General features: G+C 44.0%; 4 protein-coding genes and 1 non-coding gene across 8 annotated transcripts; 4 read left to right on the top strand and 1 right to left on the bottom strand.

The window, feature by feature from the left end:
- Nucleotides 1-8205: 8205 nt before the first annotated feature.
- Nucleotides 8206-8308, top strand: LOC119538980. The gene has a single exon (XR_005217756.1). It is a non-coding gene; the product is annotated as a U6 spliceosomal RNA (small nuclear RNA).
- A 6291-nt stretch (nt 8309-14599) lies between these two features.
- On the top strand, nt 14600-15562 carry LOC119537679 (olfactory receptor 52W1). Its single transcript, XM_037840220.1, has one exon. The coding sequence runs from the start codon at nt 14600-14602 to the stop codon at nt 15560-15562; it is 963 nt and encodes a 320-aa protein (XP_037696148.1).
- Nucleotides 15563-19084: 3522 nt separating this feature from the next.
- C6H11orf42 (chromosome 6 C11orf42 homolog) lies at nt 19085-23858 on the top strand. Its single transcript, XM_037840221.1, has 3 exons — nt 19085-19156; nt 22652-23450; nt 23728-23858. Exons 1-3 carry the CDS (start codon nt 19085-19087, stop codon nt 23856-23858), a joined length of 1002 nt encoding a protein of 333 aa, XP_037696149.1.
- A 336-nt stretch (nt 23859-24194) lies between these two features.
- On the bottom strand, nt 24195-48444 carry FAM160A2 (family with sequence similarity 160 member A2). 4 transcript variants are annotated; one of them, XM_037840208.1, is made up of 12 exons: nt 48347-48444; nt 36624-36952; nt 35857-36495; nt 35342-35500; nt 35064-35150; nt 34685-34852; nt 31701-31780; nt 31280-31485; nt 30094-30873; nt 27543-27721; nt 27221-27383; nt 24195-24716 (listed from the first exon to the last, which is right to left on the bottom strand). In XM_037840208.1, exons 2-12 carry the CDS (start codon nt 36759-36761, stop codon nt 24355-24357), a joined length of 2961 nt encoding a protein of 986 aa, XP_037696136.1. In that variant the 5' UTR covers nt 36762-36952; nt 48347-48444; the 3' UTR covers nt 24195-24354. The 4 variants fall into 4 exon arrangements, with proteins under 4 accessions (XP_037696136.1, XP_037696139.1, XP_037696137.1 ...); XM_037840211.1 differs by having other exon boundaries at nt 30676-30873; XM_037840209.1 differs by having other exon boundaries at nt 31322-31485.
- Nucleotides 48445-54008: 5564 nt separating this feature from the next.
- CNGA4 (cyclic nucleotide gated channel subunit alpha 4) lies at nt 54009-59338 on the top strand. Its single transcript, XM_037840213.1, has 6 exons — nt 54009-54190; nt 54330-54431; nt 54636-54742; nt 55055-55700; nt 56374-56723; nt 58418-59338. The coding sequence occupies exons 1-6, from the start codon at nt 54129-54131 to the stop codon at nt 58858-58860; spliced, it is 1710 nt and encodes a 569-aa protein (XP_037696141.1). The 5' UTR covers nt 54009-54128; the 3' UTR covers nt 58861-59338.
- Nucleotides 59339-71174: the final 11836 nt, after the last annotated feature.

Below are 71174 nucleotides of genomic sequence, written 5' to 3'. Positions count from 1 at the left end.
AAAGAATAGAAGAAGGAACACTTCCCAATACTTCCCATTATTATCCTGATACCAAAACTAGACAAAGTCAGTACCAAATAAGAACCTTATAGACTAATACCTCTCATGAACTTAGATGCAAAAATTCTCAACAAATAATATCAAACTGAATCCAACAATGTATGTGTGTTTATATACATATGTACATACACATGGGACCAAAGGAGATTTATTCCTGGTATGCAAGGCTAGTTCAACATTTGAAAATCAATTAATGTAATCAACCATATCAACAGGCTAAAGAAGAAAAATCATATTATGATATCAATGGAAGCAGAAAAAGCTTTGACAAAATCCAACATCCAATCATGGTTAAAAAAAAAAAAAAAAAAAAAACTCTTAGCAACTTAAAAATAGAGGGAAACTACCTCAACTTGATAAAGAACATCTACAAAAAAACCTACAGCTGACATCATATTTAATGGTGAAAGACTGAATGCTTTCCACCCAAGATCAGGAACAAGGCAAAAATATCCACTCACCACTCTTATTCAGCATAGTTCTGGAAGTTCTAGCCACCACACTAAAGCGAGAAAAACAAATAAAAGCCATATGAATGGGAAAGGAAGAAGTAAATCTGTCCCTGTTTGTAAATGACAAAATTTTCTATCGATGTACAAAATACCAGGGAATCTGCATAAAATACCCCTAGAACTAATAAGTCAGTTCAACAAGGTCACAGTATACAAGATTAGCACACAAACATAAATCACAGTTCTATATATGAAAAACAAACATGTAGAAACTAAAAGTAATGTCCTCCCCACTATGTGGGACATGACTCCCAGGGGGTATAAATCTCCCTGGCAACATGGGACATGACTCCTGGGGATGAGCCTGACCCTGGCATCATGGGATTGAGAAAGCCTTCAGGGCCCAAAAGGGGGAGGATAAATGAAACAAAGTTTCAGTGGCTGCAGGATTTCAAATAGTTGAGTGGTCATTCTGTAGGTTATTCTTATGCATTATATAGATATCCCTTTTTAATTTTTAGTTTATTAGAATAGCTAGAAGGAAATACCAGAAACTGTTGAAGTATAATCCAGTAGCCTTGACTCTTGAAGATGACTGAACTATATAGCTTTTACAGTGGGACTGTATAATTGTGAGAACCTCACAACTGACACTCCCTTTATCCAGTGTATGGACAGAAAAGTACAAAAAATAAATAAATAATAGGGGGGATTAGGGGTATGAGATGTTTTAGGTGTTCTTTTTTATTTTTATTTTTATTCTTATTATTGTTTCTTTTGGAGTAGTGAAAATGTTCAAAAATTGTGGTGATGACTGCACAACTATATAATGATACTGTGAACCACTGATTATACACTTTGGATGATTATCAGGTATGTGAATACATCTCAATAAAATTGCATTAAAAAGTCTCATCAAAGCTTTTGGTAGACATAAACAGCTTATTCTAAAATTTATATGGAAAGGCAGAAGACCTAGAATAGCTAAAACAATCTTGAAAAAGAAAAATAAAATGAGAAGAATCACTCTACACAACATTAAGGCCTACAATATAGCTTCAATAATCAAGACAGTGTGATATTGGCAGAGGGGTAGACACACAGACCAATGGACCAGAATAGAAAACTCAAAAATAGACCCCCACCAATATGCCCAACTGATTTTTGACAAAGGTACAAAGACTTTCAATGGAAGAAGTATAGCCTTTTCAACAAATGGTCCTCAAACAAAAGAACATCCATAGGCAAAACAGTGAACCTCAGTGAATATCTCACACCTTATACAAAACTTAAAACAGATCATAGACTTAGATGTAAAATGCAAAACTATCAGTTTTAGAAAAAAAAATAGAAGAAAATCTTGGATACCTAGGGCAAAGAATATTTAGACTTGATATCAAAAACACAAACCATTATAGGAAAAATTGATAAATTGGGCTTCATCAAACCTAAAATCTTTGCTTCACAAAAGACAATGAGGAGAGGATGAAAAGACAAGCTACAGACTTGGAAAAAAATATTTGCAAGCCACATATCTGGCAAAGGACTAGTATCTAGAATATGAAAAGAAATATCAAAACCAAACAATAAAAAAAATCCAGTTAGAAACTGTGCAAAAGGCATGAAGAGACATTTCAGTGAAGAGGATATATCAATGGCAAATAAGCACATGAAAAAATGTTCAACATCACTAACCATTAGGGAAATGCAAAACGAGATATCACTATACACCTATTAGAACAGCTAAAATAAAAATTATTTTATTTTATTTTTAAAATAAACACTTAAGTGGGACTGGAATAAAATTGAGTGGCTTCAGAAAGTTCTGATGGCTGAAAAAAAGTGGAAAGATTGTGCCTCTCAGTGTGTGGAGAGGGCCAAAGCAAACACTGAGAAGGATACAGAGAAAGTGGATCACTCATACATTGCTGGTGGTATGTAAAATGGTACACCCTTTCTTGAAAAACAGTTTGGTAGTTTCTTATAAAAATAAACATGCAACTACCATATGACCTATCAATGTCAATATCCTGCTTGTGGTATCATACTATAGAAATTGCACTCTTGATCATCTTTCCCAAAGAAACGAAAAGCTATGTTCCCACAAAGACCAATAATTGATCATTCATAGCAGCTTTACTAGTAATAGCCATAAAGTAGAAACAATCCAGATGTCTTTCAACAGATGAATGGTTAAAAAAACCTGTGGTAAATCCAGAATATGGAATACAATTCAGCAATAAAAAGGAACAATATTGATACATGCAACAATTTAGATGGGTCTGGAGGGAATTATACTGCCTGATAAAAAACCATCCCAAATGGTTATATACTGTATTATTCAATTCATATAACACTCTTGAAATGACAAAATTATAGAAATGGAGAAGAGATTAATGGATGCCAGATTTATGGACGGGATAGGAGGTGGAGGTAGAGGAGGAGGAAGAGTTTGTGGCTATAAAAGTGCAACAAGAGGGATCTCTATGGTGACCGAAGTCTTCTATATCTTGATTGCATCAATGTCAATATCCTGCTTGTGATATTGTACTATAGTTTTGAAAGATGTTTCTCTTGAGAGAAACTAGTAAATGATACACAGGAATTCTCTGTATTGTCTTACAACTGCATATGTATCCACAGTGATCTCAAAATTAAAGGGTGTGTATGTGTGCATCCGCTATTTAAAAAGAATAGATTAGAGCTATATCTATTGACCTGAGGAATGTCTGTGATATATTATTGATAAGCACCTAGAATAGTACCAGGAATAAAATTGGTGATCATTAAATATTTGTTGTATGAATAATGAAGAAAAGAAAATTGCAGAAAATATATACGATTGATACCAAAATTATAAAAATTATAAAACTAAGTCAGTATGCTTCTATAGTGATAGAAGCATGAAGAAAGGTGTGAAAAGATACAAAAAAAGATAACATTAAGTGCCTGAGGAATGGAGCAGTGATTGGAAATAGACCAGAATAAAGATAGATTATTAAATTTTTCTTTATAGATCTTTATATTTTTGCTTGTAGTAAATATGCATGAAATCTATATTTCTGGAAAAGAAAATTAAAAGATATTTTTAAAACATTTTTAAGTGATTAGAAAACAAAAGCAAACAACCCAAAAAGAGAACAGGCAAAGAATATGAATGAGTTATGATTTTAGGGTATTTTTAGCACAATGATGGTCAAATGGTACAAAGTTTGCAAAGTGAGGCAAATGCAGTTCTTATCTCGTGCAAGGAAGCTGTGGTATGGACCCAAGGAGAAAAGGAAACAGAGAGGTTTAGAGATAGCAAGCTAAGCACAAGAGGAAGCAAACATCAGAACGAGGAAGATCAGAATGAGGGATGATGACATATGGTCAGAACTCAAAAGACAGTCCATGGTCGGGATACTTAGACTGCCAGACAACTTTGTGACGTTCCCCCTGTACATGAAAAGGGGGGAAAGAGGGACTAGAAACACATATACATACGTGATTTGGTCGATGCAGAAAGAAGGAGTGTAACTGTTTACACACAGAGAACACAGATTTGAGTAATGTGAAAACCAAGACAGAACTGACATTTACAATGAATTCTCAGCCCCTGCCAGTGACACACTTAGAGTGTAGCAACTTCTTGTGTTCACAAGTTGCTGTCAGCACCCAAGGGAAGGGGAAAAGGAAGGGATGTTGGGTTGTGACACCACAGGTCAGGGAATTGTGGAACACTGAGCGTGTCTTTAGGGAAGCTGGAAGTCCTAGTTGTAGAGCTTGGGGGGAAGAGGGTTGTGTGACATGGAATTCACAATGGCAGGCACAGAGGGAGGCAAAGAAGTCCTATAGATGCATCATGGACAGAAGCTATAATGGAGAAGATAAAGAAGATAGTGTTTTTGGTGGATGAAAGAATATTCAAGTAAATTCAGAAGTCAGGAAAAAAAAAAGTCTTATTTGCCTACAGATGTTAGGCGAAGCAATATGGATGTTCCTTCACCCCTGAATTAGTACATTGGTCTCAGGGAGGGGAAAATGCAGGCTGACCAGACATTAAGCTACCCAGAAGAAAAAGATGCAAACTTGCCTGATTCTGTTTTATGAAGCCAATATAACCCTAATACTATTATTAAGAAAATCGCTTTTGAACTCACAAGGACCTGAATTCAAATCCAGACTCATTAGCAATTGTCTGGTCAGAAATAAGCTACTTATGTCTCAGTTATGTAACTCTGAGTAGGCAAAATGGAAATAATAATACCATCTACTTCACAGAATTCAATGATAACATGTTGTCTGCTTATACAATGCCTGACTCACATAAATCATACCTTGGGAGTTATCACCAAGTGTTTGTGAGGATGTGGAGCAACAAGAAATCTCATACAATGTGGGTGGGAAGGCCAAATGGTACAGCCACTTTGGAAAAACATTTTGTAGTTTCTTATAAAGTTAAACATACACTTACCATATGAAAAAGCAATCTCACGCCTAGGTATTTACCCAAGAGAGATGAGAATGTATTTCCAAGCAAAGAATTCTATGTGCATCTTCACTACAGATATACTCATACTAGCCCCAAACTGTAAACAATCCAAAGTCTATCAAAAGTTAATGGATAAACAATTGTGAAATATTCATAAAATGAAATACTACTCAGAGATTAAAAAAATAATGTATTACTGATTGCAATAACATGATGAATTTCAATTCTAGAAAAAGCAAAATTAATCTATAGAGACAGAAAGCAGATCAGTAGTTTCTCGGGGCTGGGGCTAGGAGTGTTGCGAAGAGTAACAAGGGACATTGGGGATGCTGAAAATGTTTTCTTGATTGTAATGGTAGTTTCAGTATACATTTATCTAAATTCATCAAATAATACACTTAATATAACCATTGCATTTACTTCAAAAAGTTGGTTTTTTAAAACTATATGAAACCTAGAATAAATTTCATAAAAGATGGGCATGATCATCATGAAGAAATCTTTAAACATTACTAAACAAAATAGGAGGAGACACGAATAAATGGTAAGTTACAACATGTTATGAAATGGAAATACTCAATATAGCAAAAATATTAATGCTCCCTAATTAATCTATAAACCAAATTCATTCCAAATTAAAATCCCATAGGATTTTTCATGAGATTTAATGTGATTCTAATGCCCATGTAGAATAATAAAGGTACAAGAAAAGTCAAAATGATGTTACAGAAAAAAAATATAGAAAGAAAAGAGCAAGAAAGGGTGACTTGCCCTGCCAGATATAAAGACAATGAAAGTAATTAATATTGGTGAGGAATTAGAAAATAGATTATGCAATTAAAAATAGAGCCTAGAAAAAATCCATTATATATGTGAAGTATGTGAATAATAACTGTGTATCAGTGGATAAAGGTACTGGGAAACTGAGTTTCTTTATAATAAAAATAAATAATTTTGGAAACCATGTATCTGACAAAAGACTGATATCTTGCATACATAAAGAAATCCTACCTCAATGACAACAGTACAGACAGCCCAATTATAAAATGTGCAAAAGATATGAAAATTCAGTTCTCTGAAGAGGAAATACAAATGGGCAAGAAACACATGAAAAAATGTTCAGCTTCACTAGCTATTAGAGAGATGCAAATTAAGACCACAATGAGATACCATCTCACACCAATTAGAATGGCTGCCATTAAACAAATTGGAAACTGCAAATGCTCGAGAGGATGTGGAGAAATCAGAACTCTTATTCATTGTTAGTGGGACTACATAATGGTTCAGCCACTCTGGAAGTCAGTCTGGCAGTTCCTTAGAAAACTAAATATAGAGTTACCCTTCGATCCAGCAATTGCACTTCTCGGTACATAACCAGAAGATCTGAAAGCAGCGACACAAACAGATATCTGCACGCCAATGTTCATAGCAGCATTATTCACAATTGCCAAGAGATGGAAACAACCCAAATGTCCTTCAACAGATGAGTGGATAAATAAAATGTGGTATATACACACAATGGAAAACTACGCGGCAGGAAGAAGGAATGATGTTGTGAAACATATGACAACATGGATGAACCTTGAAGACATAATGCTGAGTGCAATAAGCCGGGCACAAAAAGAGAAATATTATATGCTACCACTAATGTGGACATTGAAAAATGTAAGATAAATGGTTTATAATGTAGAATGTAGGGGAACTAGTGATAGAGAGCAATTAATGAAAGGGGAATGATAACCCAAAACGAACAGATAAGCTATCATGGGTAAATTTAACGTTCTGGGAATGCCCAGGAATGACTATGGTTTGTTAATTTCTCGTGGGTACGGTAGGAACAAGTTCACAGAAATGTTGCTAGATTAGGTTATTTTCTTGGGGTAGAGTAGGAACATGTTGCAAGTAAAGTAGTTATTTTAGGTTAGTTGTCTTTTTCTTACTCTCTTGTTATGGTTTGTTTGAAATGTTTTTTTATTATATGCTTTTATTTTTTTTTGATATGGTTAATTTTTAAAAAAGTTAATTAATTAATTTTTAAAAAAAGAAAAAAATATGCAGAGCCCCCTTGAGGAGCTGGTGGGGAATTCAAGGGTGTTGGGCTTCCCCACCTCGGTGGTTGCTGATGTGCTCACAGACATAGGGGACTGGTGGTTTGATGGGCTGAGCCCTCTACTAGGGGGCTTGCCCTTGGCAAGACTGTTGCTGCAAAGGAGAGGCTAGGCCTGCCTATAATTGTGCCTAAGAGCCTCCTCCCGAATGCCTCTTTTGTTACTCAGATGTGGCCCTCTCTTTCTGCCTAAGGCAACTTGGCAGGTGAAATCACTGCCTTCCCTCCTACGTGGGATCTGACACCCAGGAGTGTAAATCTCCCTGGCAATGTGGAATATGACTCCCAGGGAGGAATCCAGACCCGGCATGAGAACATCTTCTTGACCAAAAGGGGGATGTGAAAGGAAATGAAATAAGCTTCAGTGGCAGAGAGATTCCAAAAGGAGCCGAGAAGTCACTCTGGTGAGCACTCTTACGCACAATTTAGACAACCCATTTTAGGTTCTAAAGAATTGGGGTAGCTGGTGGTAGATACCTGAAACTATCAAATTACAACCCAGAACCCATGAATCTTGAAGATGGTTGTATAAAAATGCAGCTTATGAGGGGTGACAATGTGATTGGGAAAGCCATATGGACCACACTCCCCTTTGTCTAGTGTATGGATGGATGAGTAGAAAAGTGGGGGCAAAAAAAAAAAAAAAAAGGCACCCAGTGTTATTTTTTACTTTAATTGTTTTTCACTTTAATTTTTATTCTTATTATTTTTGTGTGTGTGGTAATGAAAATGTCCAAAAATAAATTTTGGTGATGAACACACAACTGTGTAATGGTACTATGAACTGAATGTACGCTTTGTATGACCGCATGGTATGTGAATATATCTCAATAAAAATGAATTTAAAAAAAGAAAAATAAATAAATAAAATTAGATCCATGCCTCATTTCACATACGTGAAATTAAATTCCAAATGGAATAAAAAATATAAACATAAAACATGTACACTATAAAAAGAAAATACATAGTATCTTTACAACCTCAGGGTAGGAAAGGACTTATTAGATAAAATACAAAATATACATGGCCTAGATGTGCATTTTTATTAAAATGCAGATTTTCTGTAAGACAAATGGCACCATAAACCAAGGTAAAAGATAATTAATAGATGTTTGCTTTGGCAGCACATATACTAAAATTGGAATGATACAGAGAAGATTAGCACTGCCCTTGAACAAGGATCACATGAAAATTCGTGAAGCATTCCATATTTTGGGGGTGGTATATGGGAACTCTATTTTCTGTATGTTTCTATAAATCTACAACTTTTCTAATAAAACATGAAGATTAGTATCCAGAATATAAAGGAAATTTCTACAAATAAATACAGAAAAAAAGAAAATACAACTGAATAGAAAAATGGACAAAGGAAATGATCTGGAAACTTACAGAAAAAGAAACTTAAATGACCAATAAATACATGAAAATGCAAATTAAAACAATGAGATACGATTTCTTATTCATTAGTGACAAAAATACACGAATCTGAGAATATTAAGTATCGTCAAGGATGTTAAAATATAAGACCTTTCAAAAACTGCTAACTGGAATACAAATTGGACCAACTATTTTGATGAGCAATTTGACAGTAGCTGCTAAAGCTGAAAATGCGCAAACCTTATGACCCTGCAATTCTACTTCTATATACTCTAAAGAAACTCTCAAACATGTGAACATGAGACAAATATAAAGATGTTCACTGCAGTATATATAGCAAAATAACCAGAAACAATTTTAAAGTCCATCAATCAATCAATCAATCTATATTAGGCATAATTATATGCTATAAAACTGTTTAGTAATTTAAAGGGTTGATAAATATCCTGTCCATCTTCACAGATAGAACTCAAAAGCATAATTTCCTACATAAAGTAGAAAATGATTTATGTAAATATTTAAGACACCATACAGTAAATATTATCAAAGCATTAAAAGCTGAATTAGAAGGCAACACCCTAAATTCACAAAACTTATGGTCTCTAAGGTGAAAATGGGACAGTAGAGGAAATAAGAGAGACTTCAGTTGTATCTTTAATTTGTATTGCCTTTATTTAAAAAAAGAACTAAAAGCAAATGTGACAAAATGTTAATTGTCAATTCTGTGTTGATCTATATACATTTGTTCTTATTTGCATTTTCTATCAGCCGCTTCTCAAATAAAAGTATAATGAGAAAAAAATTAAAAGACACATATTGGGAAAAGGGTGATCAGTTATGAGGCTGCTGCAATATTCCTGGATAAGGTTGTGAGGCATAAAATAGGACATACTCCAGTGGGGATAGAGAGGAGACAGATATATCAGCTCTTGAGATAGGCCTTGGGGCTGTTTGAATGTAATGATAAGAGGCTGTTCTCTTGGCATGTAGGAAGTTCTTAATGTTTGCTGAATTCTGTGGGTGGCATCAATGCTTTTCCTGGCATTGAGTCATGCATGCAATGTGAATTTGGAGGGAGGGAAATAATATAGGAAAAGGTAAAGGCACTATCTATTACCTCAGAGAGGAACTTCAGGGAATTAATTTCTTGAGAGATGACCTCAACCCAATCCCAACAGAGGGAGTCACTTCAGGAGCCCTCTTTAAAATGCTACAGAACCTTTAAAGGGAACTACTTGTCTTCTGCAGAGAAAGCCCTTAGTAGACCATAGCAAAACTGGTCTCCTCAGTCAATACTGGTCAGAGATGCTGGTCAAAAAAATGCCTCATCTATGACTCATATTAGAGGAAAAGAATAATCGGGTGAGTTAAGGAGGTTTCAGGGTCCTAACCCAATCTTTCCGGTGCAGACTTGCCATAGAAACAAGGATGAGAACTATGAACTCAGCCAACAGGAGGATACTAGGTCACTGCTACATAAGATCAAAGGCTGAGTCAGTCCCAGAGATTCTGGGACTGGAAGGAGTGATCCAGTTACTGAAGAAAGGGAGACAAATGAGAGCAGACAGTATGGCAGAAGAGTGGATAAAACCTAGATATGACTGATACCATACTCCTATGAGAACCTAACTTCCATCATGCTAGTTATACTGAAGAGGAAGAAGAGTTCCTCTTCCAAATAAGTGACCTCTGTGCCAGTGCATCCACTATCCTAGGGATTAAGGACTCTAAGTCCCCCCAGAGTGTTATGGAATGTTAAGGGCCTTCTCATGGAAGACTGTGGAGCCTTAGATGGAAAGATGAGATGAAGCTAAGACAGAATGGGTTGGGTGGTTCTGTGACTCCTTCCACATTTCCGTAGTGTTGTGCCCACCTGATCTTAAGATCTTATCTTGGGGTTGGACAGTCTGTCTGCCACTCCTAAAACTGAGGGGAGGTGGGACCTTGACTAATGTGGGACCACCGGTCACAAAGGGCTCCTCTCATACTCATCTGAAAGTCGAGGCTTGATAATTGAGAACTTGCCTTAGGAATTTCTAGAAGATTCAGTGCTAAGTGGCAACCCTAGAACCCAAGATTTTCTGATCTGAAATCCATTGAGTAAATGGACAATCCACTCTGTGTATTGCTGTTCACAGATCACTGTAAAAAGAAAACCATAGAATAGGTCCACCTTGGTGCAAGCTAGTCTCTGAGAACTCTACGTAAGGTGGTGGTGGTAACATGTTCTTTGGTCAAAGTGAAGAAATCCCCAAATGGAGCCCTCATATCCTATTTTCCATGTGGTCCTAAAGCAACTGAGAGGTCCAATGAGCCTCCCAACCCCAATCCCAGGTTGGTGCTCACTGCTGAGGAGCAGGCTCTGGCATGTAGCCCCACAAGGCCACAAGTGTATTATCAGATTCCCTTCTCTAATGGCCAATATCAAGGGAATGACCAGCCAAGTGAGCCCCAGCATGTGCTAAGAGAGCTCCCATAATGATGATCTGGGGGACCTCCTTAGGAACTTTTCTAGAGACAAAATCAATGATATCCCCCAATACATCTTGGATTACTGGAGAGTGGGAAATGTAGAATATAGATTGTAGGAATTTAATGACTTCAGTTTTGTATTTGCTGGGCTTAAGATGTCTGTGATTTATCTTATGAATGATTTTTGCACAGAGTTGATGCCCAGGACAGGCATGTGGCAGCCAAAAATCCCATTAGTATTCTTGCTTAAAGCCCAAAACATTTTTTCCCAACCCTTTCCTTCATGGCTTTTGACCCACTACTCCCATCTCCTGAGTGCTCCTCTCCTCCCTTCAATGGAGAGAACACCACCTACTGCCAAATAATTGCAGCTTTCTACATCTTACTGTTCAGCAATCCCAGGACCACCTGCCAATCCCAAAGTCATCTGAACTACTTCTCCAAGGAGCAGGTGCCTTTTTCCCCAATTGTGTTAGTTTCCTGTGGATGCTACAATAAATTACCACGAGCTTGACTTTAAAAAACAGAAGTTTGTTCTCTCACAGTTCTGGAAGCCTGAAGTCTGAAATCGATATCACTGGGCCAAAATCAAGGTGTCAGTAGGGACACACTCCTAAGGCTTTGGTGGAGAATCTGTTCCTTGCCCATTCTGGCTTCTGGAGGCTACTGGTATCCCTTGACTTGTGGATGCATCACTCCAGTCTTTAAGGCCAGCATCTTCAAATATCTGTCTGCTCCATCTTCACATCACCTTCTCGTCTGTATATCTGTTGGTCAAATCTTTCTCTTCCTCTTTCAAGGACACATGTGATTGCATTTAGGGGCTCCCATGATAATCCAAGATAATATCTCTGTCTCAAGATACATAATCACATCTGCAAAGACCTTGTTTCCATATAAAGTAACATTTACAAGTTCCAGAGATTAGGACCTGACTTGATATCTTTGGGAGGCCACTTTTCAGTCTATTATGCCAACTATCCTAGAAAACGTCTCATTTGCTAAATCTCAGGTGAAATGTTTTAAGATGTGGCTAAAGGCCAGTCTTCTTGATTTAGTATCCTAATTCTGATATTTACTAGACATATTCATGACCTTGGGCAAGTTACTTGATTTCCTCATCTGTGAAATGATTGTTATGAGGCTAGGTCTTAGAGCAATGCTTGCATATAGGAAACTCCATGATAGTGTTACTATTATTCGGACAATTCTTCCCCGACTCCACCAGGAAAGGTGAGCAACTCCTCTGTGCTAACTTTTCTGTTACTGACCTGAGTTAAAGCAATTACCTTAATAGCATTCCAACAACTGCTTACATCCTTGTCTCCAGTAGACTGTGAGGGTCTTGAGGGCAGTCTTTCTTATTGCCATGGTAGCCTCACCACTTGGCACAGAGCCAGGGACACAAGAGATTCAATCAATTCCATTATAATGTTGTTTTGAAAATGCAAATTCGTTCCAACACAATTGATATATTACGGAACTGAGCATAACATGAATCTATGCTAGCCCATGTGCAATTCTATCTGTGAGAAACCCTAGGTGAATGCAGAAAACTACACTCAGCTGAAATCAATCCGCAGAGGAATATCCAAAATGCCTATGTGCACATCTCAAACATCTACCAACTACCTCAGGTCACTGCATGTGCTGTGAGCTACACCCATCCATATCTCATGTTACAACTTTCCATAGATTTCAGGTAAGCCTCCTTCCACTACTTCACAATAACACAAGTTGCAATCCTACCCCAAGGAAACCCCAAGTTTTATCCAAAGTGAAATATTGTATTTATTACACTATTTATGTATTTCTTAAACATTCAACATGTGTAAAACTATGCTACCATTTTTATCAGGTTTCTGTCTTTTTAAAAAATTGTTACCCTAGCCCCATTTTTCCCACAAGCCCTGTGGTTTTTATTGTGTGGCTTTGCATTGTGTGGTGATTTTTAGGATATGTCTGATTACAGCAGAACGGACTGTACTCAGTGGATTTTGGCTGATGGTGAATGACACTCTCTTTCTCTTCTTATTGGATACCTAATGCTCCTAAAATTGTTGGAGCTCCTGTTAGTTAGCAGAGTCTGTCTTGCAATGAAAAGCAATAAGTATTTATTCACAGTCAATATTGTGATGCCAGGTATTGCAATGAGCAGTGGAAATACTATGGTTAATAAGAAGCAGTGTCTATAATTCAATGGGTCTAGTGGGAGAGAGAGATACAAACAAGTAATTACAATAGAGTGGTATAGATGCTATTAAAGAATAAAGCAAGATCTTCTCTCCTAGACATCAGGGAGTCAACAAAGATCTCCCAGAGGAAGTATTTCTCTTTCCCAGATCTTTTCACTCCCACAAGTCTCTTTCTTTGACTGCCCCCAGCGCTGCCTCCTTACTCTATTTCCTGAGTTACTGGGCCTACCAGCACGGAGCAAAGAGGCAGAAGAGGGAAGGGTTAATGTGGCATAGGTGGGCCCTGAGCGAAGCAGGGAGAATAGCCACATAAAAGGTCCCACAGGCAAGAGGAGAAGAGAAGCTGTCAACACCTCCACACACAGCACTCAGGATCTGTCCCCAGTCAAGCCTTCCACCTGGTACTTTCTTCCTCATTCAACACGAGGCTGTGGCTGAGTTAGATTCTGGGAAAAGTCGGCTCTACTTGCCCTGCCTCCAACAGAGATGCTTCTTCCTCATGTGGCTGCTACTTTGGCTTGAGTGCCATTTTCTCCTCGCTATGTCACCTCAACCTCCCCCGGGTATAAGACAAAGCTAGTGAGACCCTCTTCTGGATTGTGAAGAAGGAAAGGAGACAGAGAAGGGAAGTTCCTTTCCTTTCTGCCATCTGTCTCCATTGCTTCCAAGCTCCAACTTCGACTCTCCAGGTGATATTCAAGTTCACTGCTTCATCAATATATGTGAGCACGCCCCATCCCAAAACCCCCAGCAGGCTTTCTCCTATCTGACCAGGCTTCCAGCTTCACTCCAGATCCCATCTACCTGCCCTCCATGTTCTCTCTTTCTTTCTACTGTCTTCCTTCCTTCATAGAGGGTTGATGTCAAGAATGAAAGACCTGGAAAATGCTTAAGAACATTGTGTCTCATCCCCATTATAGAGCTGAGGAAGCTGAGGCTCAGAGAAGGAAAACGCCCTGCCCAAAGATACACAGTGAGAGACAGGACCAGCTGAAGCCTAATGCCCACCCAGTACTGGGTTCCCCCCTCCCTCTCCCCATCCATGGAGACTGAAATGAGCTCTATTTAGACTGTGAGGAGAAGGATTTATCTCAGCTCCAGCCTCACCTGATCAATTCAGGGAGTGGGGTGGAGGTGGAGGGGCTCTAGCTATACCAGCCACTGAAGCAGTCAACCTCCCTTCCTCACTACCACTGTCCCCCTCCTTCTCCCCCCAAAACTCTCACAAGCTTTTAGACACAAAGGAGTCTCCCTTCCTAGCCAGGGTTGTAACCTTGATTACCCATCCAAGACCATCAACCAGTTCATAACCCTGTGATCCTCCCCAGTCCTATATTATCTCTTTACACACTCCATGGATGGGTCTGTGCCACTGTGACACTCCTTGTCCTTCCCCAGTCAGAAGTCATGCCCCCATAAGCCTCAAAGCTTTGCACACCCCCCCACCACCACCACCACCAAGATGACAGAAGCTCCAGAACTCAACTCCACCTTCTGGCACCCAAACTTCTTCCTACTTACTGGTATTCCAGGGCTACGAGGTGCCCAGGCCTGGCTGACACTGGTCTTTGGTCCCATGTATCTGCTGTCCCTGCTGGGTAATGGAGCACTATTGGCCATGGTGCAGATAGAGACAATGCTGCACCAACCCATGTTTCTACTCCTGGCCACATTGGCAGCCACTGACCTGGGCTTAGCCACATCTATAGCCCCGGGGTTGCTGGCTGTGCTGTGGCTAGGACCCCAGCCTGTGCCATACACTACCTGTCTGGTCCAGATGTTCTTCGTACACGCACTGACTGCCATGGAATCAGATGTACTGTTGGCTGTGGCCTGTGACCGTGCTGTGGCAGTAGGACGTCCACTGCACTACCCTGTCCTAGTCACCAAAGCCCGTGTGGGATATGGAGCCCGGGCACTAGCACTGAAAGCTGTGGCTATTGTTGTGCCTTCCTCTCTGCTGGTAGCACGATTTAGGCACTTCCGAGCCAAGACTATAGGCCATGCTTACTGTGCACACATGGCAGTGGTAGAGCTGGTAGTGGGTGACACACAGGCCAACAACTTGTACGGGCTGGCACTTTCACTGGCTGTGTCTGGTGTGGATATTCTGGGCATCACTGGCTCCTATGGGCTTATTGCCCATGCTGTGCTGCGGCTGCCTACCCGGGAGGCCAGGGCCAAAGCCTTTGGTACGTGCAGTTCCCACATCTGTGTCATTCTGGCCTTCTATGTACCTGGGCTCTTCTCCTACCTCACACACCGCTTTGGTCGTCACACTGTCCCAAAGCCTACACACATTGTTCTCTCCAAAATCTACTTGCTGCTACCACCTGCACTCAACTCCCTCATCTACGGGGCCTGCACCAAGCAGATTAGGGACCAGCTCCTAGAATCTTTCACATTCAAAAAAAGTTATTTCTGATGGGCAGTGAAAACAATGTAGCCTGAAGGTGGAGATCGGAGAACATTTTGAGAAGAGTCTGAGGTCTGGGAGTGTAAGTTTGTCATCTTTGTCCCACTGTCTACATATGACTGACCCTTTAATGATTACACTCTGAGAAAATAGAGATGTGAACAAAGATGTATGCAATAAGATGTTTATTATATTATTATAAAGAAATATAAAGAAATGTGTGACAACCCTGTATCACACATACACACACCACTTTTTGCCTTTCCCCTCGGGAACAAGAACAGGGAAATGATGTGCAATCAACATTCATAAGCAATGAATTCTGGCATCCTCCTACTGCAGGAAGCCTCTCTTCTAAAGCAATTTCACCCCATAGTTGTGAGTAACTCCCCAAGGCAGCTGGTTCCAAAGCTGTACATTGTCCATTGTAAGAACTTTCTTCTTTCAAGCCAAAATTCCTAGGACATTTGTAGTTTGTTCTGGATTGAGAATGCATACATACCTACCATGTGATGTGTTTAGAAGGCTTTATAAGCCCTCTCTCATTCCTCACAACAACCTGAGAAGAATTATAAGGCCACAATCCCTTATCTACAATTCCAAAATAAAAAATCTCTAAAGGAACAGTAGTTTTTTCATAAGTTTAGCCCAAAACCTGACCTGAACCATCACGATCCTATTAATAATCTTTATGTATGTCACTTAACAGAATATTCATACGTTTAGTTGCAAAAACATTGATGTGTCTGATTACAGGGCACTGCCCTGAATCCCACTGGGGAATTTCTTAGTATATGCTATATTAAGATACACTATACTCCCTTTCGAAAATCTGAAAAATCCTGAATTCCAAAACACGACTCTACCCAAAGGTTTCAACTGAGGGATTAGGGACGTGTGCAATTATCCCTGTAGCCTGAGAGAAGCGAAGAAATTTGTTAGGGTCTTGATCACTCTCAAGTCTTTGCTGACAAAACTATTCTATACTCTGTCCTAGAGGTTCTTGGAGGAAACAGCCTCCATCTAATTGTTCCCCTCATGTTCCCCACCTCTGCAGATGATATATGCCTCTTTCCCAGGGAGACCACAGAACATGCCACTTTGGAGACAAGCTCCATGAACAGGATATGGCCCAGGCAGCTCGGTCCTTGGCTTTATCAACTCCATCCAGCACTCATGCTTACCTTTAGTGACTCTGTTTCAGTCTCAGACTCTATGAGCCAAAGAGAAAGATAGACTTACTTGATGCCAGGGTAGGGCAGAGTGGAATTTAGGGAGCCTAGAGACTCGTGGTAATCAGATAGCGAAAGACAAGACAGAAAGTTATGGGCAGGACTGATTCTTGCCTGAGGAGGTTCATCGGTATCCAATTTCTCCTCTGAGACCCTCTCTATGAAAAAATATCCTAAAGAGATCCTCCTCACCCATTTCACCTTCAGCCCACCATCGCTGCACCCACCACATCCACCCCCTTCTCATTATAGAACCCCCTCAGGATCTGGATGTGCATCACCCTCTGCCTCTGTTTATCAGTAACTCTCATTGTCTCTGTACCTCTGCATCTGTCTTTGCACTGTCAGTTTTGCCCCATGTCGGTCTCTTGTCCTTGTGTGTGTATCTCTCTTTCTCTCCTTTCCTCCCTCCTGCCCTTCCTCCATCTGCCTGTTCACTTGATTCAGTATTCCTTACTATACCAGGTGGCCTCTCAACCATTAAAAAAAAAAAAAATGTGCTAACAGGGCAGTAGGAGGAGACTTGGTTCTGCTTATCTTAACAAGAAACTCAAGGTTTCTAGGCCTGATTTGGTTCATTGTGGCTCCTCTCTTCTTATCCTGCCCATTTTCCCTTCACTACACCACTTCGCACTTTTCATCTTGCATGTATCCGTCCCAACATACTAAGGCAAGAAGATGCAATATGTTAGTTTCTGCCTTTACCAAAAGAACTACTGTTTAATGGTTCAAGCAGGTATATGGCAGACTTGGATTTGAATACCATATCCTCCATTAACTCACTATATGGCCTTGGGCTAATTATTGATCCTCTCTGAGCCTCAGTTCTTCACTTGTAAAATGGGATAAAAATAGTACCCACTAGAAGAGGTTACTATATAAGGAATAACCAAGTTAATACATCCAAAGTGTTTGGCATAGCCCCTAACACAAGAGCTCAATAAATATTTGGTACTATTCATTCCTCTCCTGGAGCATAGGCCCATACTCACTGGCACCCACATCCTTGATCCTGTCTAGGGAGATCTGCCCTACCCTGAGGCCATTTGGTCACATCTCCTTTAGGAAACTCTCCTTGACAACCCTCTTTCCCATCGCTGTAGGACCCTTCAGGGTGCTCTCACACTCATACCACCTCAGCCAGCTCAGACAATAGACAACTGCGTGGAATAGCTCTATGTTGTGGGCGAAGGATGCTTCCAACACACAAGTTCTCTTTGGGCTCACAGGAGACTCTCCAGAAGGACTCAGAGAGAGGAGGACTCCTAGGACAAATAATGGGTGGAATAGAAAAGCAGATAATGAAAAGGCTCTCTAGAGTGTTTCTTCCCTGGAGAAGAAATACTCTTCTGCAAAGCATGAGGTTGAGATTCTTCTGGACAGAGACTCAAGGAGAGACCACAGATAAGGACAGGAGTGAGAGAGTAGCTACCAGACACAGATCAGTCTAGGACAGGACACACAACATGAAGCAAATTTTCTTCAAATTTACCTGGGTAATTCTGACTTCCTGAAAATTCTCTCCAATTATGAAGGCAATATTATTCCAATTAGATTCTCACTCTCCACACTGTCATCACTCAACACAGCACCCCCACACACACCTGTTTTCATCGCAATTGCAACTCAACCAATAATAGTGGATTTCAACCTAGGCTGCGCATTAAAATTGCCTGGGAAGCTTTTAGAAATCCTGACACCCAGGAACATCCCAGACCAATTAAATCTGAATCCCTGGGGGTGGGACCCCACTCATCAGTAAATTTAAAAGCTCCCAGGTAATTCCAATATGCAGCCAAGACTGAGAACCACTGCTTGGTTTTCAGGATAGGTACTGACCTATACTTCTCCCATGGTCCTTCAGGACTCTGATCCAACCTCATAAAGAAGTCACCTGCAGCCGAAAATTTCTTCAGGGCAGCTGCTGAAGGGAGGAGAGGTCTGATCCTGTTTCCTTAAAGAACTCAGACCCAAAATTACACATACACACAGACACAAGTGCACCCTAATAGCTACCTACGTTTTCCTCCCATAAAGGAAGATGGATAGGTGACTTCAAGTGTATGGACTCAGACTGAAAGGACGCTAAAGTTTGGTAAGTGACTGTCCTCTCCCCACACCTAGGTAGTTAGGCAAGTGACTGTCCTCTCCCTACCTCTTTCCATAACCCAGCAGGACCTTTATGACCTCATGCTGTAGGTCAGAGCCCAAGGCCCAGAGACTCACCTCCCTGGGCAAGGTGGGGTTCCTGCAGCAGCCACTGCCCTGCCCAACCCTTCTTATACCCCCACACCCCATCATGTTGGCTGGTACCCCCCACCTGCTGACATTGGATGAAGCTGATGCCACCTGGACCCTCATTAAGGATAAGGTGGGTAAAGTAAAGGGGCTGAAGAGAAGGGAATAAAGTGTGATTTGGATAGGTCTGAGCAGCTTGTGAGTAGGAAGGAGTAGGAAGCCTGAAGATAATAACTTTTACTCAGTGCTCGCTTATGTGCCAGGCACTGCACTAAGTGTTTTACACAAACTGTCCCATTTAATCAAAATTGCAAAAACAGTAAGAAAGTTTCCTTGAAAGGCAATGTACAGGAAGCTCTGAGGGTAGAAAGGAGAGGTGTCAAGTTCAGGGTAGGGCTCAGGAGGTCAGGCATGTTTCCTGAAAAAAGTAGGAGTTATTCACACAAAATTGTTTAATAAATACCTGAATGAGTTAATGAGCAGATGAGTGAGTGGGTGAGTGAACAGTGTACTAATAAAATGTAGAGCATGTGCAAAAGCCAGGGGAGGAAAAAGAAAATCCATATTTGAGAAATGCAAATAGTCTGCTAGAGCAGAGTGCAAATGGGGTAGTGGTGAAAATGAAGCTGAAGAAGTACAGAGGGGCTGATCATAAAAGGCCCTTTAAGCTTCTTACAGATATTCCCCCCTACCTTAGCTCTAAAGAATGATAAATTTGGATTTTGAGCCAAATATGTAGATTTCAAAGAGCAGGGAGATCTCAGCTGTATCTGGGTTGCAGTTGTCCAACAAATCCCATGAACTAACTTGTCAGCTGCAGACAAAATAGTCAAATTTCTCAGGTTGGAGCAAATTTCTCAGGTTGGAGAATTTAGGGATCAGGTTCCAGTGATGTGATTTGAAGGAGAGTGAATTTAAAGCACTCATAGAAGACAGCCCGCCAAGCTTAACACAACCATCTTGAAGTAGTACCTACCAGACTCAAAGCAGCCTTGATGACATGTAGCTCCCATGTGTGCTGCTCACCACAAAGGCCAGCTTCCCAGGGAAGCAGAAACAGGAGAACAAAGGTCCATCCAAGCATTAAAGTAAATAATTTCAGCAGTGTAGAAGGTTTGTCCTGGACTAGATCAATTAGAATTAAGGTGAAAGTAAACAGAGTCTTTAACTATTAGAATGCTACACCACCTCTCCAGCTTCAGAAAAAACTCATCCTATTTAAATGGAAATTTGGTCAGGAAAGTCAGGGTAGAGAAGGGCAGGATACTCAATGATGACACATGGCAAATTCAAGGAATAGGACATGTTTAAGTTATCTAGTTTCCTCTCTCCAGAACTGCTGGCAGTTTATTAGGCACTTTGTAGAACATTTGGCTAAACCAGGGCCCAAGAGCTCCCCCTTTACAATTCAAACCCAAAAGGTATATCCAAGAAGACAATCTTTCACCATCACCTTTCAGGGCTGCCCTAAATCTGCAAGACCTCCAAATTCCACAGAGCTAAGCCCAGAAATCAAAGTTCAATGGCAGCAGGTAGTGTTCTCAGATGGTGACTCCACAAGGAACACAGTCACCCCAGCAAAGAACTGAACTCCTTATTTTCCCTATTTTAGGACAACCACTGGGGCCCTCAAGGGTAAGAAACAAGAGCCAATAAATCCCCATAGAAAATGTCTATGTGCTCAGAAAGAGCCTGCAGCTAAGGCAGGGACTCAGCCTTTTAGCAGAAACTTGAACTATAACCAACCAGATATTTTAAATGTCATAATCCTCCAGTTAGAGGGGCATTCTCCTGGAGACATTACCATTTATCTCATTTGTGCAGGATCCTAGGCACAAAAGTCACAGCTAGAGTGGGATTCTGCAGTTACGCTTTCATTGTCATGGGGACAGAGCATTCTATCAAAAAATGCCCAACCCTCCTTGGGCTCTGCTCTCACCCCTGGAAAAAAACAGGCCCTTCTCAGAGCTCTGTTCTGCAACTTGCCACATCCATCCAAAAGAAAGCGTTTCATGTCTCAGTGATGCGAAGAAGAAGGAATGGGAAGGGGATTCCTCCACGCAGATCAAGAAAGAATACCAATTATTTCCTTGGCCAGATGACAAGAGTGTAGTCTTCAATCTACCTCAGCTTGTCCGCAGTGTAGACACAACTCCATTAGTTAGCTAGCCTTCCTCTTAAGCTACAGAGTAGCACTTCCGAAACAGCTTTAGGTAGCAGAAAACAGAGCAGCCTTGAGGAACCACTAATGAATTCTACCAGCCCAGAAAAGTGGGCAATACCATAAGTAAGGACACAGACAGGTGAGATTTGGGGACTGGGAATAGGGAGTGGAGTACAGTACTTTAAGCACAGGGTTCAAACATGAAGCGGGCACAAAAAGGGAATTTTGTGTGCCCATGATCCCTAGCAGAACAGAGCACCAGATGTCTCAACCAGCAATATCCTGGATAGGTGAAGACCATGAAACCTAGGTACAATTACTAAAGAGGATTTTATAGGGTTTCCCAAATGGTCACAAAATAAACTGTCCAAAGCTGGGTAACCAAATCCAAAAAGGCCAAGACAGGGACAAAACCAAGGAGAACCGGAATCCCTAAAAGCATGTTGGAACTAGCATTACAAAGATGAGGACTCAAATTCCCTGAAAGAACTTTCTCTATAACCCCTGCAACTAAGCAAAAGGTATATACTAAGGGGCTATAGACAGTGTAAGAATGGACACCCCAAACCTATTTCTTCATACCCATTCTTGGTTAATGTCATCACTCATCTAACCAATCACACAGGAATGATCCTTGAAGATCCTTTTTCCCACACTCCTTCAGTATCCAAGTTCTATTGATTCTATAACCTAAATATCTCTAGTATCTTCCCCATTATTTTAGTTTAGGGCCTTATCATCTTTTATCTGGAGTACTGCAATACTCTGATCTCTCTATCTCTCCTTATTTCATGACTTCCTATTCAAAATTACCTTTCTAAAACATCTATCTGATCCTGCCCCTCCTATCCAGTGCCCTTCAAGTGGCCTCCCATTGCTGGATAAAATTCCAGTCACTTCACATACACACAAGGTCTTTCATCATCTAGTTCCTGTCTGCCTCTCCTTCTTCATACCACTCTACATTTCAGTAATATTCAAATTATGTTCCTGAAGTTCTTCTCTTGGTTTGTAGATTCAAGTTTTTTTCACTGGTTGCACCGTCTGCCTGAACTGACCATTCTCTCACCTGGCTAATTTCTCCAAAGCTCAAGTATTACCACTTAGAAACCTTCTTTCATTCCCCTTTCTATCAGAGAAAAAGGCTGTTAATCACTTCTTTTGTTGCTATTATTTTACTTAGCTGACAACTCTACAATTTTGTATCCCCCACTAGACTGAGCTATATTAGGACAATGATAAAGTCTCATTCTTTTACATATTTCTTGTGTTTAGAAGGGCTTGGCATAGTAGACATTCAGTGTTTTACTACCAAACTGGGAGATGAGCAGAAAAGTATGATAGTCTGAGCACAACCGTGGTGAAGTAATTGAACTGTGAAAAGTGGGAGGGTCAGTGTAGAGTAGGCTACCAGTTAACTCCTGGCCCTACTCAGTCCCTGACCTATAAACTGGCCACCTGCAGGTCATCGAGGAGCGCTTTGGGCCCAGTGTAGTGGCAGTACCTTTCTTGTCGGATGCAGCCTGCTATGATCTACTGGGTGTGCTAGTGAAACAGTACCGCCCAGCACACACCCGCCTGGTTTTACCAGGTCGCCAGGGCCGGCGGGCACTGCAACCAGTGGGACCACTGCCAAGTCTCCTGGAACAGGCAGGATCTGAGGGTGCCTTTGCCCACTGCACTCGGGAATACTCACCAAATGACCGAGCAGAGATAGCCTACGAAGAGATGCGACTGCTGGATGGGCGGCCCTGCCGGATACGCCTGCATTTGGGTGGCCTGCGCAAGAAGGTAGCCTTCCTGTTGCTGCCACCAGGGCAGGTGAGCCTACAGCAGACTCTTCCCTGGCTCCGAAGTACCCACAGCATCTATGTCATCTACCAAGTCTTCTCCTGCTCCTGGCTGCAGCTGGGGCTATTGCCCACAGCCCGTGAGCCCCAGCTGCTTCGGTTACAGCGTGCACTGCCTGTTGCCTTCTCCTGCCTCAAGTTTTCACTGCAGCCCAAGGGTGTGCTGGGACCACAGAAGCCCCTGACCAAAGACCCATTGCTCCATGGGACCAACTGGGTCAGACCCAACCTCAGCATCACACCAACTCTGGAGCCCACATCTGCCCTTGCCAACACCCCTGAAGCTGCTGATGTGCCCCCACCTGTCCCAGCCCCAGCTACACCACCTCCCCAGGAAGGGCCAGAAGGCAGACCCACCAGATTCTCCTACAAGGGCCGAAACCCCTTCCGGAGGGGACCCCAGATGCTGTCAGGTACTGCTGAGGGAAATGAAGATGAGAGGGATAGGACAAGGTGGAGGAGGGAGGAGGGAGAGGGCACACAGAGGATAGCCCAGGAATGTATGGGGCACCCGTGACTGTGTACTGGACCCTGGTGAGAAGAATGGAGTGAGGGAGCCGGGGGAGGGTAAGACGAAAGCATGGCCCTGGTGAGAGGTTGGGGACAGCACAGAGGACCAGAGGGAGGAACTAGGGAGGCAGAAAGACCAGGGCATGAGTCAAGCTATGACTATATCCCCAACCCTGGCAGAGAACTGGCTCTTCAGCCCCCGCAACCCTCCACCAGGAGCCCAGGGTGGGGGCCCCGGGGACCCCGACCGGCACTCCATGTCCCTGCCCCTGCTGCAGGGTCTGTCCTCGGAATTCGACAGCGACAACTGAAGCTGAAGCAAGAGGTGCAGGGGGAGAGACCCCCCAGATCTGGCATAGGGATATTGGTCCCCAATAAACATCAGCTGCTGCTCCCCCAAACCATCGTGGGCCCAAACTGCTTCTTCCTTCTGGAGTGCGGAGGAGGGGGAGAGTTCCTAGCTTTTTTCCCTAGGCTTCATGTCCCCTCGCCCTCTAAGGGATGACACATAGGGAAGAAGAGAAACCTTGAAATCCTGGAGTCAAAATCCTTACCAGAGAGAAAATACCCCAACCACTCCCATTTACATATAACCATTTTGGGGACCCAGCCCCATACAAAAGGTGGAAAAGAAGAATGAGCACTGATAGAGATTTCCCTTTTATACATATTGCAACAAGTTCTCCATAAAACATTCATCTGAAATAAATTAAAAAGTCCTCTTGTCACTGCCACCAAACATAAAAAGGAGCCTGTGCCCTGGCTCCAGCCAGGCCACTTGTGGCCCTGATTGTCCGTGGATGAGAGTTAAGGATTGAGGGGCCCCGAGTCTGAGACAGGAGGACTGGACCCCTCTTCTGAAGTATCCAACAAGAAAGGTGAGGTGACAGCATGGGCCTGGGAGATGGCAGCCAACTCCTTGAGAAACTCAGGAAAAATGACTGCACAGTAGACAGCGTTCTTGACTCGCAGAGCCTCACCCTGGCGCTCAGGGGCCCCACTCCGGGGGGTTAGTACTGGGGTTGAAGCCCCAGGGGAGCCCCCACCTAGGCCAAGTCCTCCTCCATCTCGCCCAGGCTGAAGGACCAACTGTGCCGCCTGGCGGGCCCTGGTTGGACTGTGTGCATGCCGCAGGAGCAATTCCCCCAGGGACGGCCTCCGGCTCTTCACTGGGAAGAAACAGGGGTATCATGGAGGTGCTGGGGTCAGGGAACCTCCCTTGGTCTGGGAGAGGAGATTCCCCTACCCCCTAGGTTCATGCACTTCTCTACCAGGGTTATGAGGCATGAAAAAAGGACAAAAGAACCTAAAACAAAATTGACTGAGGACTAGAGTAGGGAAGGGTTTTTTCTCACTCTCACACCAAAATGCTGCCTGCCCAGCCTTCCTCCTTCTATCTAGCCTCCCCACCCAGCCAACTTTCATCCTGAGTCTTTTCAACCAGTCAACACTTTAGCCCCTTCATTCACCCAAGATCCCTTCCTTCTCCATGCCTCCAAGCCCCAAAAGATTCTCCTACTACTCTTTCCAGTCACTATTTTACCACCACTGATATTTCTTCTCAATCTATAACATGACCCTACTTCATGCTTCCCATTATTCTCCTGAACCAGTCACCTGTTTGCACCTTCCCCCAGCCTATAAGGCCTGACCCACATTCTCTGATCCTAAATACCCTCAAGAATTCAATACCCATAGTTCAATGACTATTCCATTTCTGTTACACTGTGTCCCTCCAAGATCTACTCTCCTATACCACCATTTCACCTTTCACCAGTCCCTCTCCTATACCCACCAAAGCCACCCTCTCAGACAACTTCATATCAGCTTAGATTCACACTGCCCTGTCTCTATCCTTCCGCCTAGATTCAGGCTCTGGGTCCACACCCACTATCTGGGGCCTAGACTCTAGCCTCTAGATTACTATACAGCTCCTACTCCTTACCGCTAATACAGGCTACAGACAGATGCTATACATGACCTTCAGAGTCCCTCATAACCAGGCTCTACCCTCCCTCTCTCAATTCTTCTCAAAACTCCCCATACCCAGCCTGCTTTTGAATCTACACCTGTCTGCTCTTTCTCAAGCCCTCCAGATACTTTTCATGCATCTGTAGCTCCCTCTGCCTAAATTTTGTTCTCCCTAGTTTTTTCAATCTTCCTGGCCTAATTTTGCTACCTCCACCTCTCTGGGAAACCACCCCTGATTTCCCCTCCTCTGCTTTCTATTTCACTGCTCTTACATTTACTTTAATACTTAATTCACATGTCTTCTACCTCTTGCCCTAATCTATAAACTTAAGGGGCTTGGACTATGTCTTATTTACCTTTGTATCCCTGGACCCTCCACAGTGACCACAGTGCCAGGAATGTGAAAGTAAGAAATATTCACAGTACTAGAACATGAGGAAATCATAGTAAGGAATTTCAGCTGGGTCTTCACAGCTTCTGATACTCTCTCTTCAATCCATATACTTTCTCCTTAAGCCCCTCTCTCACCTCTGTCTCTCCTGCTCTCAGAATGTTATTTTACTTCCTAATTTGAGTAGCAAATAAACAATGATATAAATTCCCTAACCTTCTCTCCACACTTCACAACTCCATTGACATATGTCATTTCATCCTTGCTCTCTGCTCATTTGCCTCAAAGGAAAAAAAAAACAAAAAACACCAAATGCCTTTCCTGTCTAAAGTCAATCCTTTACTGGTGCTCTATATCCCATTACTTCTATCACCTTTGGAACCTTGTTCCCTCAGTTATTATATTCCCCTAGTCATTCTCGAGATTATAAGCTCTTGAAAGTAGAGACTATGTCTTGTACCTCACTGAAGTCTCTGTACCCAAGATAACACCTAGCACAATACGGCAAGTAATCAGATACTTGTTGAATGAAAGAGCTAATTTAAAACTTTGTGGTCATGTTTAACTCTTCCTACTTCCTTATACCCCACAACCACTCATCAATTCTGCCAATACTTCCTTCCCATTTCTACCTAGCAAATTCTTCCTATTTCCACTACTATAATTCAAGTCTTACAGGTCACATCTGCATTACAGCAGAAGCCTCCTGATTGTCCTTCCTGTCTCCATTTTCTCTTAGCTCCAATTCACCTAGCACATGAGCTAACATACTCACCCCTCCACTCTCAGATTTTAAAACCTTCAATGGTTTTGCTGCCTAAAAGATCTAACCAGCCCAACTTCTACTGAGAACCTTTGGCTCTGGCCAAATCTTTCCAGCTTTTATCAACCAAGTGTTCCTTCACCTTCCAAAGCCCCAGCTCCACCTAAATGGTTCATTCTGTCCCTTGAACATAATAATCCTCCACCTAAATGGTTCATTCTGTCCCTTGAACATAATAATCTGCTCGCCATCTCTCTCAAGGCCCATGCCAAATGCCATGTTCTTTACCAAACTGTAACAATACTTCAATCTAAGGACTATTCCATCCCCTTGCTTGTCCCCAACTCCTAGAACAGATTTTGCTGGTACTGCTGATTTGGCTCTTAGAGGACAGAGCTACCTTCTATTCTCTAAATAGGAATCTGAGAACAATTTTCTACAATTCCCCAGTTTCTAGCACAAAGCTTCACCCTTAATAAGAGCCCAATTAATCTGGGCTAATTAGTTGTCTAGTGAGGGTAGTGAGGGGGTGGTAGGATAGGCCTCACCTAGAGGATCAGAGCGGCGGGTGGCAGATCCTGCTGCAGGGCCCTCAGCCCAGTCCAACTTGCCACGGGCAATGAGGTACTTCTTGGCTTTGGAAAGCAGTGCTGGAAAGTCCTCCTGGGAAGCTGCAAAGCTCTCAATCTTATTCTTCACAGAGCCCAGCACCTATGAAGCACAACTTCATGACATCTCTGAGTGGCTCTAGACCGACACAGTTCCTTCTAGCCCCACTAAGCATGTTCCCAGCCCCCCAAGAGCCACTCCAGCTGCAGGCCTGGCCCACCATGGAGCCTGGACGCACCCATGCATGCATGCATCGCACACCTGCAGCAGGGACTTGACACTGGGCTGGAAGACCATGTTGGTGTTGAGCAGGAAAGAGCGGAGCAGGGGCTGGGGGTGACAGGCCAGCTGGGCCACCAGCCCCGTCAGCAGGAAGTTGACATAGACGGAGTTCTGCAGCATGTTCTCGAGTTTGGCAAAGAGCACAGCCATGAAGGGGCCTAGGGGGGATGGGCATAAGGATACAAGGCCTGAACACAATGCAAATACTGCACACATTCCTCCCCAAAACAAAAGAACCCTCCAACCCCCACCAACTAGACGAAAATTATTTGTTCATCAGGCTCTGGGTATGTTTAAATACCCCATGACCAGACCACCTATTCTGGAGGAGATGAGATGACAGACACCACATGGACCCAAGAATTCAGATTCCAGCTTTACAAACATTTGAGCTGAAGAGCCAGACCTTAAGACTGTGGAGTCAGACAAACCTGGTTTCAAATTTCAGCTTTACCCTTTACAAGGTGTGTTACTGGATAACTCAAAATTTTCCAAGTTTCAGTTTCCTACTCAGTAAAATAAGAAAATATACCTACCTCATAAGGTTATTAAGAGTATCAATGAGATATCAATATAAAGCATTTAGCCCAAGTTCTAAAAAAATAAGTATTCGATCATAACTATAAGCTACATAATATTCCTCAGTTTTTTTAAAAGCTTCACCCAAGAGAAGCAGACAGTATAAAGAACAGGCAGGGAAAGTTATTAGGACCAAAAAAGAAGAATCAGGTCAAACATAAGACAGAGGTTAACACTAGACCTGGGTCAGACAGAAAAGAAGTGTAGCAAAGGCAAAGAAGATAACTATATGGGCCAACTTAAAGTTAGGGGAGAAATCTTTGGGGGACCAAAGAATAAATCAGCTTTGTCCTTCAGGAGATTAGAACAAGAGGGTAAAATACCATCTGTAGTAGTTCAGGAATCGCCTCAAACTGAGCCAGATCACTAGCACTAAGATTCTAGGACCATCACGGTCCTCTGGAGCAGGAATTTGTGGGGGAAATGGGATATATCTAAGAATTGCATTTTTAATTCAGACAGAAGAACATGAAGCAAGCAGTAAATCCAGGAAAAGACTCTAGAACATCTAGTACTAGCATTAGCAACAAACAACTAGTTTAACAGGGTTTTATGATACCACACAACTTTGTCCTTCTATTCATCTCTTTTCCTGGGACTTCCTTGGAAAAGACAATAAGTAAAGCTCAGATTAGCTTACAACGAGGAAAAAGGGCAGAAGCTTCAACTGATGTTTCAAGTCTGTGGTAAAACCTCATGGTGCTAAGCATGAAGGAGCAGAGCAGAGGCTAAATAAACGGAAAGATGTATTTTCTATAGTCTGCAGGAAGAACGAGTCATGACTCCAGGGCAGAAGCCCTAGGGCTGTGAAAGCAGGATGGCCAGCATATCCCAGGCACAGTCAGGCCAGGTACTGATAAAGGTATGACAACCTGACTACAAATCACCAGATAACAGGTGGTTGAATTAGTCAATTTAAATCTGTCATGCCCTCAGAGATGATAATCCTAGTGAAAAGCTACCACTTGCTGAGTTCTCAGAATGTGCCAACACTGTGCTATCTAATTTACATGCAGTGACATAGATCAGATGCTAACTCAAGGTATGTCTAATCCAAAGCCTGTGGTCTTAGCTTTAACTACTACACTGCTACCCAAGTTTTTGTTTTGTTTTGTTTTGTTTTGTTTTTAATTTCCTGATGGAGGGTGGGGAGTAAGGATTAGAGGGGAGTAAAGACGAAGGCTGAGCTTGGTAGGGCTGGCTTTCAAACAAAACAAAAAGGAGTTAGCCCAGCCACTGAAGTCAGGTCTAGCTCCATGGGCATCCTAGAAATCCCCAAAGAACTAAGCTGGGAAGCTCATGGTATTTGCCCTCAAAGAGGTATTTCACTCTAGCTGCTTCAGTCTTTACTAAGAACATATATCTCTTAAGAAAGTCTTCATGGCAACCAACAAGTTACAAGGACAGTGGACAGGAGAAACTTCCCCAGCATCGAGTAGGAGAAAGAACAGCAGAAAAGCTGACCCTGGGATCACAGCAGTGCTGACAGGAGATCCAACACCCAGACAGACAGACTGGTGGGAAACATACAATCCCATAACATGAAACAGAGGAATACAGGTAACTCTCATACAAGACAGCACATATGCTTTCCACATAGTTCAGATATATTGTTGTGATTCACCAAGAGACACCAAACAGAATATCCTGATCACACATCCCAGAAAATAGCCAGCCTGGGAAAAGAGGAGGAACATGCACATAAGGACAGATATACAAGGCTCAGACGTAAGTCCATTTTCAAACCAGCATAAGCATGGAAAATGTACAGACACACACAGGGACACAAGTATGACATGATATGTATCTGGAAGGAACCCAAGCAGAATGGATGAGGGAATATGCAATGACACAGAAATTACACGGGCCAAAAAGTCTCAGGAATCAGCACAAACATATCGAGAACATGCAGAGATTACACAAAGGAGAAGGCCTAGGCTAAGTAGCTTACCAGTGAAGGGCTGGCTTGGCAGCTGGTTGAGAGTCCGCAAAGGGCTGCTGAGGAAGGGGCCAGGGGGCTCAGGGGGACAGCTGAAGCTCTCGTAGGCCTCCTCCTCCTCAAGAGGTAGTGAAGGCTCTAGGGGAGGCTCTGAGCCAGCCCCCCCATTGCTCAATGCCACCTCCAGCTCCTGGAGCTCCTGCCCAAAGCCCTCTAGTCCTGCCATGCCCCCGGGGGTGCCCTCTAACAGTTCCCCAGCTCCCTCCTCTGGCACCCGGCGAACCTTCTTGGCACCCTCAGGCCATGGTCCTGGAACCCCATTGAGCTGGGGATGGAGCAGGTGGCCAGGACCCTCCCCTGCACACCCAGCCAGCCCTCTATTCCCAAGCTCTTCCTCCTCCCCTTCCCCCACATTGTCCCTGTCCTCCTCAGGCAGTAGGCTGCGTTTCTTAGTCCGGGAGCCAACAGGACCGGGCTCAGGAGGGGGCCGCTCGCCATCATAGGGGGCAGACCAGGCACGGCAGGCTCGGACACAGCGGTCTACGCCACGGCGCGCCTCACGCAGATACTCCAGGTAATTGTCTTCCAGCTCACCAGGCTCCTCTGCAGGGCTGAGCCGTCGACCAGGGCTGGAGGCTGGAGAAGCAGCAAGCCCTGGGGAGCAAGGGGCTGGGCCTGGGGACTCAGAGCCACCCAGGCTCTGCTGTCGCAGGAAGAGAGCCAGACGAGATGGTGTGGAGGGCCGAGGCACTGTCACCACAGAAGAGGAGTCAACACTTGGGCTTCCAGGGCCTACAGAGGGGAAAAAAATATAAAAGGGATCAGAGAAGCAGAGGTCTAGCAGAAGGAAGACACCCAGAGAGATTGAAAGAGAAGGCAATGAGAAGGGAGAAGCATAGGACCTATTCAAATAGCTGACTCTCCATCTTTCAGATTCAACTTTTCCTCATCCACCACCCCCTCTCACCACCACCACTACCAAAGAAACAATAAAAACAGGAAGAATATAAGATTGGAGTGAAGAACAGGAACATCTTTGCTTAGAAGTCCCACCCTAAATTTTTCTGAGGGGATTAAGGATCCTCCCTGCAACACCCCTTGTCAATCTCCCAAAGAAGGTATGCCATTCATGGCCACATAGTTCCCCTCACCCTAACCCCACCTTCTTGATAAGTTCTTCCAGAGCCCAGAACCATACCCATGGTGTCCCTGCTTCTCCCTGCCTCTCTGCTAGTCCCACCTCGTGCCCACGAGGCATGCTCTGGACGGGGTGGGCTGGAGGCACGGTGCCGGCAACAGCGTGGGATTAGGGAGAGAAACTTGTCAGCTGCTCGTCCATATAGGTCCACATCACGCACAGCTGGCTTCTGGCTCAGCATCACGTGGTTACACGGGACAAGATACCTGGGAAAGACAGCGGAAAGGGAACATGAGGTGGATCAGGAAGGATGGACACAACCTAGGAGAACATCAGGCCAATGGAACTATATGGCTAAGCCAGGCTCCAAAAGAAAACAATGAGCAGCCCCAATTCAGCCCATCGTCCCAGAAATGCACAAGGTCCTGAGAGCCCTGCAGGTTCAGCGTCAGCCATCCCTCAGCCCTGCCCCCACAGGTACCTGAGAACCAGCTGCAGCAGGACATCCTCACAGCTGAGGTTCAGGAGGGTCCTGAAGAGACTCAGAGAGACCATGCAGAGCTGGGGGGAGGGGTGGAGGAGGAGGGAGGGAGTCACCATAAGAGCTCTCCACCCTCCAAGCTTGTTCACCAAATGGGAACCACCATCACCACCCTCAGCCCTACCAAATCACTCCTAGAGGAATAAATGTGCACAGCCATCCAAGTATTAACTAAATGGTTACATGATCTTTATGGTCAATACTTCACTATTCAGATAGGAATAAACCATGAGCCAGAATCAGTGGATTTCCACAGACCATACCACATGTCAGCAGACTCTTGCAATATATGCCTGTCAGCAGAGACTCCAACAATACTTAAATGGAGTGAACGCCCATGAAAAGAAACCCTAAGGAATATTGTGACTGAGTAAATTACTAAAAGAAGACAATTGCAACAAGCAACATGGTTATTAAATGAATGCCTGTCAGTAGAGACTATAGCAGCACAGTAACCGAATGCCTATCAAGAAATCAGAGGAACCTGGAAGAATCCCAACTGGGAAGTGGGTGGGGCTATAAACAAGGAGGTGAGTCACCTCTCAAACACCAGTGTATCTCTCAAAAGGTGGGATAAAGAAATCCTCAAGAATGCCATCTTATTAAATATACCAAAACTTTGGGAGGGAGAAAGGGGGGTTCAAGCGAAGCTGACAGGAAAAATAAAAAGTAGGTGGGTCCAGAGCAAGGGAAATCTTGTTTTAGAAAAAGAAGAATGGCGATTCTACTCTGGCTAGACCAGGAGAAAAGAAACACGGAAGCTCTCCCTCACTCCACTGAATCCCCAGAGTACTTTCTCTGTACTTCCCTTGTGGCAAGAATGACAGACAACTTGAGCTCTCTGAGGACAACTACTGGGCCTGAGTCTAACCAGCTGGAAGACTCTAGGTACCCATCATTTGCTGAAAGATTGCGGGAGAATTAAAAGCCAACAACATAGTGGGAAAGAGATGAGATACCCGTCTGCATCTTAGACAGCATGAATATTCAGGAGGCTTAACTAAATGGCCACTTTAGTGATGAAAACACTCAGACTGACTAAAAGTGTAGTAGGCATAATGGCCCACCAAAGATGACCATGTCCTAATCCTCCAAAATTGTGAATGCTAGTTTACATGGTGAAAAGGATTTTGTGTGTTTGATTAAGGTTATTAATCAATAACCTTATTAAATTGAGATGGGAGAGATTATCCTGGATTATCTAAGTGGGCCCAATCAAACCACAAGAGGCCTTAAAAGCAGAGAACCTTTCCCAGCTCAAAGAAATGGAGATTTGAAACATGAGAGGACTCAACCCACCATTGCTGGCTTTGAAGATGTAAGAAGGGGGCCATGAGCCAAGGAAATGGCTTGGCCTCTAGAAGATAGGAACAGCCCTCAGCTAAAAGCCAGCAAGAAAATGGGGGTCGCCATCTTGTAACCACAAGGAAATGAATTCTGCCAACAACCCAAATGAGCAAGTAAACAGATCATCTCCTAGAGCTTTCAGAAAGGAACACAGCCCTGCCAACACCTTGACTTTGGTCCAGTGAGATCCATGTCAGACACATGACCTACAGAACCGTAAGCTAATAAATTTGTATTGTGTTAAGCCACTAAATTCATGCTAATTTGTTACGGCAGCAATAGGAAACTAATACAGATAGGCACACAGACTGGCTAGTCAGCATGATTCACTTCAAGGCAGAAAACATAGGCTATATAAATTACAGTTAAAAGCCAGGCCAACAGGATCAAGCTTAGAAAGGGCCAGAGAGTGGAAAGCAAAGCATCAGTATGTTTAACGTGGGTATGCTGAAATTAGAAGAGATTTGGCTCCTCTAAGAACTGGGAACCAAGAAGAAACACCCCAAGAACATGAAAGACTCCTGAGATTAGGGACCAAATGGCAGATTAATAGAAATAAGTGCTAAGAATTAAAACAGCTGAAGGAAAATAACAAAGGAGCAGTTAGGATAAGATTAAGACAAAAGGAAGATGGGTGGAACCTACCACAGGGAAAAAAAATCAGCCTTAAGAAGGAAACCATCTCTCCCTAAACATGAAGAGGACATTCCTTGAGGCCAAAAAGACATAGGACTATGGCTTAACTTCAGCATGAGAAATAAAACTTTTTGACATCTTTGTAAAATTAAAGCTTTGACATCAATTCCCTATTATTTTATACCAGTAATTCTTAAATGTATCATAATTACTTTTTGGAACATTTTAAAAATACACATGCCCTGGGTCTACTCCCAGAGATTCAAGAGATCTGAGGCAGAGCTTAAAGTCTGTTCTTGCAGTTGTTGTCATCATCAAAGCTCCACAGAGATTCTGTTATGTACAGCTGGCTAAGAAACACTGGTCTAATCAGAATCAGTCTGCAATATCTCATATATACCCTAGTTTAGTTATTCAGAAACCTCACCTATATAAAACACAGCTATCCAGGAACCTCACTTACCTGAACTCCTGCTACCAGGTACCTCAATTATCTACAACAGTTTTCCAGAACTCTTAGTAACTGAAGAACCTCTACCATTTTAAATACAAGGATTCAGGGACTTCAACTATTTGGAATAAAGGAAGGAAACAAAAATGTTCCCAGAGCCAAAACAGATGCATGAAGTCCATGGCCCAGGCTAATGTGACATTACAGGCACAGCATAATGGCAAAACCTATAGTCATGAAGAGCAACCAAAGTCATCCAAAAAAGTTAACTGTGCTCTAGATTCATGTATTACAAAAGCAGGAGAGTAGATTCAAATCTGTATCCAAAAAAAGTTAAAAGTTTAATACTATAAAATGAATGCCACCTAATTTTCAAGTGATAACTAGAAACAATGGCTAAAGAAGAAGGACAGGAACATGCTCCCAGAACAAAGGTCAGAGAGAGAAGATGGCTCACCCAGGTAAGCCAAGACAGAGGTAGGGGCCATACCCGGGAGTTGCTGCCAATACGGGCAACGAGGGTGTCAAGGATGGTGTGGGTGTCATGCCGGTGTAACAACAGGAATCGCAGGAAGGTACGGAGCAAGGCAGGCTCTGAGATACTCCGTAGGAAAAGTTCCAGATAGGCAGTACTGGCTATCATCTCTTCCACAGAGGTCTGGAGGAAGGGAAGGGACAGTTTGGAAACTTAAGGTTCCCCTGCATGTACCTGAGCAGAGAATTATTTTCTGAGTTCTAAGGAGGACCCAGGAGCAAAGGATGGGAAAAAGGAGGAGTACCCAGCCCACTGCCTCCCACATTGGTCCTGGCACTGGGATTACCACCCTTCAGCCTAATCCCTAATCTGTCTTGCCACCCATGACTCTCACCTTGTGCAGGGCAGGGCCCATAACAGGCACCAGGAACCCATTATGGATATAATCAACCAACTGCTTCTGCACCAGGGGGTGAGCCACCTGTAGGAGCACGAAGCAGAGGAAAGAGGACTGTGAGGGGGACCACTGTCTGGAAGAGAACAGAATGGTACAATACAGGGAGGTGTCCTACTGCCAAGATGGCAGAATCACAGAACTCCAGAGAATGCACACCACCAACCCATCTCCCCAGAATGACCAAGGACCAGACCTGCAGGGAACCCGAGTCCTACCTGAATGACTGCATTGCAGAACTCTAGGGAACTCATGAAGAGAGCAAGGGCTGGTACTCCCAGCCAATCCTCCCGTCGCAGGCAGTGCCAATCATCCCCTGGAACCTCAATCTTTCGGGGCAGTGAAGAGTACAGGGCACTCAGCCCTGTGGCCAGCACCTAGGGCCACCCCCAAGGACAGGTTACCAAAAACTCAAAACAATATAAAATAGGGGGATGGGGGAGGTATTAATTCAGAGTTTTGATGGGAATAGGGGGAAGAGCTATTTTAGAGCAGGTATTTAGCTGCCCAATGTACCCGGACATCATTTGGGAACACTGGCCCACAAAGAGTCTTAGTACCTGCCCCATCCACCTAAACCCATGTTTCATCTCCAACCAAACTCCCCCCAAACCCAAGGGGCTACTTCCAGGGGGAGAGGGCCCTAAGCCACAGCCCCTCCACATCTCCTGGGTAGGAAACACTGTCTAGTATATACACACCATACCCTACCCCCATCCCATGGGGTGCTGACCGGGCAGAAGTAAGAGTGATCTGCGATGTAGCGGCCCACAGTGGGGCTCCCAGCTGACAGAGCCATGAGTAGGAGTAGGGCATCACGGGCCTGCTGGCCCAGGGTGCCTTCTCGATGGACGAAAGGAACAAGGCGAGAAAAAAGGAGAAGACGGGGAGCTGCTCCAGGCTCAGGAGGTGGCTGCAGGAAGAATTCGAGCAATGAAGGCTCCCGGGCCACACAAACACACAGCTGGCTGAGAAGTAGCACCAGGCCCTCATCCAATGCTGGGCTACTGGGCACAGGGCGACCACAGGCATCCAGCAGGGTCAGCAGAGCCTCACGAACTGGGCCATGCCGCAACAGTGGTTGGGGAGATTCACTCACTAGCATCTCAAATAGTTTCAGTTGCTCGGCCCGCCGTTCCTCAACCCCATCCCCAAGCTCATCCCATTGCAGCTGCCATGCCAACACGCGGGTCAACAGATCCTCGTGCAGAGCAAACTCCAAAAGGGGCCCAGGGGTCATGGGGGCCGAGGGTACTGCACGATCCTCTGCCAATAGTGTCAACATCTGATAAGTGTGGTTGCGCACAGCACTGAGATCATCTGCACCCCCAGGAGCTGCCTGAGGGCCTTGCCGCTCGAGGATTCGTACCACCTAGAAAACAGGACAGAAGATGGAAGGAATCTAAGATAAGATGATTAAACAGGATACAGAAAGACCACTTAAAGGTAGGAGGACTGAGGAAGCCAGTGGGCCAGGCCCTCTAGCATATAGTCTCCTACCTGAGACCAGTGATTTTTGAAGACCATGAGACAGGTCTCAGGGTCAGCCATGACAGGGGCCTGTGGACTGGCCCCTTGAGGTACACGGTGCCCGGGGCCCCGGGAGGCCAGTCTGCTCAGCCAGTTCATCTTTTCCATGAGGCAGGCTGGGCAGGGCCAGCAGCCAGAAAGCCACACTCTGAGGATTTGCCAGCTGGAGGCTTTCTCCACTTGTGTCTCCGGTCTGCTTCATTTGGTCTGTAGAAGCCAGTAGCTGGCCATGGAGCCAGAGAATACACCAGGCTGAAGTGGAGAGACCAGAGGTCACTTTCCAGTCCAGAACTGTAAATCTAATTCAAAGAAAGAGAATAGAAGAGATGAATAGAAGTTTGCCTCTCTCTACTCCCCAGCAGGAAGAGACCGAGAACCACTACTCCTCTGAAAATCAGACGCATATATATGCACGTACACACTTCCCACTTGTATAGCTAGTTGGTACCTAAATTTAACATGTTTCGAACAGAACTCATGATTTCTACCACCAAACCTATTGCTTCCCCAGCCTTCTCCAACTCCACAAATGATACCTACATTCACCTACATGCTCAGGCCAAAATCCTGGGCATCATCCTCATTTCCTCTTTTCTTTACCCCAATATCTTATTCATCAACAATCTCTACATTTCAACCCTCTAAATATGTCTCAACAGTGCAATAGCTTCCAGTCTGGTCCTCATGCTTCCATTCTTGTCCCCAAGAATTACTCTCCACAACAGCAATCAGAGCAATATTTTTAAAACCTAACATATTAATTCTCTCCCCTGCTGAATACCCTCCAATGATTTCCTGGCACACTAGCAATAATCTAAATTCCTTACCTTGGCCTACAGGTCACTACATAATCTGACCTGTGACTACCTTTTCCTACCATTCTCCTCCTCACCTATAATTTAATCATAGTGGCCTTCTTGAATATTTTCTGCTCCTTCTGCCTGGACTGTTTTTCCCCTGATCTTCACATTCTCACATCATTCAGTTCTCTTCAAATGCCACCTCCTCAGAGAGGCCTTACTTAACAATTCTATCTAAGCAGTACATCTTCCTATCTTCATTTTCTAGCCTCCTAATCCTACTTTATTCTTAGCAGTTTTTACTATCTGAAATTATTTATTTGCCTATTTGTCTATGTTCCCTACTAGAATGTAAGCTCTTCGAGGGCAAAGTCCTATAATTTTTGGTAATCCCAGTGCCTAGAGGAAGTGCTTAGGGGCTCAATAAATATTTGTTGAATGTATGGATGCTTAAATGAATGAATAAATGAATGCATGAATGAATGAATCATCAAGAAATCCAGTCGTGATCTGACTTTAGCCCTCTGAGACAGCTGAAAATTTTTTCTACCTATCTCAAGTCTCTCCCTAGGAACCCACCCAAAAGCCTCTGGGAGATGGGCAAATAGATGCTTAACTGCCTGAATATTCTTGAGAGATGGAAATCCAGAGCCAACCAAAAGAGCAGGACTATTTCCATTCTAGCAAAGAACACAGGGACACACTCCCGTATACACACATGTCCCCCATTACTGTCAGACACACCCAAAACCTACTCCAGAGATGTGATATGACACTATCACAAGAGAACTCAAGATGGCTGGTAGGAAAGGGAAAAAGTACCTAAATAGCTGTTGGCCCTGGCCAAGCCCACAGTTCCTTCTCCAACACATCTACCACACCCTCATCAGTATTGTCTTTCTCACACACAAAAATTTCAGAGGAAAGGTGTGGTTCAGTTGTCTTTCCTCCTTATGCTCAACTAGGGTGGAAGAAATCCACAGGACTGGCACCAGCCCCACACTTTGCCCTCAGGTTATATTAAACACCATTCCCTTTCACCCAGATACTCTCTCACCATTACCAGCTCACAACTAAAGGAAGTTAGCAATTATGCTTAAGGAAACTTCCTGCAAGACAGACAGTCTTATAAAGGGAAAGGCCAGCCCTAAAGAGCAGGCAAGGCACTCTCATTGATTAACTCAATGTACCTTCATATTGATAAAGTATTGGGCACTGTGCTAAGTAAGCAATGGAAATACAGAAATGAATAAAATAGTTTGGAGGGGAGTAGAAACAGAAATACCAATAAAAATTATAAACAGACATGTATAAAAGAGTCATAGGGGCATGAAGGAAAGCAACTGACTCATCCTAGGGCACAGAGTTCCACAAAGGAGGTGATATCTGACTTGGATCTTTAATGAGCTACTGGCCACATAGAGAGTAGAGGAAAAGGCCTTCATATTAAAAACAGTATGTACAAAATTATGGCACTGTGAAAGAGCACGATAAATTTGAAGAACAGTTCCAAGTTCAGTGTCGCTTAATCATAGACTATTTAGAAAAGAGAGGCACAATACTGAGTTGAAGGGTGTTAAGGATTGAATCATGTCTCCCACAAAGACATGTTTAAGCCTTAACCCCAGTCTTGTGGATGTGAACCCATTTGTAAATAAGATCTTTGAAGATGTTTTTGGTTAAGGTGAGGCCAAACTGAATCAGGGTGGGCCTTAATCAAATATGACTGGAGTCCTTATAAGCAGAGGAAATCTGGACACAGTAGAAGATGGATGGGGAAAGAGATGGTCATGTAATGGAGGCAGCAATTGAGTTCCAGACTGCTGGCAAGCTGTAGCCAGAACGCTACAGACTTCAGAGAAAGCATGATCCTGCTGACACCCTGATTTTGTACTTGTTCTGGTTTGCTAATGCTGCCGGAATGCAAAACACCAGAGATGGGTTGGCTTTTATAAAAGGGGGTTTATTTGGTTACACAGTTAGTCTTAAGGCCATAAAGTGTCAAAGGTAACACATCAGCAATCGGGTACCTTCACTGGAGGATGGCCAATGGTGTCTGGAAAACCTCTGTTAGCTGGGAAGGCACAGGGCTGGCCTCTGCTCCAAAGTTCTGGTTTCAAAATGGCTTTCCCCCAGGACGTTCCTCTCTAGGCTGCAGTTCCTCAAAAATGTCACTCTTAGTTGCACTTGGGATATTTGTCCTCTCAGCTTCTCCAGGGCAAGAGTCTGCTTTCAATGGCTGTCTTCAAAATGTCTCTCATCTACTTCCTGTGCTTTCTTCAAAGTGTCCCTCTTGGTTGTAGCAAGCTCGCTCCTTCTGTCTGATCTTATATAGTGTGCCAGCAATTTAATTCAGACCCACCCAATGGGTGGGCCAACACCTCCATGGAAATTATCTAATCAGAGTCATCACCCACAGTTGGGTGGGGCACATCTTCATGGAAACACTCAAAGAATTTCAATCTAATTAACACTGATAGGTCTGCCCACACAAGATTACATCAAAGATAATGGCATTTGGGGGACATAATACATTCACTGGCACAGTACTTATAGCATCCAAAACTATTAGACAATAAATTCCCGTTGTTTAATCCAACCAGTCTGTGGTACTTTGTTAAAGCAACCCTGAAAAACTAAGACAAAGGGTAAAAAGTGACAAAGATTATAAACATCACTGAATACCATGCTAAGGAGTTTGGGTTTTATCTACTGACACCCTGGAGAATAAAGAGGAGTGGTTTTGTTTTTGCCTTTAATGAGAGAAGTTGTAAGTCTGCAGACAAATCATAGAAAAATACAGAGTTCCCATATACCACCCTATTATTAAGTGTGGCAAGGAAATTACAAAATCAGATTTGTCTTTAAAAATACGTCAGATACACATCCCAAAGTAATCTGGGCAGAGAACAAAAATATATTTACAGGGCCCCCCTAAGGAGCTGGGGGAAAATGCAGAAGTGTTGGACTTCCTTACCTGGACTGATGCTGATGTCACAAACACTGAGGGCTGGCAGTTTGATGTGCCCAGCCCTCTATCATGGGACTTGCCCTTATGAAGCTCGTTACTGCAAAGGAAAGGCTAAACTTGCATATAATTGTGCCTAAGCGTCTCCTCCCTCTTTGTTGCTCAGACGTGGCCCTCTCTCTCTCTCTAACTAAGCCACCTCAGCAGGTGAACTCATGCCCTCCCCCCTATGTGGGACCTGACTCCCAGGGGTGTAAATCTTCCTGGCAACACAGAATATGACTCCTGGGGATGAATCTGGACCAGGCATCATGGAATTGAAAATACCTTATTGACCAAAAAGGGGGATGCAAAATGAAATGAAACAAAGTTTCAGTGGCTGAGAGATTCCAAATGGAGTCGAGAGGTCACTCTGGTGGACATTCTTATGCACTATATAGATAACACCTTTTAGGTTTTAATGTGTTGGAATAGCTAGAAGTAAATACCTGAAACTATCAAACTCCAACCTGGTAGTCTGGACTCTTGAAGACGACTGTATAACAATGTAGCTTACAAGGGGTGACAGTGTGATTGTGAAAACCTTGTGGATCACACTCCCTTTATCTAGTGCATGGATGGAAATCTAAGAAAATGGGGACAAAAACTAAATGAAAAATAGGGTGAGATGGGAGATGATTTGAGTGTTCTTTTTTACTTTTATTTTTTGTTCTTATTCCGATTCTTTCTGATGTAAGGCAAATGTTCAAAAATAGATTGGGGTGATGAATGCATAACTATATGATGGTACTATGAACAGGTGATTGTATACCATGGATGACAGTATGGTATGTGAATACATTTCAATAAAACCGAATTTAATTTAAAAAAATATATCAGATAGCACTATAAGGTGAAGCAGACAAAGAGAGATGACAGTGGACAATTTCTAAGAAGCTCTTTCAATAGTCCCTATGGGGGGTGGGAGAAATAATATGAACTAAGGTGGATTAGAGCAAGATTAGAAAAGACAAACCTGAGATCCATTTCTATCCTAGTACATCCCAAGTATACTGAAATCATTTATATTTGTAATGTCTCTTTGAATAAATAGCAAGCTCCTTAACAAAAGGGGCCATATCATTCATTCTTCTTTGAAATCCTAGAGCCAACATAGTGCCTGGCATTCAAAAATCCTTGTGGAAGTGAACGCAGAATTAATAATAATTATTATAATAGCTAAAATAATATTGGGCACTTTCTTTGTGCCAGACTCTGTTCTAAGTACTACATGTAGTCACTCCTATAAATCTCACAAAAACCCTGAATGTACTATTATCCCCATTTTACACACGAGGAAATCAAAGTCCAGAAAGACTAAATAAATTGCCCAAAGTTACCCAGCTAGTAAGTGGCAGGGCTGGGATGCCAATGCAGACAAGCTGCTTCGAGTCCACGCTCTTAACTACAAGGTAGAAGAAACAAAATCTGGCAACTGAAGGTAGAGGTTGAGGGAAGCCCGTAATATGAAGTATAGGAGACTCAGAAGAAGAGAATGTCATTAGCAGAGACTAGGAGCATATAACAAGGGAACTGTGCTTCAGGAAAGAGGACAAACACAGTTTTGGACATGTAAAGCTTTGAGACATTATCAGGGTATCCATGATATCCAGAAAATAAGTAGAAATATCACACTGGAGCTCAAGAGTAAAATCAAGACTAGATATAAATTTGGAAGATACCAGCTTATAGGTAATAGATGAAGCTATGGAAATAGATGGAAGCAACCAAGGAGATCAGATCATGATGGGAGTTATGGGTGAAATTTTAGGAAAAATCAGGATTTAGGAAAGCAAAGGAGGAGGAATCTTTAAAGGCTGTGAAAGTAGCCAGAAATGGAAGGAGAAATCTAAGAAATAATAATCTAGAAATCAAGGAAAGGAAGCCTCAAGAACTTGGAAGTTGCCCGTAATTTACAGGGCTACAGAGAGATCAGGTAGAATGAAGACTGACAATGGTTCATTGATTTAGCAATCAATTATTTGAAAAACCTAGGAAAGCAGTTGGTTAAAGAATGAATAGCAGTCAAAGAACTGTAAGATGTACCTTCAGGTAATTTAATAATGTGGGGAAGGAGGAAAATAGGGCAACAGCTTACAGAAGCCAGGGAAGTGAGAGTCAAGGGAAAGAATTTTTATAATTTGTTTGTCGTTTTGTTTTACGATAGAGAGACTCAGGAGAGTTTGTAGAATAAGGAAAAGGAGTCTGAAGAAAGTGGCAGGTTATAGATTATAGACAGGGGACAGATAAATAAGATGGGAATAACTGACAGAAAGATGAAAAAAGTAATGGGTAAAGGGTGGGTTCCACTTCAGGTAAATGAAAGTGGAGAAACAGAAGCTGACATCCATCCCGCCATCATACCTTCACTCATCTCCTCACCCAAGAGAGTGAGAGTGAGGGAGAAGGGAAGGGGTGATATGATGTTAGAATAGATCTTCACAGACTTTCTCACGTTTTCCTATAAACCATCATACAGTCATACAAAGACTAGTGGCCATCAGCAGCAACGATGCACTGGAAAAGGTTTCTACTGCCCAACTACTTAAGGTCCCAAATAGGCATGGAGTGGGGAAGGCAAGCCAACAGTTGAGAAAAGTAGTAAGAACTCTCACCTGTCATCAGCCACAGGATACTTGTTGCCCTTAAACCCTGGCCAAACCTTTGTAAATACCTTTGTAAATCCCTTTATTGAATTCTTCTCAAACCTAGCTTGTGTCATCTGCAAGGACCCTGGTTGATACAAAGTATTACTGATTACACAACAGTTTCTCAATCATATCTCATTTGAGAACTGAAAACAAAGAGAAGCCTTAAGCTCAAGCAGGAATAACACAAAGCAGTAGGTAAAGCTTGAGCTCTGGAGTCCCTCAAACAATGGTTTGAATCTCAATACACCATTTTCCAGCTGTGTGACCTTAAGTAAATCACTTCGCACGTCTCAGCCTCAGTTTCCTCCTTCATAAATTCTAAAATAAGTGTTGTTATTGTTTCAAGAATTAAATAAGATAACTTATGTAGCACTCTAGGCATAGAGAAGATACATGCTCTATAAATGACATCTTTTCTTTCCCCTTCCCTCTCCTGAGCCTATTTAGCCAAGCCCACATCTCTGAGAGGAGAAATCTAACCTGCTCTGATGTATCTATCCTTACCACCTCACACACATACCTCAGTGAACTGAAGAAGGGTCAAGGATCCAATCTCAGCAAAGTTAAGGCCTTAACTGTCCAAAACTAAACTGTTTCCAGTTTCTGGAATTCAATTCCAAGGATTAACAAACTGCTCCTATCTCTTTGGGGCAATCTCTACTCCTGTTTAACCAACAAAGTTCACAGATCCTAGAGAGACTGGCCTCTGGGACCTTTCCTCACCACCACCAATCCCACCCTTCAAAGACTTCATAGAGAAGAGTCACACTGGAATCAACTGCTCTGAACCCGAGAGCCAATACTTGACCTGGGCCTTGCTCATATACAGCTACAACAAAAAAAGAAGGCCATATCTCCCTTTTCCATTCTTAACCCTGAAAAATTCACACTAAGACAAAGAAAGAATGGAATCAACACACTCCTACTGCACCCTTTCTTCCCACATCAAAGTCCAAGAAAAGCAAATCTCCTCTCCCCAGACTTACCCTCAGGCTCAGCCACAGAGAAAACAAGGAGCTTGTCTCTCAGAACCACAAATGACTCATGTCAGGAACTCACATTAGGGCCCAAAATACAACCTTACCAGCACGGCTGGCAAGGGTGTCAACCAACCCCAGAATAGCAGACACAGAGCAGGAAGTGGTTCAACCTCAGGTATGAACCTTTGCCCTGGGAGAGGCAAAGGCAAGAGAGCTGGGGGTGGAGTTACATCTACAATTCCTACAGCAGAGAGGGAGAGACCAAAATGACCTTCCCAGAACAGATCACTAGAGAGTTTTCTCTCTCCCTACAATGGCTCTTCGTAGGCAAGTTGACTGATTACTGACATAAGTGGCATGGATGGCATGGATGGCCACTAAATACTAAAGGTAGAAAGACCTGACTGAAACTTCATGGGAATTAAAAAGTGAGAAGGGGGACATCTCTTAATCTACAGGTCAGTCCACATACATCCTCCCTGCTTTTCCATCCCTCAAACCTACATGTGTAAGATAGATGGGATATCAGCATATGGTCCCAACTTGCTCCCTCTCCTCCTTCCAATACAACTTCTGCTTTTTGCAAGGCAGACTAAAGCAGAACCTGATAACTCACAAAGCAAACATCTATCTCACACCGATTCCCCTTTGTAACACTGAATTTCCATGTCACACATGGTTATCTCTACCCCTGTTGTGTGAGAGTGTCAAAGAGAAGGTGAAACTGAACTAGTTCCTAAAGGATAAGGAAAGTTCAAGCAGAGAAGAAAAGGCATTACTAGTAAAGGAAGTAGCTACTGCAAATATCTCAAGGCTCAAAAAAGTAACATATTTGTTAGGGAACTGTGAACAATTTATTCAAATCAGAGCACAAAGTAAGGAGTGGCAAGAGAAAGGCTGGAGAGGTGAGTTGAGGCCAAATGAGACCATTTTAAGGAATTTGGATGTTATCCTACAGGACACATAGAGCCAAAAGTTCCATGATTGGATTTGTATTTTTAGAAAGATTCTAGAGATGGAATACAAGAAAAGCAAGCTTATAGTCAAGAGACTCGAAAAAAAATAATCCAGATGAGAGATGATGAGGGGGCAAACTAAAGCTTTAACAGTGGAGATGCAGCAATAGGGATGAAAAAGAAAAAGAGAGTTATATAGAGGAGGAGTATATTAAGATTTTAGTGTCTGACTGAATGCAGACGGTAAAGGAGTAGGCAGAATGGAAGATGAAACTGAAGTTCTTGCCTGGATTGAGATAGGGTATATGGGTACAGAAACAATATTTCAGGGCAAAGACAGTTAAGTTCCATTTTGAACATGTTAACTTTAATATACATATGGAGATACATAATAGACCACTGCCTATCTATGTTTGGAATACTGGGAGACTGATACCAGATACAGAGAAGTAATCACCTCATTATGATATAATTTTATATTTCAGGTATCTGTATAAATTGAAATTATCTTTTCAATTATTCTCTCTCCCAACCAGACCTAGAATTCTTTGAGACCTAAAGGACCATGCCTAATGTATGCCTTAATTTGTTATCCCAAAGAAAGTGAGTATCATGAGGGCAGACTATATCTATGCCCAAGAAGTACCTGCTGAATGAATATATGAATGAATGAACTTATTCTCCCAGCATTAAGCAGAGTAACTGGCATAAAGAAGATGTAGAATAATGGTTACACACATTGCTTCCCCACAGCACTCCAAACATGTTCTTATCTCTACATTATCCTCATTTATGTTTCATCCTCCCAGATATACCATCTGTATGCCATATGTCAAAATCCATTACACTTAATGCAATACTTTTCAACAAAGATTCCAGTATAATAATAAGCTTGCCAAACCCAAGTGTTTTCTCCAATATAACAAAGAATGTGGACAGTTCCTAAGGGCCCTCTGACATGTGACTTGACTCATCCTATCAGCACAACTTTGTGATCCACATTACAAATGGGTTATGTATAACTGTTCCTATGTCATTGCCACAGTATTAAACACAACCCTCATCCCTATGTCAAAGTCCATTTAAGCTCTTTTGGAAACAGAATAATTTTAAATCATAAAAAAAGCCTTTTCCATGTCATCACAACCTTTCCTGTACATCACATGCCTTTTGCCCCACATCACCTTCACTCTCTGTTATAGGCCTTCTTTCTCCAGATCACTCACTCTCAGGAGGTCAACTATTAATTCCAGCTTTGCCACTTTACATGTGACCTCTGCCTTCAGAATTTGATTCCTCATCTATAAAATGAGAACTCCTGCCCTTGCCTACCTCACAAGGTATCTGTGTAGGTCCAGTAAAATTGGAGATTTCTGTGTAAAGTATGAGTGCTTTTTGGAGGTCAGAAATTGTACAGAATTATTGCATAAACTCATGCTTCCTCAATCAAATACCACAACTACTCCATCATCATCTAAATTAATGAAGCTAGATATCTGGATTTCATGAACTAGTAGAAATATTTTTTTTAATTAAAAATTAAAAAATAAGTTACCTCTTATTTTAGTAAAGAAGAACATTTGTTAAAAACCCACCACCTACTGTCACCATTATCTCATCAGTGAGCTAACGCTTTTAATACCAAAAGAGCAGGAATGATAATCTCAGGATAACTTTACCTTTATGAAAAAATCCTATCCTGTCTTCATTTCTCTCCTTGCACCCTGGATGGATAAAAACTTTATCACTGACTGGCCCTGTCCTTGGCCCAGTGTTTAGGAACCACTGCTCTAAACCCTGTATTATATATGTAAGTCCTATAGGGTTCTGACTGTCTGGGTAGGCTGTCAAGAGTTCCACAGTATGTTGGCACTCCTGAGAGAAACAATGAAAACATTTTACAGAACAGAATGGTTAGCTCTGAGTTAAGACGCTAAGACAGAATGGGAAGTGAAGCTGCCCCTAATTCTCAGCAATGGTCTGGAAAAGAAAGGCCCTGGCTCTTCCTGAGGTTGGCCAAGAGTCAAAGTGTTCTAGGTTCCATGGCACAATGTCAGTAGAGAGGAAAATGTAATGATGTGAAAGTGGTCATTATCAATGAATGCCAACCCAGCTTTCTAGAACTTTCAAAATGTTCATGTGTATGGATTGGGGGTGAGAAGAGGGTCTGTAATACACTAACAAAGTAAATTCAGTAAGAGGGTGTGAGGAAGGGATGAATTACAAAGGGATATGAGAAAAATTTGGGGGTGACAGAAATTTAGTATCTTGAGAACGGTGACCGTTTCAGATTTATACATATGTCAAAACTCATCAAACACATATATTATACATACAAGCAGATTACTGAACATAAGTTTACTGCAATAGAGTAGGTTTTTTAAAAAGTTTTAACTGTAAGGCCACCCTCATTTGGAGCTGAAATATAATGTATGTGACAAACTATGTGACCTCCATGAAAATACAATTAACAACTGCAAGTGGCCAGTCCAATGTAGATGACAACCATCAAAGTCACACAGCTCAGCACAGGGGAGGAGCAGGTGGAGAGAAGACAAACACAGGTAGTCACAGCCAAAGAACCTTCATGAGAGAGACTACCTTCAGGTTTGCAGTCCAAAAGAGAAACTTAAGGGAGGTGGGGTTCCAGTGATCCCTCTGTTGAAGACTGAATCCCAACAATGATCTTCATTATCATAGTACTGCTTGTGACGCTTTCATTGTTTTGTCCTCCGAAATATGTAGAATCCATGGGAGCAGGGGACCCAAGTCACAACACTTCGGCCCAAGCTGTCCTACTTGGTCTAAAACCACTGCTCTCACTGGGCAGGGCAGAACCAACCTCACCCTCATCCAAGTCTCACAGTCCCCTTTCCCTCCTACCACCCGCTGCCCTCATCTCCCTAATCAATTCACCCCGACCTTCCTACTGCCCACCCCCCCAGCCCCATGCTCTCGCCTTCGCTCTTTACTCTTTGCTCCCCGTACAGGCCCTATCCCCACACTCTGGTCCCAGAGTTGTCCCTCACCCCTGCTCTCAGGAGCCTCCACCTCTTACTAAACAGTGTTCACAAGTACCTTCGGCTTGGCCCCTCAGAAAGCGCCCTAGCCCTTCATACAATCCAGCCCTTTACCTGTTCACTCACCCTCTAGGCTCTCAGCCGGGCCCCTTACCTCAGACCCTACACCAAGCCCCTCACCACCTGCCAAACCCTCAACCTGTCCCCTGCGACCAGCAGCAATCACCAAACCAAGTGCCGTCATTCCCCAACCCCTCAGGCCCTCCCGACCATGCCTACCTTGCACTCACAGATCCCCGACCCTGGGCAGGCCCCGTCACCGCAGCGGTGCTAGGTGAGCTCAGGCCGCCGCCATCGTTCCTCAAGCGCACCAGCCGCGCCCCGCCCCGCGCCACACGCAGCCCGCGCCCCCGCGCATACACGTATCCGCCCAGCGACGCACGACTGGGCAATAGCGTGCCAATTCATTGGCTGGGCCAGGCCAGAGCCAGAGCGACGACGCTTGTTTCCTGGCAACGACCGAGTGCAGGATCGCCGACGAAATTCTGAGGAAGGGGTATCGCCTCTCCCCTCCCAACAGGTCCCGCCCCCTTGAACTGTAAACCCCGCCCCTCAAAAGACTCCGGCGTGTCATAGGTGAAGACCCATGGGGGGCGGAGGCCTGCGGGGCGGGGGCGGAGCCTAGGCAGGAAAGTTCGAACGGGAGGGCAGAAGGCGGGACTTAAAGAGGGACGCGACTTTAAGAGGCGGGCAAGACTTGGGATCTAGGAACTGGATGGGCCTGAAAGAGAAATAAACTACCGCGGAAGGGGCAAGACTATGGGTCCTGGGCGGTGTTTAGAGTGGAGGAGTAGGCGTTGGAAGGGGCAGGGCCAGCATACAGTGAGTTCAGAGGGGTGGTGTCAGGGGACGGGGCCTATGAAAATTTGGGGCCCCAGAGAGGGCTGAGTGAGAAGTCTAGTTCGGTTTTTTCCCTACCTGCGCGCGCGGCTTAGATTCTACTTTAGTACCCAGTATGGTGACTACCCCTCCTTGGTTCCTTCATCACCTGCCACGCTGTGTTGCACCGTGACCCCTTAGACCCTGTCTCATTCATTCAGCCAAGAAACATTGAATAAGTGCATCCATGTCAGGCCAAGATTCCAGATCGATTAAAACTGGTCTCTGCCCTCCAGGTCCTTAACCCTTTAGGCAATTACAACATGGTGTAATAAGTACTATAACAAGAGGACCATCAGGGAGCAGCACTTAGCATGATATGTGGGTACAGAGAATCAGGGGAAGGAAGGGCTTAGGCACTAATGAAGGCTTCCAGGAAGAGATGATATCTGAGCAGAAACTTGCATAGAGAAATGAAAGTTTCAGATAAGGTCTGTGGTTTATTTAAAAGTACTGTACCAAAGTTAATTCTCTGGGTTTAATCACTGACTATGGTTATATAACATTAGGGAAACATAGGCAAGGCCTATAGAAGAATTTTCTGTACTATTTTTTGCAAATTTTCTATGGGCCCAAAATTAGTTTAAAATAAAGTTAGTTTTTCAAAAGAAAAAGAAATGGAAGTTTCAACCATATACCAAAGGCAAAGGAAGAATGGACAGCATGTGTGTGGGGAGGGGGGGGGCTCCAGGAACGTCAATCTGCACAGTGAGTCTAGAGATTACAGAACATGCAAAGGAAACACTGCAAGGTAAGCTGAAGGCACAGACAGATCCTGGAGAGCTTTGTAGGCCATGTTATGGAGTTTAAATTTTATAATTGGGATAATAAGGAGCTATAGAGAATTTTATACATGGCCAAATTGAGTGTTAGAGGGCCTTTGCAAAAGACCAGAGAAGAACTCTTAAAGCCTGAACTATAGTAGTAAGGATGCAGAGAAGTGGACATGTAGACATTAGAAGGTAGATCACAAGGGCTTGATAACTGGATGAATACAAGAGGAGAATTGGAGGAAAGATTAAAAATTGATACTCAGTTTATATAAAATTCAAAAATAGGCAAAACTAAACTATGGTATTAGAAGGCAGGGGAGTTATTCCCTTGAGAAAGCATTGACTGGAAAGGAACAGAGTGGACTCCTGGGGCCCAGGTAATGTTCTGTTTTTTTGATATGAGTGCTGGTTACATAGGTGTGTTCACTTTGTGAAAGTTCATCAAACTGCATTTTTATGAAACGAGTACTTTTCTACATGTTTGTTTCAGTTACTAGGGTACATAACACTCCCCCCCCCCCAATTTAGTGGCATATTATGCTCAAAAGTTCTGGAATTTGGACAGACAAGATACAGCAGGAGTGGCTTGTCTCTGTTGCATGATGTCTGGGGCTCATCTAGTAAGTGCGAATGGCTGGGGGTGACTTGAGTTTGATGGCTGGAATCACCTGGAGGCTGCTTCACTCACATTTGGTGCCTGGGCTGGAATGACTCAAAGGCTGAACTTAGCTAGGACCGTCGAACAGAGTACATACACGTGACCTTTCCATGTGGCTTGGGCTTCTCACAACATGGCAGCTAGGCTCCAAGAGGGAGTATACGAGAGGGAGCGTCCAGACAGCATGGCCTTTTAGGATCTAGCTTCAGAAGTCTCGCGATTTCACTTTTGCTATACTCTATTAGTTGAAGCAGTCACAAGGGAGGAGCATCTAAGAATTTGTGGTCATTTTTTAAAAACTGCCACAATATTACACAATAATAATAGCAATAACAATTTTTTAAAATACTGATCTAAGTTTTCTGAATGAGAGGCCAGATTATGGATCACTGGAGAAAGAGTAGATGGGAAAGATGATGAGCTCAGTTTTAGGCCCAACGAGTTCACATTGCCAGTAGGACACCAAGTAAGGACATCCAGTGAGCATTTAGTAGTTTATATTGGGTCTGCAGCCAAGGGAGGGTGGTTGGGAGGCATTATATGGGAAAGGAAATCATGTGGGTGACCCAGATTGGCCAGAGAGAATCCAGAGAATGGAAAGAAAAGAAGGCCTTGGACAGAATCCAAACACCAACATAGAAGGGATGAGCAGAGGGGCCTATGAAAGAGACTAAGAAGAAATAAATGGAAGACCAAGAACTTACAGTATCACAGAAGTCAAGAAAAAAAGAGTTTCAAAAAAATAAAATAAAATAAAATAAAATAAAATGTTAGGGGGCTATAAATGTTTCTTTTCAAAAACTCTCCGAAAACAGAAATCTGACCATATCACTTAGCTGTACAAAACACTTCAGAAGTCTCCATTGCATTTAGATAAAAATCCAAGTTTTAAACATGGCTCACCCTGATCTGGTACCTGCCCACCTATTCAGATTCATCCCTCACCATGCCCTCCCCACTCAGTTCCTCTAAAAAAAAAATTTATGTTTCCCCCCAGTTACCCATGCTTTTTGATGCATCTATGCCTTTGCACACTCTGTTCACTATACCTTTAGTGCTCAATCACTCTCCCATCTCTATATCTGGCAAACTCCTATTTATCTTACAGAACACAGGCTTGGTTGGAATACTCACCCATTCCTCCCCCCACCCCACCCCCTGCAACCCCAACATCCAAGCTGAGATACACAGGACACCTGGGTTTCAGGGCAGGTTCAAGGTATGACTCACTCTGTTTTACCTTGTGCAAGTTCCCTGCTTGGGCCTCATATCTTATTCACTGATGCTTATGTACTGAACAGTTCCTCTGTGTCAGGTGCTGAATTAGTCTCCAGGGACAAAGAGATGCTTCTCAAATCAGACGTCAGCTCTGTTTTTATTATCTGCATCCTGATCTACATCCACAGCCACCCTATCTCCTTCTGCTGGTTGAAGGATGAAGGAAGCATCCTATGGTTCCTTTGCCCCATTCCCTTCCTGTTACATCTAGTGCCTGAGCCAACCAGCTAGTCTATGTGTTTTCTGTATTCTTTCCCTTTCTGTGAAAATGCTTAAATCTCTCCCATACCCAAACACAAACCTAAAAGTTCTTCCTTAAAATCATGTTTTTTTTCACTACCATTTTTTCTCTCAGTCAACAAGTCATTATCAGAGCAGCCATTATGTGCCAGGCCAATATTGTGCTAAGCATCCAGGGTAAAAGATGAATGCAAGATATTTATACAACAGTGTTCACTGCAGCCTTATTCACAAGAGCCAAAAGATGGAAGCAACTCAACTGTCCATCGGCAGATGAATGGATAAACAAAATGTGGTATAAACACACAATGCAATATTATTCAGCTGTAAAAAGGAATGAAGTCTTGATACATGCTCCTACATGGATAAACTTTGAAGATAACATCGAGTGAAATCAGCCAGACACAAAAGGACAAATATTTTATGATTCCACTTACATGAAACAATAAGAATATGCAAATTCACAGAGCCAGCAAGTAGATTAGAGGTTACAGGGGACAGGGAGTAGGGGGAATGGGAGGTTAACAATACAGTTATTTGAGGTTATTTGTTTTTCTTATTTCTTTGCTCTGTTTTGTTTGAAACGGTTTTTTTTTTATAAAGTAAAAAAAGCTATTCATTAAGAAAATTTTTTAAAGACATAATGGGTGCAGAGTTTCTGTTTGGGGTGATGGAAACTTTTGTTACTAAATGATGGCTATGGTAGCACAACATTGTGAATGTAATAAATGCCACTGAATTTTATGCTTGGGAGTGATTGAGATGGGAATTTTCACATTGTATATATGTTTCTACAATTTAAAAGAGAAAGAGAGAGAAAGAGATACCAAGGAGACAATGACAATTAAATGCTGTTTTAGTTTCCTAGGCCGCCAAGGCAAACACAATAAAATGGTTTGGCTTAAACAATGGGAATTTACTAGCTTGCTTTTTGAAGCCAGGAAAAATGGCCAAACCAAGCCATAATTAAGGTTATGCTTTCCTCTGAAGACCAGCTGCCAGCAATCCTTGGATCCTCTATCCCATGGCAAGGCACATGGTGGTGCCTGATGTTCTCTCCTTTCTCTTCTGGGTTTTGTTGATCTCAGTGCCTTAGTTCCAGGGCTTTCTCTCTCTTTGTCTGAATTTCATTCTCTTATAAAGGGCTCCAGTAATAGGACTAAGATCCGTCCTCAATGAGGTGGATCACACCTTAACTGAAGTAGCCTCATCAAAAGGTCCTACTTCCAGTGGGTTTATACCCACATGAATGATTAGATTTAAAAACATGTTTCACTGGGGTACATACAGCTTCAAACCACCACAAATGTCATACATAATCCTGGACTGGAACTAATAATGGAAGAGAAAATGCCCAAAAGGACATCATTGGAACAACTGAAAAAAAAAATGGAATATGGATTCTGTGCTTTATATCAATGTTCAGCTTTTTGAACTTGATAGCTGTACTCAAGGTGGTTACATAAGTGAGTGTCCTTGTTCTGAGGAAATATACATAGAAGTGCTAAGTGTTAGAGAAACATAATGTATGCCACCTATTCTCAAAGGCTTAGAAAATAGAAGGACAGATAGATTAATAGATAGAATAACATCACAAATGTGGCAAAATGCTGATAGTTGGTAAATTTGGGTATCTGGGTAAAGGTATGTTGGAGTTCTGTGTAATGTTGTAATTTTTTATTATTATTTTTGCAGCTTTCCTGTAGGTTTGAAGTCATTTCAAAAAAAGTTAAAAAAAAAAAAAAAAAGATGAATGAGAAACACTCCTTGCACTCCAAAAGCTTATAATCTAATGGGGGGGGGGGGGTTGGGGAGAAGGGAAATGGTTGGGGTAGGGCCTCTGGCAGGAAAAAGACCCAGCCTTTCCTCTGAAGCATCCCCCACCCCCGCCCCATCTTCTCCAGGGACCTCATTAGAGATGTTTAACTGGGCAGGTGTAAGCCTGGGCCCTGGGAGACAGGGCGGGGTGTGGAAGCCACACTACCTCCGCCCCTTCTGTAGTGGCTGACCCAGGTTGTGTTGCTAAGAGCTTCAGAAGCCAAAGACAGAGAAATCTCAGCTGGAGCCCGAGGGCAACCTCTTCCAGGTAGTTAGGCACTAGATCCAACCTTCCAAAGCTGCCTACAGGCAGAGGCCCTGGATATCTCCCACCCCAGCACCAGGCCACAAAACCATGAGCCAGGACGGCAAAGTGAAGACAACAGAGTCCAGCCCCCCTGCCCCTTCCAAGAGCAGGTGAGAGATCCTGGTCCCCATGTTGGTCTGTCTGCCTCACTAGATGGTGGGGACTGAATCCTCTTGGTACCCCAGTTACAACGACAGCACTGAATGTCTGGTGAGTAAATGAAGCACTATCTCCTTTCATCTCCCACAGGAAGTCACTGCCTATCCTGGACCCATCCGGGGATTACTACTACTGGTGGCTGAACACGATGGTCTTCCCAGTAATGTACAACCTCATCATCATTGTCTGCAGGTTTGGCAAGGGTGCTGCAGGAGGGCTTTAATGACAGAGGAGAGCTAGAGTGAGGCCCAGGAGAAGGGCGGGCCCTTGGGGAGGGCCCAACAGAGGGGCAGGACCCAGGAAACGGGCCCAAGACTAAGTGCTGGGGGGGTTGAGGAGACCTCCCCGACTGCAAAGGATGCCCTTAAGCCAATCCCTTCTCTCACTGTCCTGCAGAGCCTGCTTCCCTGACTTGCAGCACAGTTATCTGGTGGTCTGGTGGGTGCTGGACTACACCAGTGACCTGCTGTACCTACTGGACATCGTGGTGCACTTCCACACAGGTCAGTGAGCTGATCTTTTGCTCCATGCTCCCTTTCTCTTTAACCTCTTAGTAACAAGAAAGTGACCCCCTCCCTGACAGCATCTTCACATGCTTCTGTGCTTGACAACACCACCATGCTCACCCCAGAAACCCTGGAGCAGGGCTATGCCAACTCCAACCCTGCCCCCATCTGTCTCCCTGGGCTACCCTGGCCTTCCCATCCTCACCCTCATTACTAGAGCAGGCAGGTGCCCCAATCCAGGCCCTGGCTGACCCCATCCATCCCACCCACAGCTGACATTGGTCCTTCTTCCCTTCCCACCCCCATCAGGATTCTTGGAACAGGGTATCCTGGTGGTGGAGAAGAGCAGGATCTCATATCGCTACATTCGCACATGGAGCTTCCTTTTGGACCTGGCTTCCCTGCTGCCCACAGACCTGACCTACCTGCGTCTGGGCCCTCACATACCCACACTGAGGCTGAACCGCTTTCTGCGTGTGCCCCGCCTCTTCGAGGCCTTTGACCGCACAGAGACCCGCACAGCTTACCCAAACGCCTTCCGCATCGCCAAGCTGATGCTGTACATTTTTGTAGTTATCCACTGGAACAGCTGCCTATACTTCGCCCTGTCCCAGTACCTGGGCTTTGGGCGAGATGCCTGGGTTTACCCAGACCCTGCGCAGCCTGGTTTCGAGCGCCTGCGGCGCCAGTACCTCTACAGCTTTTACTTCTCCACCCTGATCCTCACCACTGTGGGCGATACTCCGCTGCCAGCCCGGGAGGAGGAGTACCTCTTCATGGTGGGCGACTTCCTGCTGGCCGTCATGGGCTTTGCCACCATCATGGGGAGCATGAGCTCTGTCATCTACAACATGAATACTGCAGATGCAGCTTTCTACCCAAACCACGCACTCGTCAAGAATTACATGAAGCTGCATCACGTCAACCGCCGGCTGGAGCGGCGAGTTATTGACTGGTGAGAACTCAGGGGTCCCAGACCAGGATAGGGAGGGGTGTGCACAGGAGAACCTGAAGGAGGTGTCTGGATTGTCATTGCCTGGTGAGCCAGGCAGGGGAGTCAGGATGTGACATGCATCATTGGGGCCCCCGAGCAGGACCTGGAGTTGATGGAGTGGGACAGAGGTGAATAAGAGTGAGACAGGCACTCATGCACTTAGAAGGCTGGGAAGAAATGGGCGGAGAAGAGTAATAACCCAAGGAATGGCCAACAAAAAGATCATGGTAGTCCATATTGTGGGTCCAAAAAAGATGTGTCACAACATTGGGGAGCTAGAGCAGTAGGGCTCTAAAATAGATCAGGGCTTGGTGACTGAAGTAGCTTTTAAGAAGATGGCATAAGGTATATCCCTGCTTGGGGGGTGAGGTAGGGCCTGAGAGAAGATATCCACTGTCAAATGGTAGAGGCTTCCATGCCTTGGGGGAGGGAGAAAAGGTCAAAATATATCTGTGACCAGAAAAGGAGATTGTGGGTTGAAGTTATTCATCAGCCAACTGTTAGGTACTTCCCCACCCACTGTGAGGTCCCAGTGTGGCTGGGCTCTTGGTTGAAGCTGAGCTTAGCGCTGATGGCTGGGGATAGAGGCAGGCATGTAGGGGGCTGGTGGAGCTGGTGCTGCCCTTACCCCCAGGTACCAGCACCTGCAGATCAACAAGAAGATGACCAATGAGGTAGCCATCTTACAGCACTTACCTGAGCGACTGCGAGCAGAAGTGGCTGTATCCGTACACATGTCCACTCTGAGCCGGGTGCAGATCTTCCAGAACTGTGAGGCCAGCCTGCTAGAAGAGCTGGTGCTGAAGCTGCAGCCCCAGACCTACTCACCAGGAGAGTATGTCTGCCGCAAGGGGGACATTGGCCGAGAGATGTACATCATCCGCGAGGGTCAGCTGGCTGTGGTGGCAGATGATGGCGTCACACAGTATGCCGTGCTCGGTGCAGGGCTCTACTTTGGAGAGATCAGCATCATCAATATCAAAGGTGGGCACCTCAGCATTTGTTCCAGGAACAGGGATAGGGTTGAGGGTTGGAGGTGGGGACAGCAGAACCCAGTGCTGGGACCACATGGCCCTCTAGATGAGGGAAACTTAACCCTGCCCAAGTCACTAGGGGCTCAGGAGAAAAGCTAGACATGGAGGGTCTATTCCCTGAGAAGAAGCTGAGCCAAGATCAGTGAGCAGGGTGGGTCCTTGGAAAAGGGAATAGTCATGCTCTGTGGGTGTTGACCCAAGACACCAACAGACCAGTGGAAAGTGGCAGAGAAAATAATAACAGATAATATTCACTGCATGCTTACTACATGCCCTGTTCCAAGGGCTTCTTGGGTATCAACTCACTAAATTCTCACTTTATAAAACAGGTACTATTCTTCTTCCCATTTTAATGAAAAGGAAATTGAAGCACAGAGAGGCTTGGTAACTTCCCAAGGTTACATGGGTAATAAGGAACACACTTGAGATCAGTACAAGGAATAACTTTGTCACAGCCAAGTGAAAGGGAGGAAGAAGAGAGGGAATTTCTGTTTACTGAGCGATAACTCTGGGTGGGCCAGGTACTTTACAACCACTGGCTCATTTATTCCTCCCATCAGCCAAGTGCAGTAGGAGTTGTTATGCCTGATTACAGATAAAGAAACTGAGGTCATGTGAGGGAGGGAAGCCTGGAAAGGAGGTTCGGACTGAGGCTGGGTGTGCAGCAGTCTGGCAGCTTTGCAGAGCGGTCCCAGCCTTGGTAGTTCTGAAGGCCTCACATCTGTCCCCCGAGTATTCCCTCAAGCTCCATATCGTGCATACAATTCACCCCTGTCTGTTTGACCTTGGACAAATCACTTCCCTTTTTAGGCCTGTTTCTTCACCTATCCAGTGGGGATGATATTAAAAACCCAAAGGGTTATTTGTGAGGATCAAATGAGTTATATGGGTGGGGCACCCACCACAGTGCCCGGTGCATAGTAAGTGTTCAACAAATTGCAGCTCCCTTCCCCATTTCTACAGTCCTTTCTAGCTCTGAGACTTGGCAGCATTCGGCCCACCCTCCATCATCTTTCTAAAATGCAAACAATACCATATAGCTCCCCTGCTTAAAATATTTCAGTAGTTTCCCACTTCCTTCAGCATAAGGTCTGAACTCCTTGCTGTGGAGACCCAGAGTGAACTCTCCTCCCCTCTCCTCTCTCTCACTTGCTACACTTAAGCCACTCTGAACTGATGACTGTTTTCTGCTTCCACCTGACTCTCTTGCCTCAGTCCCTCTGCTTGTGCTCATCCCTCTGCCTAGATTGTCCTTCCCCACTTTCCCTCTCTCTCTTCCCCTAGTTCCCTTTGACTCAGTTCAGGTATCACTACCTCCAGGAAGCCTTCCCTAAATTCCTTGCCTTCTGGCTTGTTAGGGCTCTTTGCCCTTATCTGTATGTCTACACTGCACCAGCCATACTGTTATGTAACTATCCATTTAAGTGTCTCTCTCCTCTAGACTGTGAATTCTTTGAAGCAGATCAGTGGTGCCCAGCAAAGGGCCTGAGCCCCAGTTCATTACTGAACAAAAAAATTATTGAGGTAGGAAGAGAGGTCAGGAGCACAAAGACGGTGGTGGGAGTCCTGGTTCAGGAGGGAAATGCCACCTCCCACCCTCCACCTCCGATAACCAGCCGTCCCCTCTCTGCCCATGGGCCACAGGGAACATGTCTGGGAACCGCCGCACAGCCAACATCAAGAGCCTAGGTTATTCGGATCTGTTCTGCCTGAGCAAGGAGGACCTGCGGGAGGTGCTGAGTGAGTATCCGCAGGCCCAGGCTGTCATGGAGGAGAAGGGCCGTGAGATCCTGCTCAAGATGAACAAGTTGGATGTGAATGCTGAGGCAGCTGAGATTGCCCTGCAACAGGCTACAGAGGCCCGGTTGCAAGGCCTCGACCAGCAGCTTGATGACTTGCAGACCAAGTTCGCACGTCTTCTGGCAGAGCTGGAGTCCAGCGCACTCAAAATTGCTTACCGCGTTGAACGGCTGGAGTGGCAGACACGAGAGTGGCCGATGCCCGAGGGCGTGGCCGAGGCTGATGATGAGGGTGAGCCTGAGGAGGGCACTTCCAAGGATGGGGAGGGACCCCCAGGCCCAGTATAAACCCATCTCCCTCCCCAGGACCTCCACCTCCAAGTAAATCCAGAATCGTGGGAAAGCCTGTTTGCAGAGACACCACCATCATGCCTGCTAAGTCAGAGATGGGAGTGAATTAGGTCTGTAGGTGCCCAGCCAGAGATGTAGGAGTATAGCACACATTCACCCCCTGCTCACTAGCACACATACACACACCCAGTTGCGCACACACACACACGGGTCTCAAGACTGTGCGTTCCATATAAAAATGCTCTTGAGTTCCCATTCAGAGTACACATGCTTTCTCAGAAACATAGACATGTTTTACACCCACATAATAAATACGCACTCAGTCATGCACCCCATAAACACATATATGCTGACAGTCACACACCAACAGACACAAAAATGCCCTCCACAGGTGTGCACACACTTGTGAACACACAAAAGCACACCCACAGCCCTCTGCATCCAGAATGTCCTTTAAATGCCTCCTGTATAGGCTGCCCACAGTGTACCCTACAAATTGCACTTTAATAAAGTATTGACCTCCTCACTAAGTATTGATGGGGCTGGGAAGAGAGGGTGGCAAAGCCAATGGTGGTCCACAGTGAATTCTGAGTTTGGTCTCAGGGGCTAGAAGTATGAAGTGTGGAGTAGTTGGTGGGCTGGATTCAAGGAGGCCAGGATACCTGATGCCCTGAGAATCAGTAAGCCAAGGCGAAGCATATTTATGCATGCCACTGCTGTAAGTGTGCACATGCTTTCATAGATGTATTCTCTTATACACGCTGGCCATTGCATCTCATGCCAGAGGGTGTATTCTTGACCTTGTGAGCTCTGAGGTGTTTGATCTGGCTTAATGGGCCAGAGCAGACATCTCTGTCCCTTTTTCCTTCCCTGGGCTTCACCCCAGAGCTTCAGGCCCAGGCTTCTCTTTGTTCAGGGTTGATTCTAAGGGAAGAACAGTCCCCAGGACTACAAGCCTGGCCCTCTCCTGCCATGCCAGTTGTTGGAGCTAGCTGTGGTATAGGTGGAAAGCCAGCTCTCCTTCTCCATATGGTACTCTGCAATCTAGGATGGGGAATGGAGTCTAGATGGGCTGCAGTACCGGGTGGTGACAATTGGAGATGAGTGCCTTGGGAGCTTTGTCCTTGGTAACTGAGTCTGAGGTACCTGGGAATGAGCTTTGCAGATCTTGGGCAGGGAAGTTGTTGCGGGGTCTGGGGGTGGGGAGGCAGGGTCTGATTTCATCCCCGAATCAGGTTCACCCTGGGCAGCAACCTCAGCTCCTCTGGGGACTGGCCAGCCTTCAGGTCTGAGCTGTGCTACGTGGTACAAAAAAATGTAGGGTACGATCCTCCATCTGTGAGGGCAGGGTTGTGTGAGTAGCATCTGCTGACTGCATGACTGTGGAGACATTCTCCCAGAGCAACTGGTGTCCTCAAGGCTTACCAACCTGGATATGGTGGGTACAGGTGACATAGATGGACACAGACATGAGGGACTTGGAACAAAGCTTCCTGAAATGGTCATAGGAACTGAGGCTGTGGCTGGGGTCAAGGTATCAGGAGATTCTATGAGGGTTATTGCACTTAAATCATTTAAAAATACATAGTTATTTTATGGTAACTTCCTCACAAACCATAAAACCCGTGAGGCTGGCACTGGGTCTATCTTTTTCATTCCTATATGCCCAAGTCCAAAACCGTGCCTGGACCTAATAGATATGCAAATATATATTTGCTAACCAAAGGAATAGGAGCTGAAGCAGGTACCCAATGTTGGAGGAAAAACTGTATGCCAGTTTTTCTAGACATTTTCCTACCATATTGGCCCCCAAATCATATTGAGCTGGAATGTGTGAGTATGTGGTAAAACCCTTTTTCATGATACTGAGGGATTTAAGGAGCTGAGAATAAGCTTTTCATTGATACACTACAATGTACACACCTGTCCCCACTGAAGGCTCTTTTAGAAGACGTGGTCCCAGCCACCACATAGAATCCTGTCTACAGCACAAGCAGGTTGATAACTGACCACCTGGCATACCCTGGATGCAAAGCAAAACTCTTCTGGAGCCAATGCTGCATCTCACACTGTCTTTGCTGTTCCAGCCTGAGAAGATCAGACTCCTCACGGTAGACCCTCCACACTTAAAAGGCAACTTGAATATAAAAAAAAAAAAATTCAAGTTGGGGTCCCCTAGTTGTGAAGTGGTTTCCATCACTGGTTGAAGACACAGTCTTGACATGTCTTGACATTTCTTGACAATTTGGGATCAATTTGGGTAGAGTTAGGTCAGGATAGGCAGAAGTGACACAATTTTAAGTTCCTGGAATAACCAAAAAAATAACAATGATCTTTTAGTCCAAAGAATATTAGTTACTGTGTGTCAAGTAGTAGTCTGGGTACTTACATATGTGGAAGGAAAATGTGTTGAGATATTAATTTGTGTTTTGTTCATTATATCCCTCCCCCATCATAAGAAAGTACCTAAATTTCCCTAGATGTAGAGATTTTTGAATTTCAGAATTAAAATCAGAAATTTTCAGAAACCGTCTTCCCTAGCTTTTGTTTGTGAAAACCAGAGCCCCCCCCGGGGCGGGGGGTAGAATCATGCCTGATTGTCTGTGAGAGCTAACAGTTGAAAGAGCAGAAGCTTCTGGACCTCATGAAAGGAGATTCCCCAAGACCAAGTAAAAGAATGGAATTCTCAAGGGTTATATTAGTTTTCTCTTGCTGCTTAATATAGTACCACGAATTTAGCAATTTAATACACCCATTTATTATCTCACAGTTCTGAGATTTGCAAATCCAGGCTCAACTGGGTCCTCTGCTCAGGGCCTCACAAAGCCAAAATCAAGGTGTCAGCTGAGCTGGGCTCTTATATGGAGGCTCTGGGCAAGATTACACTTGCAAGCTCTTTCAGGTTGTTGGCAGAATTTGGTTCCTTTCAGTTGAAGGACTGAGGTCCCTATTTCCCTGGCATTTGGCATCTTCATCTTCAAGTCAACAAAGGTATATTAAATCTTTTTCTTCCTTCAAAGCTGCCACTTCCTTTCCATTACCAGGCTGAGAAAGTGTTCTGCTTTTTAGGGGACATGCAATTAGATTAAGGACACTTGGGTAATACTGGATGGTTTCCCTACATTAAGGTCAGCTGATGTAGACTTAATTTCATCTGCCAAGTATCTTTTGCCATAACCATGGGAGTAACACCAAGAGTCAATGGTGATGGGGACCAAAATTCTGCCTGTCACAGGGGTTTCTGAGAAGCAAAACGGCCTGGACCCCACTTTCATAGAAGGCCCATATTAGGGAATGCAAAGAGTTGAGCCTTTGGAAATCAGAAAATCAACATGCCCAAGCTGGCACAGGAGCCTCACGTGGTGCTCCTCAGTGGTGCTCCTGTGTTCAGGCTTGAACAAGACAACATACCAGCCTAATCAGCATGATTTGAAGACCGGATGACCTGCCTCAGATGTTCTCTCCTACATAAGATCCCCAGAGTCTTTTGTAAGATGCTGAACTGGGGGAAGAAAGAGTGGAAAGAAAGCCACAAAACAACTGAAATTAAATTTCCCATAAGGTAGGTGGTTAAGAGCTTAGATCAGAATTATCTGATTTAGAGAATGAAGGAAATATCCAATGTTGTACACACTGTTAGAGAATCATTCGTAACTGATATACCTACATTATCTCATTTGGTTCTTGTAACAATGTTAGGAAGTTTACATTATTATGCTCATTCTTCCAGATCAGGAAATTGAAGCCCATAGAACAACTAAAAATATTAGATAGCATTTATTGAGGGCTCTGTACCAGATCCTGCATCGTCTCAAAAATCCTTACAAATACATGAGAAAGATGCTATTACTAGCCTCTTTTTAAAATGGGGAAACCAAGCTCTGGGAGATTAGATAAGCTCCCCAACATCACAGAGCTCCTAAGTCACATGGAATGAAATCCAGGCAAGTCTGTCATATTGTTTCTTTTAGGAAATAAGGAAAGGGACTATCTTAGCTCCATAGCAAGGCCAGGCAAGCGCCTTCCTTTTTGAGAATGACTGCTGTGGGCAGAATGGTGGTAACCAGGGGAGTAGAAGCCAGTTGTGCAGGGCAAAGCTTGTGAATCAAAAGGAGATTTTGGCAGCAGTTCTTCCAAATGTGCTGTAGTGTGATCTCCAGGCAGCAGCCAAAGACAAGGGATCAACCACTGCTCTAGAAAAGACTGCCAATTCTAGCTCCTGGGTCTGCACAAATGCAGCTGTGGGAGGAGGGCAGGAGTTCTGGAATTACTGCTAGATTTCTACAGGGAAGTCAAAGAACTGTTCAAGGGCCCTCCTGAAGGGGTCCCAGCAAATTCTGGGCTCTTTTCCCTCCCACAGGATCTAGGGCCTCATCCACTTCCCTCCTGCACTCACTGCTCCACACTCAGGACACCTCAGGACATCTCAGATTTGCAATGTACACCCTTCCTCAGTGTTCCCAGTTAGCTGCTCTCCCACAGAAGCTTTTTCGGCCCACCCCACTCCCCTTTTCTTTCTGAAGTTTTGACAGCTAGCCCAGAACACAGATGCAAATGAAGTATCAAGTTTGGGAGGAAACCAGATTTTTAGGGAGAGGAGACATTCTCCCTGAAGAAAGAGCTAGTACAAACACTAGGAGCTAGGAGCAGGAGGCACAGAGGGCAGATTGTAGTTTGGGGCCGAAGCTGGGGTTTGACTTGAGGCTAGGATTTGGGTTCCATCTGTGGGTCACAATCACAGCTCAAATCGGTGCAAGTGTTAGGCTAGCCTTGACGTGCAATCGAAGGGAAAGGGCATTTGCTTGGTGCCATTCAGAGTTGGGTTCTAGTCCTGACCCATTACTTACTAGCCAGGGGACTCTCTGCCTATTCTATTGGGGTAGTTGAGAGAAATGCTTGGAGAATCGAAATGTAAATGAGATAATGAATGTAAACTGCTAACTGATGCTCGAAATACAAGAATTGCTTAATAATGAATAGTAACTATGACTATTACTCATGTCCCTCTAGCCGCTGTGGTGCCTTTGAGGGTCCGGAAGCACAAGTTGGCCAGCCCTGCTGGGCCTCCACCTCTGGCTGGGCTTCCAGGCTGTGCTGGCAACGCCAGGCCTGGCCAGCAGAGGGCGCAGAGCACTCCTTCCCTCCCATCCTTCCAGCTCCTCCCAGGCCTCAGGATTGCATTGCCTTGTAAAACCGGGAGAATCTCCCAGGGAGAAGTGGAGTCTAGGGGCAGCAGACAGTCTTGCAGAATCATGGTCTCAATAGGTTTGTGAAATCCTTGTTCAGGTTATTTCACATGGACTAAAATACAACAGCGATGATGTTACAAAGAAGTTACAGAGGAGGTTATGCCAAATCAGAGCCTAAGGCAGTCCTGGGTAAGGCAGACCATTAAACGTCTGGGAACAGTAAGGACTGCCCTCCCCTGCAGAATGAAAACTCCTTGTGCTTTTCATCCCAGAATTCACTGACCCAGAGGCCCACAGATGCTCTCTGTGTCTGCCCTTGCCTTTCCGAGTTTCTGTACCTTGGCCTGTTGACTTCACCCTTTCCCTTCACCAGCAGTTCCCACAGGGCCCCAGAGGCTGATAACTTGGATGCTTTGGTGGAAGCCCTCTCTCTAGGTGACATTCTTTTGGCTTTCTTCACCCTCAAGTGGGGGGAAGCCCTGACCTCTCAGGCCACCTCTGACAGCCCACATCTGAAGCCAGAGCCAGCCTAGGTGTGTGCTTCTGCTTTCTCCCTAGCACAAGCCCCAGGGGACATAAAGGCCGGCTGGTTCCCTGGTTTCTTTCCTCTGTCCAACATCCCTCCTGCTCAGGCTCCAGTCCATAGGTCCGTCTTCCCAGGCTGCTCCCTCCTTCTTTAATTATCTCAAGAGAAGGGCCTCCTGCGTGGGCAGGGAGTGCATGGGCAGGAGAGCGGCACAGAAGCATATCTGCACATCACAGAAATGCAGAGAAGAGAAGGCCTTGAAAGATGTGGGGAGGAGGCTGCCTAATCAGACACAGAGGAAAGGGCTGAGTAAATAGGGGAAGAGGTGAGCTGGGTACCCCAAGGACTAAAGTGTCACTGGTTGCTCTCCTAGTCCTGGCTTCCAGCTGCACATGTCTGCATCAGAGCTGGAAGTGCTGGAGGCAGAGCCTCTTACGTGAAGCTAACACTACAGTGTGTGTGAAGACCACTGGGCTTCCTGGGTAAAGTGCTGATATTGTGTGGGCCTGCAGCCTACCTAGAATAAGCTGTACCTTCTAAAGCAGGTTATCTGACTGTGCATTAGGCACCATATTCTCCTCCCTTTAGCTGTCCTCCCTAACATTTACTGAAGTGTTGTTCAAACATTTCCGTGTTACCTCAACTCTGATACACAATATTGAAAGAAGGATCACGTGCCTACTCTTGGGCAATAACAGGAGATTGAGACTTCCCTAAGGAAAAGGTGAATTGTTCTATCTACAAGAATCAAGCTAGGTTAAGCAGCCCCATACCCCGATACCCCACCCCACCCCACCCCATCCCCCAAAAAACTGACAACTTTGGCAGGTAAAGGTTTGAGTCAGAAAGGAAGGCGGTTTCCCTCAAGACTGAGCCTGGCCCTACTTCAGGCCATCTTGCACTGGCTTCCTGGATTTCTAGGTTTCTGCCTTGTTTTGGCAGGAGAGATCAAGGGACCAAGTCTCTTTCCAATGGCTGCCTACATTGGCTTTGCAATTACCTCCTTGTTGTGATCTAAAGTCCCCCTGTTTTCTAGCCCTGAGCAATCCATTCTTTCCAAATGCTAGCTTATCCCTGGCATAGAAGGACTTTCCTGATAGAAATGAACTTCTATCCTCTTATCACTGCATTTCCATCTCCTCCTACTTTCTCCTCTGCTCATGGCATCTCCCTCTTCTCTACTCTAGTTAGGACTTGTTTTCCCCCCTTTACAAGCCATCTTCTTGAAGGCAATGTACACCCACCATCTCCTGGCCCTCCCTTCCCATGGCCCACCTGCATTTAGTCAGGGGGAGAAATAAGCAAGTACAAAAGAGAGGGTAAATATGGCATGTACAAGGAAACTATAAGTAATTCAAGGTCTCTTGAGTGTAAAGATCAGATAGAAAATAAGTAAAAAGAGTAATATGGAGAGTGGTTTGAAGAATTATTGGAGGAAGAAACAGGAGCCAGACCCCTGGAATACATATAAGCAAAAGGGCAATTACAAGACATGTAATTGTAAGAATTATCATAAAAAGAGGTACAAGGGTTACAGAAGCACACAAGTGTGGCACCTAAGCCAGACTTGTGGGATTAAGAAAAGCTTCTAAGAGGAGTTGTGTCCTCTGCTCCTTTTCCAAGATCAGCAAACTCCTTTATCCTCAACTTCTTTGAACAGTCCCCCAACTTCTGTGTTTACTGAAACCAGTGGTCCCCCTAAGGATGGAGCATCCCCTGGCAAAAGAGGTGGTTTTTCATCCTCTCAAAACACACATACCACAGAGTTGGGATCTTCTGTGTTCACTGATGCTTCTTCTTCACTCTCAGTAGACCCCTGCTCCCTGGAAGCTCATGCACTCAATGGGTTACCCTCTTCTCTTTCTCATTGCTGACAACTACCAATCTTTTGAAGCCTACCTATTATTCAGTTCAGACTGTGTCACCTACCTCATAGTTCTCCTCTCTTCTCCTTGTCCACCTGAGGTTTCATGCCCATTATTTCACCCTTGTCTATTTGTGTTTCCATTCCACTCTTCTGGTAAAATCCCAACTTTTGATGAAACAAACCATCAATATTCTCCATGCTGACATCCAACCAGATGGACTCTCCAGAAGAAGATTATGATGCCACTAGAAATTCATGGTCACTTTTGGGGATTGAATCATGTCCCCTCACCAAATGCATGTTCGGGTCCCAATCCCTGGTCCTGTGGATGTGGGCCCATTGCAAATAGGATCTTTGAAGATGTTTCTTAGTTAAAGTGTGGCCCCACTAAATCAGGTTGGGCTTTAATCCAGGTTACTGGAGTCCTTTATAAACAGAATGAAATTCAGACAGAGAGAAAGCCATGAAGAGCAGCAAGAAGCAGGAAGTCAAGGCAATCTGGAGAGAAAGGAGAAGACACCACCATGTGCATTGCTATGTGAAAGAAAAGCCAAGGACCACAGATTACCAGAGCTAGTCCCAGATTGCCAGTCTTTGAGGGGAAAGCATTGTCTTGCAGATGCCTTGATTTTCAACTTCTCCTATCCTCAAAACCCTGAGCCAATAATTTCCTCTTGTTTAAGCCAACCCATTGTATAGTTTCTGTTTTAATATCCAGGAAATTAAAACAGTCACCAACCCTTAAGTTGGCCCTCAACACTTCCCTCTAATCTTCCTACATTCCTCTGGTCTCCACTTTCCCTCAACTAGTCTATACATTTTTCCTAAACCACCCTGACTTCTAAAATCCCAATCTCATTCACTCGTATATGCACACATCATTCACTAACCAAGTCTCTAACTTCACAGAGAAAATAGAAACTATTGAACAGCAGCATCCCACCAAATCTACAAACCCACTGTCTTAGTTAAAAAATAGGTAAGGTTGCTATGACAGGAGAGAAAAAATTACAATTTTTCTCTCTTATCTCAACTGTGGTGGTAAAATGGCTTGACAGTATAACAAACCCAAACTCCTTCCATCTTGTCAGTCTGCATCCCTAAAGTGTTACTCTCACTGCAAGGTTGAAAATGGCTTACTCACATCCACATTCCAGCCTGCAGGAATGGGCAGTGAGGAAGAGAGGGCCCACTTCCTCTCCTTTAAGAGCTTGATCTGGAAGCTGCACTTAACTTCCACTCACACCCACTGGCCAGAACCTAGTTAAACAGCCACACTTAGCTGCAGTGAAGGCTAGGAAATATAGTTGTTATCAGATTGGCCATGACTCATATTTGTCTATAATCATCGTTTCCTACCCGCTTCCTGTTACAACTGAGTCTCTCCTCTTACCAAAAACAAGGCCCCTCCACTTCTGCTCCAGATTCCCTACCTTCCTGCCTTCTCAGAAACTCTGCATTATTAATTAGCCACTTTCTCTCCTGCATCTTCAGCCTTTTCTACATACTGGAGTAATTCCATTAGCCAGAAAAAAAAATGCTCTAGTTCTCCCATCTTAAGAAAAAAAAAAAAAAAAATCCTGCTATTCTACATCCTTCTCTAGTTATCACCCTCTTTCCTTTCCTCCTTTCCTTAAAAACTACACTCCAGAAAGGCTTGTCTAAAGTCATTCATTCTACTTCCTCCCATCATGTCAGTTTTCAGTCCACTAAATTTGTCTTCTGCCTCCATGTCCTCACCAAAATGGCCCTTTCCAAGATTGCCAAGGATCTCCAGGTCACTAAATTCACAGAACATTTTTCTTTATATTGGTTTCCTAAGGCTCCCCGTAATAAATTACCACAAACTTGGTGGCTTAAAAAGCTTGACATTTATTCTCTTACAGTTCTGAAGGCCAGGAGTCTGAAATCCAGGTGTCAGCTGTACTCCACACCCTCCAGAGTTTCCAGAGAAGAATCTTTCCTTCCCTTGTCCAACTTCTGGTGGCTCCAGGTTTCCTTGACTTGTGGCTACAAAACTTCAATATCTGCCTCTGTCTTCACAAGGCCTCCTCTGTGTCTTTGTGTCTTCTCTTCTGTCTGTTACAAGGACACTTGTCATTCGATTTAGGGCCCACCTGGATGAACCAAGATGATTGTCTCAAGGTCCTAAACATAACTACATCTGCAAAGACCCTTTTTCTAAACAAGGTCATGGCCACAGGTTCCAAGGATTAGGACATGGACTTACCTTTGGGGGAGGCCCACCATTCAACCTACTCTAGTCCTCATTTTACAGCATTTGAATCAGTTCAGCACTTTCTTCTTGAACCTCTTTTCCTTTAGCTTTTATGTTCCTCTTGTCTTCTCCTTATCTCTACGTGCTCCTTCTTGGTCTCTTTTGCAAGCTGTCCTTTATCCAGACTTAAAATAATCATCTTCTCTAGGATTCTGACACAGACCTTCATTTCATCTTATTCTACACCCTTTCAGTAATTCTATGGTTTGTACTTTTTTCTATACAAACTGAATATCCAGCTTCCTACTGGAATTTCTACTTAGATGTCTAAAAGGCACTTCAACATGTCCAAAAACTCACTGCTGTCTGATAATGATTATTTTCTCTATGAGATTGGAAGCCAAGTTATTTATTGAGTTTGATGATGGTGTATGTATGTGTATCATGGTGGGAGATGAAATTAGAGATTTTAGGAGTCAAGGGAATTTGAAAAAAATATGTATTATATTAAATAGGAGAAAGAAGGTGATCAGAGAAATGTAATAAGACAACTTCTCAATCTGGGAAGCAACATAGAATGATCCCCTAAATTCTGATTTCCCAAATCCCTGGCTTTGAATTCTGGCACTGTCACCTAGAGCAAGTTATAACTTGGCTTTGAGAAAGTTATTTAAACTCTGTTTGAGCCACAGTTTTGTTTTGTTTTGTTTCTCATCTAAAATGATGGTAAATAATATTGGACCTGAATTTGTAGTTTTTTTTGTGAGGATTAAAGGTAACATATGCAATGTGCCTAGAACATAGCAGTTGCTCATAAAACAGTTCCTATCACTTTGATGAAGGGTACCACACCCATCTAGTTACCAGGAATCTTACTCATTTTTAACTTATCTTTCTCCCTTACCCTTTACATCCAAACAGTCGCTAACCTCTGTCTCTTAAACTTCCAAAATAGTTCTTGGATCCATCTTCTCCAATACCTCCATGACTTTAGTTCAAGCCACTATCATCTCTAATCTGAGTTACTGTCACAGACCCCCAATTGGTCCCACCCCCTTAGGTTCACACCAGTTGCCACTGCAATCTTTCTAAATCTTAACACACTTCCAGGGGTCCCACTTCTTCCAGGAAAAGCAAAAAGCATATTAGTATGGTTTGCAAGTGTCTGCATTTGCTACCTCCTGAGATGGATGATGTGTTAATTTTTTATTGTCGCTATAACAAATTGCCACAAAGTTAGTGGCTTAAAAACAACACCTGTTTATTAACTCATTTATCTTTAGGTCAGGAGTCGGGCACAGCAGGGCTGAGCTCTCTGCTCAGGCTTTCTCAAGGCTGAAGTCAAGGCATCAGCCAGACTGAATTCTTGTCTGGAGACTCTAAGGAAAAATCTGCTTCCAAGCTCATCCTTGTCATTGGTAGAATTCAGTTCCTTGTGATTGCAGGACTAAAGTCCCTGTTTTCTTCCTGGCTGTCAGCCTGGAACCACTCTTAGATAGAGCCATTCTCAGGTAACTGCCACATTACTCCCTCCATTTTCAAGCCAGTAGCTGTATCAAATCCTTCTTGTGCTTCAAATCTCTTTGACTTCCTCTTCTACTACCAGCCAGAGAAATCTCTGAGCTTTCAAGGACTAGTGTGACTAGGTTAGGCCTAGTTAGATAATCTCTCTATCTTAAGGCCAACTGATTAGCAACATTAATTACGTCTGCAAAGTCCCTTTTGCCATGTAAGATAACATAATTCCCGGAGTGATTTCTCGTCATATTCACAGGTTCCACCCACTCTCAACAAAGGGAGATTATATAAGGGTGGAGGGTCATTGGAGGTCATTTTATAATTCTGCCTACAACAGGTAGGGAAGCAGGGAAAGCTTTCCTAAGGAACTGCTGCTTGAGCTGAGAGCAGAAGGATGAATAGGAATTAACTAAGTAAGGAAGGAAAAAAGAAGCTTCCAGAAAAGGTAACATCATGAGAAAAGGTCCATGTAGCTGGAGGAAATACAGCAAATAAAAGGGACTAAAGGAAGGCCAGTGTGTCTACAGTGGAGGGAAAAAGGCCCATAGTGGCTTCAAATAAGGCTAGAGGGGTCAATAGGAGCCAGGCCAGGCAGGCTTTTGTAGATCCTGCTGGGTGGCATAATCAGATTTGTATGCTGAAATTATCACTGGTTACAAGGTAAAGAACGGATGTAAGGAGGCATCAGTAAAATGCAGTGGACCATTTAGGAACCTAGGAGAGTAGTGCAAGAGAGCAAGATAACAGTAGGGTAATGTCAGTCGAAACTGAAGCAAACCGTTTCAAAGAACACTTAGGAGATAAAATCAACAGGACTTCGTGATTGACTGAAAATGGGAATGATGCAGTTGAGTTCCCGGGGAAGCAGACTATAAAACGTATTACCATGGAGTATGTTTGCTAAGGAGTGCTCCTGGTGTCAACAGCTCTGCAAGACAGAGGATGAAATCAGGACTGGGCGAGGGAGAAACTGAACAGTAATGCAGACCCAGC

The sequence above is a fragment of the Choloepus didactylus genome, chromosome 6, assembly GCF_015220235.1.
Source record: "Choloepus didactylus isolate mChoDid1 chromosome 6, mChoDid1.pri, whole genome shotgun sequence".
Classification (NCBI taxonomy): Eukaryota; Metazoa; Chordata; class Mammalia; order Pilosa; family Megalonychidae; genus Choloepus; species Choloepus didactylus.
Note: the sequence above shows the minus strand (reverse complement) of the source record. Positions and strands in the feature narration are given on the sequence as shown.

Coding starts and splice junctions, on each gene's coding strand:
- LOC119537679 (XM_037840220.1), top strand. CDS start 14,600: ATGACAGAAGCTCCAGAACTCAACTCCACCTTCTGGCACCCAAACTTC.
- C6H11orf42 (XM_037840221.1), top strand. CDS start 19,085: ATGTTGGCTGGTACCCCCCACCTGCTGACATTGGATGAAGCTGATGCC. Junction 19,157..22,651: donor GGACCCTCATTAAGGATAAG/GTGGGTAAAGTA, acceptor GGCCACCTGCAG/GTCATCGAGGAGCGCTTTGG. Junction 23,451..23,727: donor GGGACCCCAGATGCTGTCAG/GTACTGCTGAGG, acceptor CAACCCTGGCAG/AGAACTGGCTCTTCAGCCCC.
- FAM160A2 (XM_037840208.1), bottom strand. CDS start 36,761: ATGGAAAAGATGAACTGGCTGAGCAGACTGGCCTCCCGGGGCCCCGGG. Junction 30,874..31,279: donor GAGAAGCAGGGACACCATGG/GTATGGTTCTGG, acceptor TCCCCTCTGTAG/GCCCTGGAAGCCCAAGTGTT. Junction 27,384..27,542: donor GTGTCAAGTCCCTGCTGCAG/GTGTGCGATGCA, acceptor TGTGCTTCATAG/GTGCTGGGCTCTGTGAAGAA.
- CNGA4 (XM_037840213.1), top strand. CDS start 54,129: ATGAGCCAGGACGGCAAAGTGAAGACAACAGAGTCCAGCCCCCCTGCC. Junction 55,701..56,373: donor GAGCGGCGAGTTATTGACTG/GTGAGAACTCAG, acceptor CCTTACCCCCAG/GTACCAGCACCTGCAGATCA. Junction 56,724..58,417: donor CAGCATCATCAATATCAAAG/GTGGGCACCTCA, acceptor CATGGGCCACAG/GGAACATGTCTGGGAACCGC.